Raw genomic sequence first — 72,089 nt, 5'->3', positions numbered from 1 at the left:
TCAGTAGACAGAGAAGCGGGATGATGATGCTAATTATGGCGTCATCGCCACTCACCATCTTGGTGGAATCCTCAAAGTTTTGGAGACAACACAGATGTCAAACATCCATCCCCACTCATCAGCTGTTATGTGTGGAGGCTGACCTGAATTCCAACGAGCATGTTGATGCTGGCACTTAACAACTGCCCTCTGCTGCTCACAAATCCTTCCCAACACCTGTAATGTTGATTTCCAACGTATGGTCACATCATACACCAGTCGGTGAGCTGGAAGCTGCAAACGCTGCTGAAGCACTGGCAGGGTGGCGAAAGCTGTAGCTGACTTTCTAAAATGGGCACACGCGTGGAGTTTTCATGAGCAGCTCTGGCAGAGCTGCCGGGTAATTTTTGAGAAACCGCTGAATCACTAAGTTGAGCACATTTAGTGCTCGCTCAACACTAATGGGTACCTATGTCTGGAGAACAATATCATCACCAAACAATTAAAAGATGAAATGTAGCCTGCTTTATATACCACAGTGCAAAGAAAACCAATTTCGATTATATCATGTGTACTCCTGTGACAATATCTGTACCAAAGGATTCATTTCACTAGATATAGAACTAGTATAATGGGGACCGACACCTACTACAGCGAATCCAGCAAATGAAGACCCAACCAGGAGTGTTCACATTTCAAAAAATTAGGGCCTGACACCACCATATCCGTGGCCAACAGATTGGAGATGGTGGAGTTCAGTCTCTTAGCTTTGTCATGTGTAGGAGGAAACAATCTTTTGCTGGCTGCAGTGCTTAGAAAGGGCGGAGTAAAGTGGACCGGACAAACAGCTGGACCATGAGTGAGATGGAGATGTTACAATGGATAAGGTTGTGGTGTGCTCGGTCTGAGATCGGTCAAAAACAGCAGGCATGTCCTCTTTCATTACAGGTGATGGGCTCTCACTCAGCCTGACTGAAGTGGGTAAAGAACCGGAGGTTCTGCAGTCGGAGACCTGCTTGACAGTACTTGGCATGGTAACAAAAGAGGAGGAAGAAGCAGCAGATGCGTTTGATGGGTTGGCTAATGGTTGTTTATTGAAAATCAATTTTAAGTTTAACATGTTTGTGTACCCCTGTGTGGAGATCAATATCTGCACCAAAAAATAAATTTCACTAAAGTATAACTATTATAATAGAGACCAAAACCTCTTCCACTACAGCCAACCCAGCAGATGGAGACTCAATCAGGAGTGCACCATCCTCTCCAGTCGTTCATGTGTCAGACTTGTACTCTGTTGTGCTGGTGCATGAGCTGGTCTAATAAATGTGTGAAAGGACTCACAGAAATTGCTTCGGCCACTTACACTACTGCTGCTACTAATATTTTTGCGTTGATAAATTGACGTGCTAGGTTGGAAGTGTAGAGCTGCAGTGCATTCTGTGTGCCTCATTGCTGTCTTGGGAAAAAACTCTCTTAAGGTTTGGTAAAAACGTGTTTCAATACTCCAGTATTAGAGGGTCCTTTTTCAGGGCGGGAAGCATGTGGCAAAATGTACTCTTATAATATGGATCGAACAGAATTACAAGCCAGTAGTCAGCATTATTTAGAATCATAACTATACGGGGATCATGTTGCAGATAGTGCAGCAAGAAGGCACTCGTATGTTGGGCTCTTTGAAGAGGTTCAAGCCCATGCTGTGTTGGTGGCTGGGTAATTCTGAAGCTTGTTTCCTCTGTCCCCTCCCACCAAACACGAACAGAGAGGGGATGATTATCCTCTTCATGTTCTGACTGTTGCTCGCCCCCATCACCTCTTCCATTTGTTCCTCGCCTCTTGCACCTTCACTAACAATTTGTCTGGTACCACCAACCCTTCAATCGCAGTGAACCACCCTCCCTTGGCACCCTGAGATGTCCCCCAGTGTATGACATAACAGAAGAAAGTATTTTAGTGTGGATGAGGTCTCTATAACATAGCAGATATGCTCTAAACTACACTGCTCAAAAAAATAAAGGGAACACTTAAACAACAGAACTCCAATAAATCAAACTGTCCACTTGAAGCAACACTGATTGACAATCAATTTTACATGCTGTTGTGCAAATGGAATAGACAATAGATGGAAATTATTGGCAATTATCAAGACCCCCTCAATAATGGAGTGGTTCTGTAGGTGGGGACCACAGACCACATCTCCGTACCAATGCTTTCTGGCTGATGTTTTGGTCACTTTTGAATGTTGGTTGTGCTTTCACACTCGTGGTAGCATGAGGCGGACTCTACAACCCACAAAAGTTGCTCAAGTAGTGCAGCTCATCCAGGATGGCACATCAATGCGAGCTGTGGCAAGAAGGTTTGCCATGTCTGTCAGCGTAGTGTCCAGAGGCTGGAGGCGCTACTAGGAGACAGGCCAGTACACCAGGAGACGTGGACGGGGCCGTAGGAGGGCAACAACCCAGCAGCAGAACCGCTACCTCCGCCTTTGTTTTAGGAGGAACAGGAGGTGCACTGCCAGAGCCCTGCAAAATGACCTCCAGCATGCCACAAATGTGCATGTGTCTGCACAAACAGTAAGAAACAGACTCCATGAGGGTGGTATGAGGGCCCGACCTCCACAGATGGGGGTTGTGCTCACATCCCAACACCGTGCAGGACGTTTGGCATTTGCCACAGAACACCAGGATTGGCAAACTCGCCACTGGCGCCCTGTGCTCTTCACAGATGAATGCAGGTTCACGCTGAGCAGATGTGACAGAGTCTGGAGACGCCGTGGAGAGTGATCCGCCGCCTGCAACATCCTTCAGCATGACCAGTTTAGCAGTGGGTCAGTAATGGTGTGGGGTGGCATTTCTTTGGAGGGCCGCACAGCCCTCCATGTGCTCGCGAGAGGTGGCCTGACTGCCATTAGGTACAGAGATGAGATCCTCAGACCCCTTGTGAGACCATATGCTGGTGCGGTTGGCCCTGGGTTCCTCCTAATGCAGGACAATTCCAGATCTCATGTGGCTGGAGTGTGTCAGCAGTTCCTGCAAGATGAAGGCATTGAAGCTATGGGCTCGCCTGCCCGTTCCCCAGACCTGAATCCGATTGAGCACCACAGACTGTCCAGGAGCTGGCGGATGCTTTGTAAAATCCCGTTACCGGTAAGTAACTAGGATCTTTTCCCCTTCTCCCATGACAGCACCACCTGAGAGATTTATAGAGATCAAATACCAGAGGGATGGATCACCGTTTGCAACACCTTCCTACCAAAGGACAGATCAGTAGAAGAGGAAAGGTCAAGACGTTAATGTTTGTAAAATGTAGCGGGGGATGACCAAGTTGCCGCCTTACATATGATGTCGATGGGCACATCCGCCTTCTCAGCCCAGGAAGCAGCTACCGCTCTGGTGGAATGGGCCTTCAGGTTCTCTGGAACCGGCAGATTGCTAGAAGAGTAGGCTAAGGTAATAGTATCCCTGACCCATCTAGCTATGGTCCCTCTTGTAACCTTAAGTCCTTTCCTAGACCCCTGAAAGGATATAAATAAGGCGTCACTCTTTCTCCAGGCTTTTGTCACTTCCAAATACTGGACTAACACCCTCCTAACATCTAAGGTGTGAAGCTTATGTTCCTCAGAATCCCTAGGATTAGGATAGAAGGAAGGGAGAGTGATTACTTGCGTCCTATGGAATTTGGAGGCTACCTTTGGAAGATAGAGTAATCTTAAGACCAGACCTGGCCTATCCGTACATACTTGAGTGAATGGATGGTTAACGGATAGTGCGTGTAAGTCACTGACTCTACGAGCTGATGTCAGGGCTACCAGTAGAGCAGTCTTTAAAGTTCAGATTTTTTTTGAAACCTTCTCTAAGGGCTCGAAGGGAGGTTTGGTTAATGCTTCCAGAACTAAATTAAAAGGTCCCAAGGAGGCATTCTTGGAATAGGAATAGGTCTGGATCTATGACAAGCTTTAATAAATCTAATGATCCATCTATTTGCTGCCAAGTCATAATTATACAGTGCCCCCAGAGCTGATACCTGCACCTTAAGAGTACTGGTGGCTAGTCCCATATTTAACCCCTTCTGTAGGAATTCTAGTATGGCCTCAATAGGAATCCTCCCTTTGGCGGACTGACCCGAGGTAGACAAGAACTTAGCCCAGGTTCTACCATAGATTCTAGTTGTTATCGGCTTTCTACTTGTCAGAAGGGTAGTAACAAGATCCGGAGAAAACCCCCTTTGAGTCAATAGCGACCTCTCAAAATCCAGGCCGTCAAATGCAGGCCTGCTCTTTGGGGATGACAGACTGGGCCCTGCCTGAGGAGATCCGGGATGTCCGGAAGAACCCATGGATCTGCTTGGGACATTCTCTTCATCCAAGTGAACCATGGTCTCTTGGGCCAGAACGGGGCGATCAATATAACCCTCGCCCGTTCCTCTCGGATCTTCCTCAGGATAGTAGGGATCAGTACTAAAGGGGGAAAGGCATAAGCTAGAGTAAAATCCCACGGAATCTGCAGCGGGGCCACCGCAAACGGCCTCTCCTTTGGATTCAGGGAGCAAAAGATTTCAGTCTTTCGATTGTGTCTGTTTGCAAACAGATCTATTTGGGGCTGTCCCCATCGGCCCACAATCTGCTGAAATACGGCTGGATTCAACTCCCACTCTCCCTGTTTTAAGATGTGACAACTTAGGAAATCGGCCTTTATGTTCTCTTCTACTCTTATGTGCAGTGCCGAGAGCGTGAACAGCTGACTCTCAGCAAAACGAAAGATCTGATCCGCTACTAACATCAGAGGGAGAGACCTGGTACCCCCCTGATGATTGATGTAGGCGACTGTTGATCTGTTGTCTGACATTATCCTGACGTGAGGACCCTGAAGAACAGAACTGAATTCTTTTAGAGCGTTTCTCGCTGCCAACAGCTCTTTCATGTTGGAAGAGAGATTTGTCTCGCTGTCCAACCAGAGGCCTTGTACAGAACGATCCCTTAGGTGAGCTCCCCAACCTTCTGCACTTGCGTCTGTTGTAATTGTATCCGACACCTGGAAGGTCCAAGAAATCCCCAAAGATAGGATGACCGGAGATGTCCACCAGTCCAGGGAGTTTATCATGATATCTTCCCATTCAGACAACCTCTGAGCCGCCTGTCCGCTGCCAGAATCTCCTGTTGAAGACATCTGGAATGGTACTGGGCCCACTGAACCGCCGGGATGCAAGATGTCATTGTACCCAACAGAGACATTGCACTCCTCAGGGTCATGGTCGGATTGCTGATAACCTGAGATATTAGGGATCTGATCTTCAGCTTCTTTTCCTCTGGCAGAAGACAGGTTTGGTTTTCTGAGTCCAGAATGAGACCCAGGAAAGACTGAACCCTCTTTGGTTCCAGCCTTGACTTCTCCAGATTTAATAGCCAACCTAGGCATCTTAGACTGGCCATAACGTCCGCCAGGGCTAGAGCACAGAGTTGACTTGATCTGCCCACTACTAAGAAGTCGTCCAGATAAGGGATGACCAGAATATCTCTTTCCCTCAAGTGCGCTGTGACCTCCAGAATAATTTTTGTGAAGACTCTCGGCGCCATGGAAATGCCAAAGGGAAGAGCTGCGAATTGAAAATGCCTTACGTGCCTGCCGAATTGTACAGCTACTCTTAGAAACTGTTGATGATCTGGCAAAATCGGGACGTGGTAGTGGGCGCACATAAAACAGTCCGGAAATAACATCTTTATGGCCGATTTTATGGTTTCCATCTTGAACGGCCTGTAGATTAAATGGTCGTTCAGCCTCTTTAAGTTCGCAATGGTCCTGAAGGAGCCGTCCGGCTTCTTTATTAGGAAGAGAGTCGAATAGAATCCTCTTCCTTGCTCGGGTGCAGGTGTTTCCACCAGAACTCCTTTCATGAGCAGAGAGAGAACTTCCTGCTGTAAGGCTATCTGTTCCGCTAAACCCCTGGGGGCTGATATTTTGACAGTGTTCTTGGGCCTGCTTTTGAACTCTAATGTGAGCCCCCTCCTGACTATCCCTAAGATCCAAGAATTGGATGAAATTTTCTTCCAGGCAGGCAGGAAGTGGGACAATCTTCCTCCCACCTGGGGGGAACTGTCACTTAGGGGCTTTCTTATTCTCGGAGGAGGGACCCCCGAACATGAAGCCTCTGTTATACGGCTTTCTGTCTTTCCAGCTACCTTGGTCTCTGGGAGCTTTACTGCGGCTGTATTTTCTCTTCCGAAAGGAGCTGTTAAACCGGGAAGCAGACACCGTGGGAAATCCATGTTTTTTGTCTGTGGCTTTATCTAGGATGTCATCTAGACCTTTGCCGAACAAGAAGTCCCCCTCACAAGGGATTGAGCAGTTTAGACTTTGACTGCACATCCCCTGGCCAGCTCTTGAGCCATAGCGCCCTACGGGCTGCATTAGAGAGGTTTGCAGACCGGGCAGCCAGCCTAACTGAATCTGCCGATGCATCTGCCAGGAATGCAGCCGCTCCCTGCACAAGAGGAAGGTCCGATAGAATTTTCTCCCTGGACACATTCCCCCTAATCTGGTCTTCCAATTGTTGAAGCCAGATCATCATAGATCTAGAAGTGCAGGTGGCGGTTTAAGGGCCCCTGCTGACGACTCCCAGGCTTGTTTAAGGAAGGACTCCGCTTTTTTTATCCAGCGGGTCCTTTAAGGCTCCTAAATCCTCAAAGGGCAGAGTGGATTTTTTTGAAGATTTTGAAATGGCCACGTCAATCGTAGGGGTTTTGTCCCATTTAGCCGCATCCTCATCCTCAAAGGGGTACCTCCGCTTGGAGGATGACGGCAGCTGACCCTTCCTCTCCGGTTTCTTCCATTCCCTTTCTATCAGAGATTTAATCCTGTCATTGACCGGGAATGAGTGTCTCTTCCTTTGGTCTAAGCCCCCAAACATAACATCCTGGACTGTTCTGGGCACCTTGGTATCGGTAATACCCATAGTCCCTTAAGAGGTTAAGCCTCTTAAAGACTCTCTGACCTCTGTTTGGATTAGATCCTTTAATTCTAAAGAAAACCTGGGGGACTCCTCTGCAATGGTTTTCTGAATACAGTCCGAGCAAAGGTTTTTGGCATAGGAGGTGGGAAGACCGATTTTGCATAAAGCACACTCCCTGTTTTTACTTTTAGCACTACACTTCTTCGCCTCCTGCCCCAAGAAATAAAAGGAGAAGAAGGAGGAAAAGAGAGAGAAGAGCACATTATTCAGGGTGAGACTTTCACGAAGATCACTCACCACACTGCCGTTCAGACTAGGGTACCGGAGGCGGTGGTTGCCGTTCACGAGGGCTCCCATCTGGTGGAGGTGGACTGACGAAGTCTTTTCTGACCAGTCTTGCCGGAACTCGCACGCTCTCCACTGCTGTGACTTTGTCGATGGGAAGATTCTCGATGCTCCATTTGCTTAAGCTGCTTGCTCTGCTTTGATGGCTGTGGCTGCTGCTGTACCTCCTGCGGTGGTGACAGCTGCTGCCCAGGTGACTGTGGCTCCTCATTCATCATGGCGGGGATGCAGACACCGCCATCTTAATTGCTCCCCATCCTTAAAAGCAGTAGGGCTCCACCTCCTTTAGGCTCCTCCCCTTCCGGCAGCGTGCTCATTTCAAAAAAATGTTTTTTATTTATTTATTTTTTCAATTTAGCCAGCTGGCGCGCTACACCGCAGATCCGCTCCCTTCTGCACGTGCGCAGCCTAGCGGCACCCGGCGCGCTTGCAGCGGGATGACGGCTTTCCACCCGCGCATGCGCAGACCCGGACTTGCGGCGCGCTCCGTCACAGGGTGTGACGCGACCCCCACGTGCGCAGACCCGGAAGACCTGCCGGCCGGCGCGCTCAGCTCGTCTTGCGAGGCGCAGACCCAGCCGCAGGCCCCGTCGCACGCAGGGAGGAATCCAAAAAACAGCACCTCCTCCCCACACGCAGACCCGGGCAGCAGCCAGATGGGCTGGGAACAGGGACCATCTGCTGCTTCCACGGCCTCCAGGCCGCACCGCCCATAATCCAGGTACGTGAGGTACCACCTGGTGAGGCTCCCATCAGGGACAGGAACCAAAACTGATGCGGAGAAGAGGTACCGCCTTTTTATTCAGTAGGTTCCTGTCCTTGGTGGGCGGATACCCTCTCTCAGGTGGTGCTATCATGGGAGAAGGGGAAAATCACAAACGTTTAATTGTAGAAATAAAATTTTAACATTATGTATAGAAATAATTCTAATTTTATAAAAGTGCATTTATGGGAGGATTGTGGGCAAGGTCCTTGCCCCGACCCCTCGGCCTGCCTTCGGCGTCTGATGTTTCAGCATCCTGGAACTGAGATCATGATGCCTGCTTTGGATAGCAAATCAATAGCCTTGAAAGACCCGGGAATAAGTGAAGGGGGTCTTTGGTGAAATTGGTCTCGAATATAAGGCAGCATGGAAAACTCTATTTTGTGGCTGTAGTCGACAACATCTCAGACCCAAGCATTGTTGACTACTGAGAGCCACTCATCCCAGAACCAAAGGAGACGCCCATCCACCCTCAGAAACATCTCAGGTGGGAACACCGCATCATACCAAAGAGAATCTGCTAGATCCCTGCCGGCGCTGGCGAGTTCGTTGATGCCAGGAAGGGGCTAGCCTAAAGGAAGGTCTCTTCTTTTCCCGGTGGGCCGGAGAGTTGTCCTTTTGGCTGCTGCTCTACACTGAAAATTTCCGAAAGGACGCAAAAAAACTTGCCTGTGCGTCTCTTGGGAGGAGGGCATTTGGCCCTCTGTTGCGGAAACAAAATACTGGTACCCCCATGGCATTAGAGATCATCTTATCTAGCTCTTCGAAAAGGCGGGAGCACTGGAAGGTGAGGCTGGTGGACTTTTTGGAAGCTGAATCCACTTTCCATGATTTCAGCTATGAGGCCATGTGGATGGTGATGTTGCCGCCTGCCAGGGCTGAATAGGCGGCTGGAAGGGGGGGCACACTCTCATTATAGGCAGTGAGGAGCTCCTGGGGAGGCGACATTGTGGGCAGACTGCAGTCCTGGCAGAGGGACCAGGTCTGACCAGAAGGAAACCTTTTGTTACAGGAGAAACATGCAAAATGAGACTCCCTGGGGTTAGGTATAGAGAGAAGAGAAAGAAACAGATCCTAGAGGGGAGCTAGGCTGTGGATAAAGAGCTGCCCCCGGTGGCAGAGATTACTCAGACACTGCATCCTGAAGACCTTGAGAGGCTGAAGGTGGCGGTGATCCGGCAGAACCAGGCAATGAGGCAGCAGAGTTCAGGTGAGCTGAGGCAGTGTTATAAACTGGCGACAGAAAGATGGCGCTGAGTAGAAGGAGGAGAAAGAGGCAGTAACAGGAAATTGCGCACCAGAATGCAAAGTGTGGAGTGTGGAGGGCGGAAAGCGTTGGAGAGCCGGCGTGTGTGATTGTTTAGGCAGCCAGGGGTTTGGCCCGGCCACCGGAGAAAGTCTAGACTAAAGTCTGGATTTTTAAAAGAGGGGCCGCAAGAGCCTCTGGAAAACGTGGAGGTGGCGAATCGAGCACCCTCACTGCCTGGTACGATATATCTATGGTGAAGAACCCGAATCCTTCTTCGCAGACCGATGATGAAACTGGGCATGAGATAACCTGATCCTTCTGGATCTGGGGGGGGGGCGAGCCGGCAGAAGATTAGTGCCAAGGACAGTCTGCCAGGGAATCTCAAACACTCTTGTTGTGTTAGGGTCCTGCCTCGTAGACCACAGAGGATACAGTAGTGAAACAATTCCACTGTCGCCCTCACAAACAGTATCTGAAAGTAAAAGAATCATTAATTTAAAAAAACAAACAAAAACCTAAGGCTACATACACATTGCGTTCTGTGTCCCAGTCGGGGTATACGTCCGAAATCCCCAGCAAAGCGCGGTCTGACATATGCGCTAACGGGGGCCATAGACTGCAAGGGTGATGGCAGAGTGAACATGCACTTTTTTCGGGAGTGTACGCCTAGAGGAGGCGGACTCTCAGACACAGTTGACGTATGCCCCGACAGCGACACAGAACGCAATGTGAAAACACCCTAGGGTAGAGATAGGCCTGGGTCCAGACTCATGTCTGCCTCTTACTGACACTAAGCTAAAACGGATTAGCTTCATGCCAGTTGATGATGCACCCTTCTGGGGAAGAGCTAAGCATTTTTTGCATAGTGTCAGCAACATACACCAATGGTTTTTTTGTGTCCCCCAATGAAACATTAACCCACCACCCCAAATCCCCCCAGCTTTAATCCCCCCACATCAACCAGAGGGCCCCAAAGCATAAACCCCCACCCCAAATCCCAGCAGACTGCCCTCTACAAACATTATCCCCCCGCTCCAGAGGCCCCAAAAGCGTGCACCATCCCCCACAGGCATGCACCATCATCCCGCACCCCCTTCCCCAGAGCCCCCACAGGTGTGCACCATCATCCCGCACCCCCTTCCCCAGAGCCCCCACAGGTGTGCACCATCATCCCGCACCCCCTTCCCCAGAGCCCCCACAGGTGTGCACCATCATCCCGCACCCCCTTCCCCAGAGCCCCCACAGGTGTGCACCATCATCCCGCACCCCCTTCCCCAGAGCCCCCACAGGTGTGCACCATCATCCCGCACCCCCTTCCCCAGAGCCCCCACAGGTGTGCACCATCATCCCGCACCCCCTTCCCCAGAGCCCCCACAGGTGTGCACCATCATCCCGCACCCCCTTCCCCAGAGCCCCCACAGGTGTGCACCATCATCCCACACCCCCTTCCCCAGATCCCCCACAAACCCCCCAGAGCATGCCCTCAGAGCCCCCACAAACCCCCCAGAGCCCCTAGCATGCCCCCATAAACCCCCCAAAGCTCACAGCATGCCCCCCAGAGCCCCCACAAACCCGCAGCATGCCCTCCCAAAGCCTCACAGCATCCCCCCAGAGCCCCCACAAACCCACAGCGCCCGCAGCATGTCCCCAGAGCTCGCAGCATCCCCCACATAGCCACCACCAGCCCCCCAGCATGCCCACCCAGAGCCCCCACAAACCCACAGCATGCCCCCAGAGCTCGCAGCATCCCCCACATAGCCACCACCAGCCCCCCAGCATGCCCACCCAGAGCCCCCACAAACCCACAGCATGCCCCCAGAGCTCGCAGCATCCCCCACATAGCCACCACCAGCCCCCACAGAGCCCCCAAGCGTGCATCCCACCCAGAGCCACCACAAGCCCGCAGCATCACCCCAGAGGCCCCACAAACCCACAGCATGCCCCCCAGAGCCAGCAGCATCCCCCCCACAGCATCCCTCCCAGAGCCCACAGCATCCCCCCACAAACCCACAGCATGCCCCCAGAGCTCGCAGCATCCCCCACATAGCCACCACCAGCCCCCCAGCATGCCCACCCAGAGCCCCCACAAACCCACAGCATGCCCCCAGAGCTCGCAGCATCCCCCACATAGCCACCACCAGCCCCCACAGAGCCCCCAAGCGTGCATCCCACCCAGAGCCACCACAAGCCCGCAGCATCACCCCAGAGCCCCCACAGGCCCCACAGAGGCCCCACAAACCCACAGCATGCCCCCCAGAGCCAGCAGCATCCCCCCCACAGCATCCCTCCCAGAGCCCACAGCATCCCCCCACAAACCCGCAGCATCCCCCCACAAACCCGCAGCATCCCCCCCAGAGCCCACAGCATGCCCCCCAGAGCCCACAGCATGCCCCCACAAACCTGCAGCATGCCCCCAGAGTCCACAGCATGCCCCCACAAACCCACAGCAAGCCCCCACTAACTAGCAGCATCCACCCCCCTGGTGCCCACATAATGCCCCCACAAACCCACAGCATCCCCCCAGAGCCCACAGCATGCCCCCACAAACCCGCAGCAACCCCCCCAGAGCCCACAGCATGCCCCCACTAACTCACAGCATCCCCCCCAGAGCCCACAGCAAGCCCCCACAAACCGGCAGCGTCCTCCCCAGAGCCCGCAGCATCCCCCACATAGCCACCACCAGCCACCAAGCGTGCATCCCACCCATAGACCCCACAAGCCCGCAGTACTGACCTCCTCCTGCAGCTTCACCAGCAGCTTCTCTCCCAGTCCCTCGGCATAAGGCTATGGCGTCCGCTGCTAAACTAGAACACACCCGTAATGCACAGTCAGGACACGCCCCCGGAAATGACGTCATACCCGGAAGGAGCCCATACATTCTAGCATTTACCGTGGTGGTGGCTCTGCAGGTGGAGGTATGTGGAGCTCCCCCATTACTGGGCACAGGGGGCATTAACCCCTTCAGCACGGAGACTCTTTTGGGGTCTTGTGTTGCCCCTTTATAAGAATCATAATGTTTTTGTTCTGTTTCCTGTAATAGATACATACGACCCAACTATGGAGACAGGAAGGGAGGAAACGTATTGTTCTCATAGTACAGGACCCCTTTACTGGCCCCACAGTGTAATGCCCCCATTATGCCCCTTATATTGTATGTATGATGCCCCCACACAGTGTAATGCCCCCATTATGCACCTTATGCAGGATGTATGATGCCCCCACACACAGTGTAATGCCCCCATTATGCCTCTTATGCAGGATGTATGATGCCCCCATTATGCCTCTTATGCAGGATGTATGATGCCCCCACACAGTGTAATGCCCCCATTATGCCCCTTATGCAGGATGTATGATGCCCCCACACACAGTGTAATGCCCCCATTATGCCTCTTATGCAGGATGTATGATGCCCCCATTATGCCTCTTATGCAGGATGTATGATGCCCCCACACAGTGTAATGCCCCCATTATGCCCCTTATGCAGGATGTATGATGCCCCCACACACAGTGTAATGCCCCCATTATGCCTCTTATGCAGGATGTATGATGCCCCCACACAGTGTAATGCCCCCATTATGCCCCTTATGCAGGATGTATGATGCCCCACACAGTGTAATGCACCCATTATGCCCCTTATGCAGTATGTATGATGCCCCACACAGTGTAATGCCCCCATTATACCCCTTATGCAGGATGTATGATTCCCCCACAGTGTAATGGCCCCATTATGCCCCTTATGCAGGATGTATGATGCCCCCACACAGTGTAATGCCCCCATTATGCCCCTTATGCAGGATGTATGATGCCCCACACAGTGTAATGCACCCATTATGCCCCTTATGCAGTATGTATGATGCCCCACACAGTGTAATGCCCCCATTATACCCCTTATGCAGGATGTATGATGCCCCCACACACAGTGTAATGCCCCCATTATGCCTCTTATGCAGGATGTATGATTCCCCCACAGTGTAATGCCCCCATTATGCCCCTTATGAAGGATGTATGATGCCCCCACACAGTGTAATGCCCCCATTATGCCCCTTATGCAGGATGTATGATGCCCCTACATAGTGTAATGCCCCCATTATGCCCCTTATGCAGTATGTATGATATCCCCACACAGTGTAATGCCCCCATTATGCCCCTTATGCAGTATGTATGATGCCCCCCCAGTGTAATGCCCCCATTATGCCCCTTATGCAGGATGTATGATGACCCCCACACAGTGTAATGCCCCCATTATGCCCCTTATGAAGGATGTATGATGCCCCCACACAGTGTAATGCCCCTTATGCAGTATGTATGATGCCCCCACACAGTGTAATGCCCCTTATGCAGTATGTATGATGACCCCCCGCACAGTGTAATGCCCCCATTATTCCCCTTATGCAGTATGATGCCCCACACAGTGTAATGCCCCCCTTATGCCCCTTATGCAGTATGTATGATGCCCCCACACAGTGTAATGCCCCCATTATGCCCCTTATGCAGTATGTATGATGCCCCCACACAGTGTATGCCCCTTATGCAGTACGTATGATGTCCCCAGACAGTGTAATTCCCCTATTATGCCCCTTATGCAGTATATATGATGACCCACACACAGTGTAATGCCCCTTATGCAGGATGTATGATGCCCCACACAGTGTAATGCCCCTTATGCAGTATGTATGATCCCCCCACACAATGTAATGCCCCCATTATGCCCCTTATGCAGGATGTATGATGCCCACACACAGTGTAATGCCCACATTATGTCCCTTATGCAGGATGTATGATGCCCCCACACAGTGTAATGCCCCCATTATGCCCCTTATGCAGTATGTATGATGCCCCCACACAGTGTAATGCCCCCATTATGCCCCTTATGCAGGGTGTATGATCCCCGCACACAGTGTAATGCCCCCTTTATGCAGTATGTATGATGCCCCCACACAGTGCAATGCCCCCATTATGCCCCTTATGCTGTATGTATGATCCCCCCACACTGTAATGCCCCCATTATGCCCCTTATGTAGTATGTATGATCCCCCATACAGTGTAATGCCCCCATTATGCCCTTTATGCAGTAGGTATGATGCTCCCACACAGTGTAATGCCCCCATTATGCCCCTTATGCAGTATGTATGATCCCCCCACACAGTGTAATGCCCCCATTACGCCCCTTATGCAGTATGTGTAATGCCCCCATTATGCCCCTTATGCAGTATGTATGATCCCCCCCACACTGTAATGCCCCCATTATGCCCCTTGTGTAGTATGTATGATCCCCCATACAGTGTAATGCCCCCATTATGCCCCTTATGCAGTATGTATGATGCCCCCACACAGTGTAATGCCCCCTTTACTCCCCTTATGCAGGATGTATGATGTCCCCACACAGTGTAATGCCCCCATTATGCCCCTTATGCAGTATGTATGATGCCCCTTATGCAGTAGGTATGATGTCCCCACAGTGTAATGCCCCATTATGCCCCTTATGCAGTACGTATGATGTCCCCACACAGTGTAATTCCCCCATTATGCCCCTTATGCAGGATGTATGATGACCCCACACTGTGTAATGCCCCCATTATGCCCCTTATGCAGAATGTATGATGCCCCCCACAGTGTAATGCCCCCATTATGCCCCTTATGCAGGATGTATGATGCCCCTACATAGTGTAATGCCCCCATTATGCCCCTTATGCAGTATGTATGATATCCCCACACAGTGTAATGCCCCCATTATGCCCCTTATGCAGTATGTATGATGCCCCCCCAGTGTAATGCCCCCATTATGCCCCTTATGCAGGATGTATGATGACCCCCACACAGTGTAATGCCCCCATTATGCCCCTTATGCAGGATGTATGATGCCCCACACAATGTAATGCCCCATTATGCCCCTTATGCAGTATGTATGATCCCCCCACACAATGTAATGCCCCCATTATGCCCCTTATGCAGGATGTATGATGCCCACACACAGTGTAATGCCCACATTATGTCCCTTATGCAGGATGTATGATGCCCCCACACAGTGTAATGCCCCCATTATGCCCCTTATGCAGTATGTATGATGCCCCCACACAGTGTAATGCCCCCATTATGCCCCTTATGCTGTATGTATGATCCCCCCCCCCACACTGTAATGCCCCCATTATGCCCCTTATGTAATATGTATGATCCCCCATACAGTGTAATGCCCCCATTATGCCCTTTATGCAGTATGTATGATGCTCCCACACAGTGTAATGCCCCCATTATGCCCCTTATGCAGTATGTATGATGCCCCCACACAGTGTAATGCCCCTTATGCAGGATGTATGATGCCCCACACAGTGTAATGCCCCCATTATTCCCCTTATGCAGGATGTATGATGCCCCCCACAGTGTAATGCCCCCATTATGCCCCTTATGCAGTACGTATGATGTCACCACACAGTGTAATGCCCCCATTATGCCCCTTATGCAGTAGGTATGATGTCCCCACACAGTGTAATGCCCCCATTATGCCCCTTATGCAGTAGGTATGATGTCCCCACACAGTGTAATGCCCCCATTATGCCCCTTATGCTGTACGTATGATGTCCCCACACAGTGTAATGCCCCCATTTTGCACTTTTTGCAATATGTTTGATGCCCCCCACACAGAGTAATGTTCCTACAGTACCACCTTCCCACCACACACAGTACAATGTTCCCATAGTATCGCCTGAGGTCCTGCAGTTGGAATAAGTCCTGAGGTTTTACAGTTGAAATAATCCCTCTGGAGTTGGTTTTCCCTTTGCCTGCTCCCCTACATGTATACCCTCGAGCATGTATACATGCATGTAGGGGAGCAGGCCTTACTAGATATAGAGGCTTTGTACAGTAATATACTGCATGAGGATGATATCAGAGGAGCATGAGATTTACCAATTATCCTTATGGTAGCATGAGACGGACTCTACAACCCACAGAAGTTGATCAGGTAGTGCAGCTCATCCAGGATGGCACATCAATGCGAGCTGTGGCAAGAAGGTTTGCTGTGTCTGTCAGCGTAGTGTCCAGAGGCTGGAGGCACTACAAGGAGACAAGCCAGTACACCAGGAGACATGGAGGGGGCCTTATGAGGACAAAAACCCAGCAGCAGGACCGTTACCTCCTCCTTTGTGCAAGGAGAAACAGGAGGAGCACTGCCAGAGCCCTGCAAAATGACCTTCAACAGGCCACAAATGTGCATGTGTCTGTACAAACGGTTAGAAACCGACTCCATGAGGGTGGTATGAGGGGCCGACGTCCGAAGATGGGGGTTGTGCTCACAGCCCAACACCGTGCAGGACGCTTGACATTTGCCACAGAACACCAGGATTGGCAAAGTCGCCACTGGCGCCCTGTGCTCTTCACAGATGAAAGCAGGTTCACACTGAGCACATGTGACAGACGAGTCTGGAGATGCCTTGGAGATATGTATATATATATATATATATATACACACACACACACACACACACCTCAAAAAAATAAAGGGATTCAGGTCTGGGGAATGGATGGGCCAGTCCATAGCTTCCATGCCTTCATCTTGCAGGAACTGCTGACACACTCCAGCCGCATGAGGTCTGGCATTGTCCTGCATTAGGAGGAACCCAGGGCCAACCTCACCAGCATATGGTCTCACAAGGGGTCTGAGGATCTCATCTCGGTACCTAATGGCAGTCAGGCTACCTCTGGCGAGCACATGAAGGGCTGTGCGGCCCTCCAAAGAAATGCCACCCCACACCATTACTGACCCGCTGCCAAACCGGTCATGCTGAAGGATGTTGCAGGCAGCAGATCGCTCTCCACAGCGTCTCCAGACTCTGTCACGTCTGTCACATGTGCTCAGTTTGAACCTGCTTTCATCTGTGAAGAGCACAGGGCGCCAGTGGTGAGTTTACCAATCCTGGTGTTCTGTGGCAAATGTCAAGCGTCCTGCACGGTGTTGGGCTGTGAGCACAACCCCCATCTTCGGACGTCGGCCCCTCATACCACCCTCATGGAGTCGGTTTCTAACCGTTTGTACAGACACATGCACATTTGTGGCCTGTTGAAGGTCATTTTGCAGGGCTCTGGCAGTGCTCCTCCTGTTTCTCCTTGCACAAAGGAGGAGGTAACGGTCCTGCTGCTGGGTTGTTGCCCTCCTATGGCTCCCTCCACATCTCCTGGTATCTGCTCCATGCTCTGGACACTGTGCTGACAGACACAGCTACACTTCATGCCACAGCTCGCACTGATGTGCTATCCTGGATGAACTGCACTACCTGAGCAACTTCTGTGGGTTGTACTGTAGACACCGCCTCATGCTACTGTACCTCTAGGGGTGAGAGCAATGGCAAAATGAAAAAGTGACCAAAACAACAGCCAAAAAGGATGAGAACAGAGAGATAGTCTGTGGTCACCACCTTCAGAACCACTCCTTTATAGGGGGTATCTGGCTAATTGCCTATCATTTCTACCAGTTGTCTGTTCCATTTGCACAACAGCAGGAGAAATTGATTCACAATCAGTTTTACTTCATAACTGGACAGGTAGATTTCACAGAAGTGTTATTGACTTGGAGTTACATTGTGTTGTTTAAGTGTTCCCTTTATTTTTTGAGCAGTGTGTGTGTGTGTATGTATATATATATATATATATATTTTTTTTATTGATCATATTAAAATTGTACATATACAGTGCAGACCAAAAGTTTGGACACACCTTCTCATTTAAAGATTTTTCTGTCTTTTCATGACTTTGAAAATTGTACATTCACACTGAAGGCATCAAAACTATGAATTAACACATGTGGAATTATATACTTAACAAAAAAGTGTGAAGCAACTGAAAATATGTCTTATATTCTAGGTTCTTCAAAGTAGCCACCTTTTGCTTTGATGACTGCTTTGCACACTCTTGGCATTCTCTTGATGAGCTTCAAGAGGTCTAAAGTCTAAAGTGACTAGTGCATCAAATAGATAACAATTGATAATGTCATATACTGTGTATAAAAATAATAAATAAACGATACAACAAAGATACCACCTATAAAGTACTCTTGTGCCATATTTCGATATGAAATTGATATGACAAGATTGATAGATTATTAATTACTAGAGATGATCGAATGTTTTGATGTTCCGGTTCGGCGAATAAACCTGTAACATCAAAAAAATGTTCGGGCTCCCGATCACGGACACGAACATGGCCCGAATATCTTTGGTTTCCCGCGCTGTCATCTGCGTGACATCGTGGGAATCAGGGCCTGTGATTGGCGGTAATATAGCTACCACCGGACACAGCGCTGCAGGGACTATACTGACAGCTGTCAGCGTGATCCCCGCAGCTTTGACTGACCCGCGGTAATATAGCTACCGCCGGTCACAGCGCTGCAGGGACCATACTGACTGCTGTCTGCGTGTGACAGTCACCCGGGGTAAAAAAGCTTACCGAGGGTGACAGGCGCCGGCTGTTGGGGCTACTACCCCCATCATCCGGCGCCTTCTGTCATTGTAGACGAGCGCCGCTAATAGGAGAAGTAACATCTCATCAGCGCGCTTGCGCGGTGAAAGTAAAATTTAAAGTTAAAATATTTAAATAAAAATTATAAACACATATACTCACCTATGACTTACCTGCACCTTGACCCCGATGTTCTCGTCCCCTGTAAAAAATAAAAAAACACCATATACTCTCCTTACAGCTAATCCTCGAAGCCCATCATCTCCTGCAATAAAGGTAAAATAATAAACCAACCTCAATCTCACCTGTCTGCCGCAGTCCATATAGCGAGGGTCCCACGACGATCTCAGTGATAGACCAGCCACATCCCGAGGTATTTATACTCTCCAATCTGCGTTCTTTTTTAAAGCTACATCAAATGTGCTCACCATCTTTTTATACAGATAATCACCAATAACATTTCATAAAAATATCACATGACCCGGAACAATTTACATACAGAATTATTAAAAAAAAAGTCACATGATCCGAGGCAATTTACATATATGATTATTTATACAAAAAACGTACAACATATGTTAAAAAACTCTTTCAGTACAATGTTTTTAGAACAGACTAAATTATCCTTTAATAATGGAACATTATTTCTCTTCGCATGTTTAGTCCATTTGGATGGCATGTATTTAGGTGGAACATCCAATATGTCTCCCAATCTAGTAGGTGTTTTTCAAATCACCTCCTCTGGGATTGGGAAAGATTTTTTCTCAATACCATACATAAAGCGGACAGATATCTTTGCTATGGATCTGAATAAAGTGTCTGGAAGCATAAGAAACATTTCTATTAGATTCATTGACATTGAATATATCAGCTACAGTTAGGTCCATATATATTTGGACAGAGACAACATTTTTCTAAGTTTGGTTCTAGACATTACCACAATTAATTTTAAACAAAACAATTCAGATGCAGTTGACGATCAGACTTTCAGCTTTCATTTGAGGGTATCCACATTAAAATTGGATGAAGGGTTTAGGAGTTTCAGCTCCTTAACATGTGCCACCCTGTTTTTAAAGGGACCAAAAGTAATTGGACAATTGACTCCAAAGCCATTTCATGGACAGGTGTGGGCAATCCCTTCGTTATGTCATTCTAAATTAAGCAGATAAAAGGCCTGGAGTTGATTTGCGGTGTGGTGCTTGCATTTAGAAGGTTTTGCTGTGAAGTAAACATTCGGTCAAAGGAGCTCTCCATGCAGATGAAACAAGCCATCCTTAAGCTGAAAAACCCATCCGAGAAATTGCTACAATATTAGGAGTGGCAAAATCTACAGTTTGGTACATCCTGAGAAAGAAAGAAAGAAAGCACTGGTGAACTCATCAATGCAAAAAGACCTGGGCGCCCACGGAAAACAACAGTGGTGGATGATCGCAGAATAATCTCCATGGTGAAAAGAAACCCCGTCAAAACAGCCAACCAAGTGAACAACACTCTCCAGGAGGTAGGCGTATCAATATCCAAATCTACCATAAAGAGAAGACTGCATGAAAGTAACTACAGAGGGTTCACTGCATGGTGCAAGCCACTCATAAGCATCAAGAATAAAAAGGCTAGACTAGACTTTGCTAAAAAAAACATCTAAAAAAAGCCAGCACAGTTCTGGAAGAACATTCTTTGGACAGATGAAACCAAGATCAACCTCTACCAGAATGATGGAAAGAGAAAAGTATGGCGAAGGCGTGGTACAGCTCATGATCCAAAGCATACCACATCATCTGTAAAACACGACGGAGGCTTGGGCATTTATGGCTGCCAATGGCACTGTGTCACTAGTGTTTATTGATGATGTGACACAGGACAGAAGCAGCCGAATGAATTCTGATGTATTTAGAGCCATACTGTATGCTCAGATCCAGCCAAATGCAGCCAAACTGATTGGTCGTCGTTTCATACTACAGATGGACAATGACCCAAAGCAACCCAGGAGTTTATTAAAGCAAAGAAGTGGAATATTTTTGAATGGCCAAGTCAGTCACCTGATCTCAACCCAATTGAGCATGCATTTCACTTGTTAAAGACTAAACTTCAGACAGAAAGGCCGACAAACAAACAGCAACTGAAAACCACCGCAGTGAAGGCCTGGCAGAGCATCAAAAAGGAGGAAACACAGCGTCTGGTGATGTCCATGAGTTCAAGACTTCAGGCAGTCATTGCCAACAAAGGGTTTTCAACCAAGTACTAGAAATGAACATTTTATTTACAATTATTTCATCTGTCCAATTACTTTTGGTCCCTTTAAAAACAGGGTGGCACATGTTAAGGAGCTGAAACTCCTAAACCCTTCATCCAATTTTAACCACTTTGCAGCCTGTGACTTCTTAGTACGCACAGACTGCAATCCCCCTTCAGTGAGGGCTCCGGCGGTGAGCCCTAGTGGTCGGCGCTCATAGCACAGGACCATTTCTGCTGCATACAGGGGATCTGCTGATCCCCTGTATGTAGAGGAGGCGATCTGACAGTTGCTGCTTCTAGTCTCCTATGGAGACTATAGAAGCATGCAAAAAGTGAAAAAAAAAAAAAAAAGTTTTTAAAAATATAAAAAAAATTAAAAAATATAAAAGTTTAAATCACCCTCCTTTCGCCCCATTCAAAATAAAATAATAATAAAAAAAAACACATACACATATTTGGTACCGCCGCGTTCAGAATCGCCCGTTCTATCAATATAAAAAAAGAATTAATCCGATCGGTAAACGGCATAACGAGAAAAAAATTCTAAACACCAGAATTACGTTTTGGTCGCCGCAAAATTGCAATAAAATGCAATAACGGGCGATCAAAACATCGGATGTACCCCAAAATGGGATCAATAAAAACGTCAGCTCGGTGCGCAAAAAATAAGCCCTCACCCAGCCCCAGATCCCGAAAAATGGAGACGCTACCGGTCTTAGAAAATGGCGCTTTTTTTTTTTTTTTTAACCAAATTTTGGATTTTTTTTTTCACCACTTAAATAAAAAAGAACCTATACATGTTGTGTGTCTACGAACTCGTAATGACCTGGAGAATAAGAACGGCAGGTCAGTTTTAGCATTCAGTGAACGTGGTAAAAAAAATAAATAAAAAACAACAGTGGTATTGCACTTTTTTTGCAATTTCACCGCACTTGGAATTTTTTTCCCGTACACAATATGGTAAAACTAGTAATGGCGTTGAAAAGTACAACTCGTCCCGCAAAAAATAAGCCCTCACATGGCCATATTGTCCAAAAAATAAAAACGCTATGGCTCTGGGAACAAGGGGAGCAAAAAACGAAAAAGCAAAAGCGGAAAATCCCAAGGTTGCGAAGGGGTTAATGTGGATACCCTCAAATGAAAGCTGAAAGTCTGAACTTCAACTGCATCTGAATTGTTTTGTTTAAAATTCATTGTGGTAATGTCTAGAACCAAAATTAGAAAAATGTCCAAATATATATGGACCTAACTGTATATGTTCTGCTCTGCGTTTTTTCAATTTTCTTACAGTACACCCCACGTACAATTTACTGCACGCTTTGCATTCAGTTCTATATACAACATGATTACTGTTGCAATATTTATGCAGCTGTGAGCGTTAAACTGATTTGTATTCTCCTTATTGGAGAAATTTTTTGAGACCTGAACTAAATTACTCATGCCACAGCCATTTTGACCACATTTAAAAAATCTTTTGCAATTTAGACATGCATGTCTTTGTCTCACAGTATTAGATCTCTTTGGGGATAAAATATCTCCCCAAGATGATTGTCTCTTTGCCACAATTGAACACCCTGACTTCAGAATCTCAGATATGACACTGTCATCATGCAATATGGGCAAATATTTATTTATTATTTTTTTAATCTGATTAAATTGTAGACTAAATGTTAAAGCTAATGCTGGTTTCATTATCTTTTTTCATCAGTTTTACTCTCAGAAACATCAGTTAGTTTTTCTCTGTCTCTTGTAGCTAGGATCCTTGAAGCTCTGTCCAGAGTCCAGGGTGGGTAACCTCTCCTAATTAGTTTATCCCACAAGTAGTGATTTCACTTTCTAGTTGTCAGCTTTACTGCAGTTACGCTTTATCCTGGTATACTCTCCCACTGGGATTGCTTTTATGGTGTGACTGCGGTCGACTGCTTGCAGCATGCAGTATCGTATTTCCTGAGCGGGGTTTAGAAAATGTTGAAGTAGCTATACTTCCATTTCCCCCCTCCAGTCTGAGGTCCAAGAATGGAATTACAGTGGGTGAGTATTGTATGTGAATGACAAATTAAAATCATTAAGATACTGTACAAATTCCGGTATGGCAGATATATTGCCCCTCCATATGAAGAGCAAATCATCGATGTATCTGACATACCAGAGCAGACAATTCACATAAGGATTCGCAGAAGTATACAAACATTTATGCTCCCAGAAGGACATTATTAAGTTTGCGAGCAACGGGGAGTATTTAGCTCCCATGGAGACCCCCTTGCACTGAAGGAAAAAAACCTGCTTGTACATAAAAAAAAATATTAGTTATTAAAAATTGCACCTGCAAGACAATATATTCACATAGATCAGAAGAACAAGCGCTGAATTTAAATATATGATACTTTAGTGTTTGGATAACAATATTATAGGGAATGCTAGTATACAATGACACTACATCGCAGCTAAGCCACGTGTAGTTAGGCTGCCATTCCATTTTAGATACCTGATTTATGACATCCCTGGAGTCCTTTAAAAATCCTGCAGTTCTTTGAACTAATGGCTGCAGCAAATTATCCTTCCAATCCCCTATTAATTCAGTAACTGAGTTTATACCCGATACTATGAGTCTCATCGGGGGAGGAATTATATTTTTATGTATTTTTGGCAGACCATATAAACCTGGCAACATTGGTTGCTCCACAATTAAATAATCCCTTTCTTTTTCAGTTATAACCTCTAGGGCAAAACCCTCTTGAATAATAGAATGGGTATCTATAACTAGCTTTTGTAATGCACACGCCCGGACTGACTGTATATGTAGTGATTCCACTGGACCGTACCGGAGAGTGCCAGGAGGGGCGTAACTAAGTATCTGCCCGATCCGACCAAGGTCGCACGACGGCATACGACGCCAGTGCACCAGGGAGGAATCGAGCAGAGGGACCAGGGTCTACTCCAGGTCAGACTCCGGACACGGCGGTTGGCCCACACCGGGGGAATACAGGAACTGGAATGTTAGGCTGGCACACAGACTGGGGGTATAGGCAGACACGGCTGGTAAGCACGACTGGTATGCAGGCAGGGAGGTACTGGCAGGTACAACCGGTTGGAGCACAGAGTGGATAGGACCCAGTACAGACTGGGACTTCCGGAACAGAACCGCAGATGCGGTAGACAAACACAGCAGGGTGAGACCGCCCGGAGCGGCGGGCAAGAGCAGAGCAAGACGAGACCGCCAGGAGCGGAGAGTAAAGGGTCGGAGCAGAGCGAGACTGCCGGAGCGGCGAGCAAAGGGTCGGAGCAGAGCGAGACTGCCGGAGCGGCGAGCAAAGGGTCGGAGCAGAGCGAGACTGCCGGAGCGGCGAGCAAAGGGTCGGAGCGGAGCGAGACTGCCGGAGCGGCGAGCAAAGGGTCGGAGCGGAGCGAGACTGCCGGAGCGGCGAGCAAAGGGTCGGAGCGGAGCGAGACTGCCGGAGCGGCGAGCAAAGGGTCGGAGCGGAGCGAGACTGCCGGAGCGGCGAGCAAAGGGTCGGAGCGGAGCGAGACTGCCGGAGCGGCGAGCAAAGGGTCGGAGCGGAGCGAGACTGCCGGAGCGGCGAGCAAAGGGTCGGAGCGGAGCGAGACTGCCGGAGCGGCGAGCAAGACGGAGCAGGGCAGAAGAGAAGAGACAGAACACTGTTCACACGGAACAGACAGGAAAGGAAAGGCGAACCAGAGACACACTAGATACTTACAAAGTAGCGAGTGAGCACTAAACTCACAACGGAAGTACAGCGACAACGAGAGGGAGTTAGGTACTGGTTCAGACAATGCAGGAAAAGGGAAGGGACGGACATAGAGGCAAAACAGGTAAAAAGGTAGGGGAGTGTTCAGACAGGAACTGAGTGTTCGGGCAGAGACCGGCACTGCAGCAAGGAGCAGGAACAAGTCTGGGAATGCGGCCCCCAGAGAGGCGGGATGAACAGGCAAGGAGCGTGTTCAGACTGGCCTGGAAATACAGCCTCCAGGAAAGGCGGACAGACGGGCAAGAAAGCACAGAAACAGGTCTAGGTATGCAGCCCCTAGAAGGCAGGACGAACAGGCTAGGAGCGTGTTCAGACTGGTCTGGAAATACAGCCTAAGGAAGGCGACAGACAACAGGCTAGGAGAAAGTTCAGACAGGACCTGGCATATCAGCGGCAAGAAGCCCACTGAAGGAACAAGATGCTCAGGCAGGGTTTCCTGGGAGGAGCTGGGTTAAATACCTGGTGACAGACAGCAATAGGCTGAGGACGCACAAGGGGTGTGCCTGCAGCACCTACAAGAAACAGGAAGTGATCGGGCGCCGCCCTTAGGCAGCTGAAACAGAGGCAAGCAGACAGCATGGAGGGAAGCCAGAGAGACAGTCTGGACTGGAAATCAAATGCGCGCTCTTGCACAGTGGGAGATATACCACTATGCAAGGACGTCGCCAGGTATGTTACAGCTTTGATGTGGGATTATCTAGGACTTTTTTATATGTTGTATTTGACAGCATTTATAAATCATACATCTCTGCTTCCATTAACCGCTTCCGACCTCCCACTTGTAAGGCGGCGGTGTTCACACCGTGCAGTAACTGAGGCAGTGACCCAAGCAAGTCCAACATAAGCAGCTTTTATTCAGCACTCACGGGTAAAAAAGAAAGTCCTCTGGTTCTCAGCCGGGTTAACATAAGTCCATAACAACGGTTGCCGTGGGCAACGGCTGCGCCGGGCTGCTCAGAGCCTGACTGGTGCAGAGCCTACCCAGGCGTAGGTTCAGCTACACACAGGCCCGCTAAGCGTTCCTGCTATGTCCCTAGCGAGTCCCAACACTGAACAACACTAATCCTTAATGCAGGGTTTTTAAAAGACCTGAGGCAAGAGCCACTGCAAAACCCGGGTTGGAGGGAGGAATCCGCCCCACTGCCTTCCTGTAGTCTCCTCCAAGAAATGAAGGCTCTGCTGGGTTTTACTAATCTGCCTTAGCCAGATAGCCTGGCCAGGTCAATGCTCACCTTCATTCCTGCATTGCAGCCGCAGGTGTGTCGGTGGCTGCAATGCACTTCAATGGGTTTAATAGGTCTCTGTACACATTCTGGGGGATATATACCGTTCCTTGTATACGATCCCCGTCACTGCCTCACACACTGTACATAAACGTCGGTGCTGGCTGGGCTCTGTGCAGCGCCCACGTTTATGAACAATCGGCGGCCTCGCAGCGCTCAGGAACCCCAGGGTCCTGCAAGTTCTGCGGTTGGGGTGCAGAGCAACAGCTCTGACAGGTAACATCATCGGGACCTGATTGGATCAGGTCCCAATGATGCTAACCCTTTGCTATCTTCTATGCCGCGATCCATAGCGATTGCGGCATTTAGGAGATGGTGAGAGGAGAGGGGGTCGTCCACTCACCTTTCCGATGGCCCCCGTGATAGGACCTGGCGTTGTCATGGCAGCAGGAGGTCATATGATGACTTCCTGGTCTGCCATGCACGGTGTCCTGCTAGAATCAGCCAGCAGCTGAGTCTAGCAGGAGATCTGACAGTGTAAAACTGTCTGCTCTCATGCAATGCAATACATGTCTATTGCATTGCGTAAGACTAGTGATCAGAAAAATAAAAATTGAAGTTCCATACAGGGACTAAGTAAAAATGTAAAAAAAAAAAAAGTATAAAAAAATGTTTTCAAACTGTTAAAAATATATATATATATATATATATATCACAAAATAAAATTAAATAAATACGGTAAATAAACCAATAAATCAATATATTTATGCAAAAACAAAAAAAGTACATATATTTGGTATCGCCGCATCCGGAACAACCCTATAAAACTGTTACACTAATTAACCCCTTCTGTAAACACCATAAAAAATAAAAAACGGAGCAAAAAGCTATGTTTTTACATGATACTGCCAAACAAAAAGTGGAATAAAATACAATCAAAAAGCTAAATGGAAATAAAAATGTTACCGCTAAAAATGTCATCTTGTCCTGCAAAAAAAAAGCCGCCATGCAGCTCCATCAGCTGAAAGATAAAAAAGTTGTAGCTCTTTTGTAATTCTTTTGTCTATAAAATAGTTTTTATTGTGTAAAAGCGCCAAAACATAAAAAAACTATATGTGTGGTATCGCTGTAAACATGCTGACCCGAAGAATAACGCTGCCTTATCAATTTTTACACTTGCGGAACGGTATTAAAAAAAACCCTCAAAAAACAAATCCTGAATTGCTGTTTTTTGTTCATTCTACCTCCCAAAAAACAGAATAGAAAACGATCAAAAAATGTCACATGCCCAAAAATGGTACCAATAATAACGTCAACTCGACCCGCAAAAAACAAGCCCTCACTTGACTCTGTCGGCCAAAATATGGAAAAATTATAGCTCTCAAAATATGGCGATGCAAAAACTAGATTTTGCAAAACAAAGCGTCTTTTAGTGTATGACAGCTGTCAGTCATAAATACCCTATATAAATCTGGTATCACTGTAATCACAACGACCCGAAGAATATAGTTGTCTAATCACTTATACCGCATGAGGAACGGCGTAAAAAATAAATAAAAACAAATTTTCACCTGCTGCTAATTTGTTCATTGTGCTTCCCAAAACAATGCAGTATGGCGCGTATTCTGCGCTAAGCGCTTACACCGGGGTTTCCATGTAAATCTCTGAAATACATCATTCAGACGGAACACCCGACGGAAGATTCCCTGTAATGAGGCAGATGGAGGCACCATGGACACAGTGTAGCCTATCATCCCACAGTGTCAGTTTTTTTTTAGACATGCGTAAAAGTGTGATTGGCCACAATTTTGTGCACCTCTGAAAAAAAGGACACCGCTAAACAGAGTCAAGACTGAGTCCTGAGTAACTCTGCTGCCTCACTATAGTGAATGGATCCCTCGGGGGTTTCATCTGAATTACATCACTTGGAGATTTAGATGGAAACCCCGATGTAAGTGCTCAGCGTAGAGAGCCGGATAAACGTTATGTAAAATGTTCCCAATAAAAGCTTCAACTCAATCCACAAAAAAAGCAAGTCCCCACTCAGGTCTGTCATCTAACGAAAATATAAGGGACTTTCAAGCTACTGGTAGCACAAAGGCTCTGGAAAAGCGAAATGGCCCTTGCCCCCCAAAAGAAATTCAGCAAATCTTGTGCTCCCAAGTCCAAATGCTCCCCTCCCTTCTGAGCCCCACAATGTGCCTAAACTATATTTAGGGTCCACATGTCTGGCATTCCTGTAGCGATGAGAGCCCGCCTAATTTACAGGTGCATGTCTACAGAAGCATGAGCTGGGCACAACGTACTGGTCACTACAACGTACTAGTCACTACAACGGCAGTTTGAAATTTTCACTCAGCAACATCCACTGCTGCATGTTTCTGGAAAACACGCATGAAGTGAAAATTGTCAATACAACTGTATGTAAATTTCCAAAGGGGTATAATTTCCAAAATGGGGTCACTTGAGGGGGGATTCTGCTCTTCTAGCACTTAGGGGCTCTGTATGGAGTCCTCAAACTATTCTACAATAATTTGTTCTCCAGGAGTCAAATAGCGCTCCCTCCCTCCTGGGTCTTGCCGTATGGCTAGGCGGTACTGTAAGGGTATGTGCACACGATGCAGAAATGAAGCAGAAAATTTCTGCATCATTTCTGCATCTCCCTGGCAGAAAAAACGCATGCAGATTGTGCATGCGTTTTTCCTGCAGAATACATGCGGATCCACATGCAGATTCACATGCGTTTCCGCATGCAGATTGACAAGCGCTTTCCAGGCGATCTTAGCATCACCTGGAAAGTGCTTGACAACTAGGTCACACTGTATAAATCCATGCAAACAGCATGGATTTATATAGTGTGACCCGAGAGAGTGTATATACTTACCTCCGATGGCCCGCGCTGTCCTGCTCACTCCGTTCTCCCGGCAACTTTGAATTGAAAGACCTGCCGACGTCAGCGTCACGTGACCCGTCACATGACTCTGACGTCACCGCAGGTCCTACAACTCACTGCAAGTGCCGGGAACCAAGCGGGAGCGCTGCGCGGGCCGACAGATGGTAAGAATACATTTATTTTTTATTTTATTCTTCTTTTTACAGCTTTTTTAATGGTACCTGGGTGTGGATGAGACTCTCCTCTCCTCCACACCCGGGTACCATCCGCACATTAGAACGCACCAATTACGCAAGTACAAATGCTGTCTTGCGGAATTGGCGCGTTCTAATGCAAGTCAATGGCGGCGAAATCGCCGCGTTTCCGCAAAATTAATTGACATGCTGCGGATTTTTGACCGCAGCGTTAACGCTGCGGAAAAATCCGCATCATGGGCACAGCACATGCGGATTTCCATTGGGGAACATTGCTGCCCTTCTACCATGCGTTTTTCATGCGTTTCCGCGGCGTTTACGCAACTGCAAAAACGCCGCGGAAACGCATGAAATACGCATCGTGTGAACACAGCCTAAAGCCACATATGGGGTATTGCCACGTTTAGAAGAAATTGTGTGACACATTTCGGCACCATTTTTACCCATTCCCCTGTGTGAAAATGTAAAATCTGAGGCTAAAACATTTTTTTTGTGGTAAAAATGTAATTATTTTTTCCTCACTGCCAAATGGTATAAATTTCTGTCACATGTGATATAAATATGATGACTGCACCCCTAGATGAATTCATGAATTCATTGAGAGGTGTCGTTTGTAAAATGGAGTCATTTATGGGGGGTTTCTTCTGTTCTGGGACCTCAGGGGCTCTCCCAGTGGGTCATGTCACCTGCAAACCACAACAGTAAAATCTGCACTGTAACATGGCGCTCCTTCCCTTATGAGCTTTGCATTGTGCCTGCAAAGTAGTTTTTGACCACTTATGGGGTATTGATGTACTTAAGAGAAGCTGTGTAACATTTTCTCTTATTACCCCTTTTGAAAACTGCACACTTTGGGTCAAAGCAACACTTGAATGGAAAAAAATAGTAATATTTCATTTACTCAGCCCAATGTTATACAAGTTTGTGTATCGCCTGAGGGTTAAAAAATACTCACTACTCCCTTAGATGAATTCCTTGAGAGGTGTAGTTTACAAAATGGTGTCACTTGTGGGGGTTTCTGCTGTTTTGGTATGTCAGCGACTCTTCAAATGTGACATGGTGTCTGCAACCTCTTCCAAGCCCTGCCGTGTGCTAAAGCAGTAGTTTTCCTCCCAATATGGGGTATCGGCTTACTCAGGAGGAATTGCACAACAAACTGCATGGTGCAATTTCTCCTGTTACCCTTATGAAAATGTAAAATTGGGGGCTGAAAAACATTTTTGTGGGAAAAATGTGAAAGTTTTATTTTTACGACTTAATGTTATAAACTTCTGTGAAGCACCTGGGGGTTTAAGGTGCTCACCACACATCTAGATAAGTTCCCTGAGTGGTCTGGTTTCCAAAATGGTGTCACTTGTGGGGGGTTTCCACTGTTTAAGCACATCAGAGGCTCCCCAAACACGAGATGGCGTCCACTAGTTATTTAAGCAAATTTTACATTCAAAAAGTCAAATGGTGCTCCTTCCCTTCCGAGCCCTGCCGTGCGCCCCCACAGTAGTTTTCCCTCACATATGGAGTATCAGCGTGCTCAGGAGAAACTGCACAACACATTTTGTAGTTCATTTTTTCCTGTTACCCTTGCGAAAAAATTTTTAAAAAAATTTGGTCTAAAGTAACATTTTTGTGAAAAAAAGTTAAATGTTCATTGTTTACTTCCATATTCCAAAAATTCCTGTGAATCACCTGAAGGGTTAATAAACTTATGGAATGTGGTTTTGAGCCCCTTGAGGGGTGCAGTTTTTAGAATGGTGTCACTTTGGATTATTTTCTATCATAAAGGCCCCTCAAAGTCACTTCAAATAAAATGTGGTCCCTAAAAAATGTTTTTGTAAATTTTGTTGGATAAATGAGAAATCAATGGTCAACTTTTAACCCCTATAACTTCCTAACGAAAAAAATTTGGTTCCAAAATTGTGCTCATGTAAAGTAGACATGTTAGAAATGTTATTAACTATTTTGTGTGACATATCTTTCTGATTTAAGGGCATAAAAATTAAAAGTTTGAAAATTGCAACATTTTCAAAATTTTTGCCATGCCAAATTTCCGATTTTTTTCACAAAGTAACGCAAGTCATATCGAATAAATTTTACCACAATCATGACATACAATATGTGATGAAAAAACTGTCTCAGAATCAGTGGGATCCGCTGAAGCGTTCCAGAGTACCTCATAAAGTGACAGTGGTCAGATTGACCAAAAATTGGCCTGATCACGAAGGCGAAAACAGGCTCTGGCGTTAAAGGGTTAATACTACTACTCCTCCCTTGTCTGACATTCTTATGACAAGATCTTTCATACATTTTAATTCTTGAAGGGCAATCCGTTCTTTCTTGGTCACATTTCACTTGGCAGTCCCCATATTTGAGATGAATGCAACACCTTTAACTCTTGCTGCACAACATCCTGAAAAATATCCATTGAATCAGATCTGCACTGAATAGGATAAAATCCTAAAAATTTGACTTTGGTTTCTTTGGATATGGGTCACACTATGACTAAGAACATCTGAGTTCGAAACATGTTATTGTGACTCCTAAGTCCCATTGTCTTGTTTTAACTTTTTCACAATAAATGGAGTTTTAACTTTTTTCACATTACCTGGATTTCGTGCTGGATTTTTCGCCCTTCTGCGGAGTGGGTACGGAAAGTATTCAGACCCCTTTCAATTTTTCACTCTTTGTTTCATTGCAGTCATTTGGTAAATTCTAAAAAGTTCATTTTTTTCTCATTAAAGTACACTCTGCACCCCATCTTGACTGAAAAAAAAAGAGAAATGTAGACATTTTTGAAAATGTATTAAAAATGAAAAACTGAAATATCACATGGTCATGAGTATTCAGACCCCTTGCTCAGTATTGAGTAGAAGCACCCTTTTGAGCTAGTACAGCCATGAGTCTTCTTGGGAATAATGCAACAAGTTTTTCACACCTGGATTTGGGGATCCTCTGCCATTCTTCCTTGCAGATCCTCTCCAGTTCCGTCAGGTTGGATGGTGAATGTTGGTGGACAGCCATTTTCATGTCTCTCCAGAGATGCTCAATTGGGTTTAGGTCAGGGCTCTGGCTGGGCCAGTCAAGAATGTTCAAAGAGTTGTCCTGAAGCCACTCCTTTTGTTATTTTAGCTGTGTGATTAGGGTCATTGTCTTGTTGGAAGGTGAACTTTCCACCAAGTCTGAGGTCCAGAGCACTGTGGAAGAGGTTTTCATCCAGGATATCTCTGTACTTGGCCGCATTCATGTTTCCTTCAATTGCAACCAGTCGTCCTGTCCCTGCAGCACAAAAACACCCCCATAGCATGATGCTGCCACCACCATGTTTCACTGTTGGTATTGTATTGGGCAGGTGATGAGCAGTGCCTGGTTTTCTCCACACATACTGCTTAGAATTATTACCAAAAAGTTCTATCTTCATCTCATCAGACCAGAGAATCTTATTTCTCATAGTCTGGGAGTCCTTCATGTGTTTTTGAGCAAACTCTATGCAGGCTTTCATATGTCTTGCCCCGAGGAGAGGCTTCCATCGGGCAACTCTGCCATAATGGCCCGACTGGTGGAGGGCTGCAGTGATAGTTAACTTTGTGGACTTTTCTTCCATCTCCCTATTGCATCTCTGGAGCTCAGCCACAGTGATCTTGGGCTTCTTCTTTACCTCTCTCACCAAGGCTCTTCTCCCACAGTTTGGCTGGACGGCCAGGTCTAGGAAGACTTCTGGTGGTCCCAAACTTCTTCCATTTAAGGATTATGGAGGCCACTGTGCTCTTGGGAACCTTAAGTAAAGCAGAAATTCTTTTGTAACCTTGGCCAGATCTGTGCCTTGCCACAATTCTGTCTCTGAGCTGCTTGGGCAGTTCCTTTGAGCTCATGATTCTCATTTGGTCTGACATGCACTGTGAGCTGTGAGGTCTTATATTGACAGGTGTGTGCTTTTCTGAATCAAGTCCTATCCGTTTAATTAATCACAGCTGGACTCCAATGAAGGAGTAGAACCATCTCAAGGAGGATCACAAGGAAATTGACAGCATGTGACTTAAATATGAGTGTCTGAGCAAAGGGTCTGAATACTTATGACCATGTGATATTTCAGTTTTTCTTTTTTAATAAATTTACAAAAATGTCTACATTTCTGTTTTTTTTCAGTCAAGATGGAGTGCAGAGTGTACTTTAATGAGAAAAAAATGAACTTTTTAGAATTTACCAAATGGCTGTATTGAAACAAAGAGTGAAAAAATAAAGGGGTCTGAATACTTACCTTGATTTCTCCAAAGCATTTGATACCATGCCACACAAAAGGTTGGTATATAAAATGAGAATGCTTGGTCTGGGGGATAATGTGTGCAAGTGGGTAAATAGCTGGCTGATAGAAAGCAGAGGGTGGTTATCAATGGAGTAAGCTCAGGGTGTGTCAGGGTTACTAGCGGGGTGCCTCAAGGGTCTGTCTTGGGCCCTATATTATTTAATATATTTATTAATGATCTAGTGGAAGGGTTGCATAGCAAAATAGCAATATTTGCAGATTATACTAAACTTTGTAAAGTAGTTAATACAGACGAGGATAGGGCACAGCTACAGGAGGATTTAGATAAATTGGGGAGTTGGGCCAAAAAATGGCAAATGGGGTTCAATGCCGATAAATGTAAGGTCATGCACATGGGAAAGAAAAACAGCAGTCACCCATACATATTAAATGGGAAACCGTTGGGGAAATCTGACATGGAGAAGGACCTGGGCGTCTTGGTTAACAGCAAATTAAATTGGAGTGCCCAGTGTCAGGCAGGAGCTGCGAAGGCAAATAGAGTCATGGCATCCATCAGAAGAGGAGTAGGGGCATATGATGAGAACATTGTTCTTCCTCTGTATAAAGCGCTGGTAAGGCCGCACTTAGAATATTGTGCACAGTTCTGGGCTCCGGTGCTCAGGAAAGACATATTGGAGCTAGAGAGGGTACAAAGGAGGGCGACTAAGGTAATAAAGGGAATGGAGGGACTAGAATACCCAGAGAGGTTGTCAAAATTAGGCCTATTTACGTTGGAAAAGAGAAGGCTTAGGGGAGACCTCATAAACATGTATAAATACATCAGGGGGCAGTACAGAGATATCTCCCATGACCTGTTTATACCAAGGATGGTGACAAAGACGAGGGGGCACACTATGCGTCTGGAGGAAAGGAGGTTCCTGCACCAGCATAGAAGGGGATTCTTTACGGTCAGAGCCGTGAGACTCTGGAACTCTCTGGGAGAGGAAGTGGTGATGTCCAACTCACTTAATGAGTTCAAGAGAGGCCTGGACGCCTTTCTTGAGAACAATAAAATTACATCTTATGCTTAGTGATAGTTAATTAATCCAGGCATTTAATCTGACTGCCAGATTGGAGTCGGGAAGTGAATTTTTCCTCAATGATGTAAATTGGCCTATACCGCATGTTTTTTTTTGCCTACCCCTGGATCAACGCTGTGGAATAGCTGCAGTGCACAAGAAATAGGCTGAACTGGATCGACACTTGTCTTTTTTCGACCTTATAAACTATGTTACTATGTTCCATACCCACTGTGTGTATATATATATATGTATATATATATATATATATATATATATATATATATATATATATAGGAAAACAGTATTTAGTCAGCCACCAATTGTGCAAGTTCTCCCACTTAAAAATATGAGAGAGGCCTGTATTTGACATCATAGGTAGACCTCAACTATGAGCGACAAAATGAGAAAACAAATCCTGAAAATCACATTGTCTGATTTGGAAATAAATTTTTTTTTAAATTTTGGTGGAAAATAAGTATTTGGTCAATTACAAACCAGGAAGATTTCTGGATCTCACAGACCTGTAACTTCTTCTTTAAGAGGCTCCTCTGTCCTCCACTCATACCTGTAGTACTGGCACCTGTTTGAACTTGTTATCGGTATAAAAGACACCTGTCCACAACCTCAAACAATCACACTCCAAACTCCACTGTGGTGAAGACCAAAGACCTGTCGAAGGACTCCAGAAACAAAATTGTAGCCTCGCACCAGGCTGGGAAGACTGAATCTGCAATAGGCAAGCTGCTTGGTGTGAAGAAATCAACTGTGGGAGCAATAATTAGAAAATAGAAGACCTACAAGACCACTGATAATCTCCCTCGATCTGGGACTCCACACGAGATCTCACCCCGTAGGTCAAAATGATCTCAAGAACGGTGAACAAAAATCCCAGAACCACACGGGGGGACCTAGTGAATGACCTGCAGAGAGCTGGGACCAACGTTACACAGGCTGCCTTCAGTAACACACTACACCGCCAGGGACTCAGATCCTGCAGTGCCAGACATGTCCCCCTGCTTAAGCCATTACATGTCCAGACCCTTCTGAAGTTTGCTAGAGAGCATTTGGATGATCCAGAAGAGTATTGGGAGAATGTCACATGGTCAGATGAAACCAAAGTAGAACTGTTTGGTAGAAGCACAACTCGTCGTGTTTGGAGGAGAAAGAATGCGGAGTTGCATCCAAAGAACACCATACCTACTGTGAAGCATGGGGGTGGCAACATCATGCTTTGGGCTGTTTATCTGCCAAGGGACCAGGACGACTGATCCGTGTAGATGAAAGAATGAATGGGGCCATGTATCGTGAAATTTCGAATGCAAACCTTCCATCAACAAGGTCATTGGAGATGAAACGTGGCTGGGTCTTTCAGCATGACAATGATCCCAAGCACACCGCCAGGGCAACGAAGGAGTGGCTTTGTAAGAAACATTTCATGGTCCTGGACTGGCCTAGCCAGTCTTCAGATCTAAACCCTATAGAAAACCTATGGAGGGAGTTGAAAGTCTGTGTTGCCCAGTGACAGCCCCAAAACATCACTGCTCTAGAGGAGATCTGCATGGAGGAATGGGCCAAAATACCAGCAATAGTGTGTGCCAACCTTGTGAAGACTTACAGAAAACGTTTGACCTCTGTCATTGCCAAGAAAGGATATATAACAAAGTATTGAGATGAACTTTTGTAATTGACCAAATACTTATTTTCCACCAAAATATGAAAAAAAATTCTTTCCAAATCAGACAGTGATTTTCAGGATTTGTTTTCTCATTTTGTCTATCATAGTTGAGGTCTACCTATGATGTCAATTACAAGCCTCACTCATCTTTTTAAGTGGGAGAACTTGCACAATTGGTGGCTGACTAAATACTTTTTCCCCACTGTATAATATAGTGTGTGTGTGTTTGTATGTGCTAATTATACGTTCTATAGGGCTGAGGGACACAATTGTCGTTCCTTAGGGTGCCAACCTCCTCGGCTAGGCAGCATTAGCTTAGTTTAGGTATGGGATTGGGTAAGGTAGTGACTGTATCAATCATTCATTCATTGTTTACATCTGTTTATATACAGTACATCCACAACAAGCCATTGAGCTTGTAATTTTGGTAGTGTTAACCCCTTCAGGGCCGGGCCATTTTCCATTTTTGCGTTTTCTTTTTTTGCTCCCCTTCTTCCCACAGCCATAACTTTTTTATTTTTTGGTCAAAAAACAAAGCCACAATAAGAAGACTTAAAATTCCCCCAAAATTCAAGAAAAAAAGAAAAAAAAAAAAATTATTCTTATTGTGGCTTTGCTTTTTATGTTTAGCGTAGGGACTCATAAGCATGAAGACCCTTGACACTGATTACGAGCTTGCGTATTTTGGCCAAAATATCGGCCAATACGTCATATATTATATATGCATTTTTGCACTTTTTTATTCCAGGGTGCAGCCAAGCCCATCAGTGCTGGCATTGTAAACTAGGGTGTCTGTTCTCATGGGGTGCACTTAGACAGTACCGGATGCCCCGCCTAATCTTATAGTAGGGGTGTAACTAATAGACTGTAAGCCAGATACTGTGCATTACCCAGGTTTGAACAGCGCCCTATGCAAGCCATTTCATGTGCAATTCTAATACTAAGCAGTCACCCCCTCCATGAAATGGTAGGTTGTGAGTGATTGTCTCATCAGTATATTGCACCTGTATAGCCGCTGTTACCATTATGGATTATGTTGTTTGGATTTACAGTTTCTTAGAAGGACTGCTGCTACTGGATACATGTGCTTTCATCGTTGTATCTGCCGTCTAGAGGATCATAGACTATGGCTACAGACTATACTGGCTGGAGATACGAAATCTGTGGGCCAACCAAAAGTTGGGAGACAGTGAGTATGGCCTTATACAAAGCCAGTGGAACTTCTGAATCCAGATTGGAAACTTGAGGACTGAGAGAACTGTATTTTGGCCATTTACCTGGAATTGCTTTATTACCATGGTTGGGATCAATAAAATATTGTTGCATCGTTAACATCTTACTGTGAGAGCCCTCATTCTGATCTACATGGGCACACAGGAGATCAGATTCCTGTTGATGAGTCAGATAGGGATAAGTAAGTGAGAAATACAAACCTTTGTTCTATCTGGTTGCAGACTTGAATTGATATGGTGTTGTGTGCCAGTGGGACATCAGATAGTACGTTCTGAAGGAAAGGAAAGATATAATGGCAGTGGGAATCCGGATTCCAGGCATGGAGCATAGTGGAGAAAAAGAGCAGGATGAGGCCCTTATCTCAGATCAGGAGGCCAACCTTAAAAGGTATGCCATTGGTGGCAGAAGGACTAATTAAAGGGTGATTAAGTTAAGGAAGGATTCCTTATCTTAGACTAACAGAATTTAAACCAACAATTGTCTATACTAGAGAGAAAGCTACAGTCTTGCCTAACTGGGACATGAGTTCTAGGGAGAGCTGAAGATGCAGTGCCACAGTAGTGTGTGGCCCTCATCGAATGTACTTTGAGACTACTAGTGTGGAGTTGTATCGATGCACCTCAGCCAGTGAGATCCTCACAAATCAACTGGGAGCTGTGAGTAGCTCTCAGAGGCACACATCTTGACCCGTATGGTCCCCACCGGGGATGATGAGCCTTCCCATAATGGTTTGCTGCACTGATGTAGCTTGTAAGAAAAGTTATGTACTGCCAAATGTAACAAGAAAGTTCCTGACTCTGCATAATGCAGAAGAAACATTCATAAAGTTTTGTGCCTGCTATCTGATGTATATACTTCTCATCAAGTTCTTGTTAAGTGTGGAAAAGTTTGCCTTTGGACTTTAGTTTCCCTCATTAATCTCCATACCATCTGGTCCGTGCCTGCCAAGTACAGCAGCGGTATGCGGTCTGCAGAGTCGGGAGATATGACTCCACCAGATATACAGTATATATTTATAGATACAGTACAGACCACAAATTTGGACACACCTTCTCATTTAAAGATTTTTCTGTGTTTTCATGACTATGAAAATTGTACATTTACACTGAAGGCATCAAAACTATGAATTAACACATGTGGAATTATATACTTAACAAAAAAGTGTGGAACAACTGAAAATATGTCTTATATTCTAGGTTCTTCAAAGTAGCCACCTTTTGCTTTGATGACTGCTTTGCACACTCTTGACATTCTCTTGATGTACAGTTGAAACCAGAAGTTTACATACACTTTGTAAAGACACATATGCATGTTTTTCTCAATATCTGACATGAAATCAGAATAAACCTTTCCAGTTTTAGGTCAAATAGGATTACCATAATTTTTAATATTTGCCAAATGAGAGAGAATGTTTTAAGGCATTTTTTATTACTTACTGCAACGTTAAAACATTACATACATTTCATTAGCATTTGGTACCATTGCCCTTAAACTTGTCTTGTGCTTTTTGCATGTTTTACTATTTCTGCTGGTGTCTTTCTTGTAACATAGGAAAGCCTAAGCCAAGAAATAAACACCATAAAACTCTGTACATGAAGACTTTGGTATCAAATAATTTCTGTCCATGGTGTTTGTGTAAACAAAAAAGCTTTTATAAAAGCCTCAAACTTCTGTGTGTGAATCAGACATGAGATCATATGATACAAGATTACAGTACGAGGAAGACGGGAAACATTCATATAGACGACTGTTGGTGATGTAGTCGGTGACGGATTCTGGCCCAATATGTTTCTAGAGCCATAGTAGAAAATGAAGATGCCGTCTTGATCATGAAGTAGTTATTTCTCATGTCACTTGTAATGAATATCTCCTGCAGTATTGCTAATACCGATTTCAGTGTCTGTAAGTGAGACGAGAATTAGCATTATGGAAGATGAGTCTATGAGAAACTTGTTCAGCTGCAGACTCCGAGGAAGAAACTGCTTGTTGTCTGTGGCCTAAAATAGACTGCTGAAAAAAATAAAGGGAACACTTAAACAACAGAATATAACTCCAAGTAAATCAAACTTCTGTGAAATCAAACTGTCCACTTAGGAAGCAACACTGATTGACAATCAATTTCACATGCTGCTGTGCAAATGGAATAGACAATAGATGGAAATTATTGGCAATTATCAAGACACCCTCAATAAAGGAGTGTTTCTGCAGGTGGGAACCACAGACTACATCTCAGTACCAATGGTTTCTGGCTGATGTTTTGGTCACTTTTGAATGTTGGTTGTGTTTTCACACTCGTGGTAGCATGAGACGGACTCTACAACCCACAGAAGTTGCTCGGGTAGTGCAGCTCATCCAGGATGGCACATCAATGCGAGCTGTGGCAAGAAGGTTTGCTGTGTCTGTCAGCGTAGTGTCCAGAGGCTGGAGGCGCTACAAGGAGACAGGCCAGTACACCAGGAGATGTGGAGGGGGCCGTAGGAGGGCAACAACCCAGCAGCAGGACCACTACCTCTGCCTTTGTGCAAGGAGGAACAGGAGGAGCACTACCAGAGCCCTGCAAAATGACCTCCAGCCGGCCACAAATGTACATGTGTCTGCACAATCAATTAGAAACCGACTCCATGGACCTTGCCGACTTCAATGAGGGAGGCTAACATAGTTCTTTTGCTTAAACCTGGAAAGGATGCCCTAAACCCTGAATCATATAGGCCAATATCCTTACTCTCGGTAGATGTAAAAATTCTAGCTAAGATCCTGGCTACTAGATTGGGGGCGGTTATTACGCACCTGATTGCAGAAGACCAGACTGGATTTATGCCAGCCAAGTCAACGGCAATTAATTTGCGTCGGCTTTTCCTTAACCTACAAATGCAGCGACACAATGTGGGTGGTAGGGCAGTGCTATCGCTTGATGCCGCTAAGGCTTTTGATAGTGTCGAGTGGGAGTACTTATGGGCTGTTTTGAGAAAGATGGGATTTGGTGCTGAATTTCGAGCCTGGGTGCAACTTTTATATAGCAATCCGGTAGCTCGGATTAGAATTAATGGCAATCTTTCTGGTAATATTGAAATGGGCAGAGGCACGCGTCAAGGCTGCCCGTTGTCCCCCCTACTATTCGCCCTGGCTGTGGAGCCGTTGGCTGTTAAGCTTCGTTCCAGCAGCGAAATACAGGGGTTCTGCTACAAAACACTGGAGGAGCGGGTGGCCTTATATGCCGACGACCTTCTGTTGTTTCTGGGTGACACGGAGCAATCTCTGATGGCGGCTATGAATCTAATAATGGAGTTTGGAGATTATTCTGGCTTGCGGATGAATTGGGACAAATCAGTCCTTATGCCGGTTGATGGTTTGTCTCAGAATACGAAGGTAGGGAGTACCAGCTTGAAGGTTGTGCGGGAATTCAAATATCTCGGAGTTAGAGTGACCACATCTATCGGAGATTATATTCCTTTAAATTTACTTGAGCTGCTTGCCAAGTTTCAACAAAAGGCCAATACTTGGAGCACACTTCCCTTATCAGTGGTAGGTCGAACTAATCTAATTAAAATGGTGTTAATGCCCCAATTACTATATATCCTTCATAATTCACCTGTTTGGATCCCCATGAGAATATTTTATAAGTTTCAGGCATTGTTTCGGGAGCTGATCTGGAAAAAAGGGGTGGCCAGAATTAGTTTGAATACACTTCAAAGGCCCAAAGATCAGGGGGGACTAGCCGCACCTAATCCATGGATATACTTTCAGGCCTCTCAGACTCAAGAGCTCGGGTTGGTTCAGGGGAACCTGGATAAACTGATACGCCTACTTTCACACAATCTGCTGATTATCTCCTTTCTAGAAACAGGAATCTCGGGGTGGGATGCTAGGCGACACCTCCCGACCCTAACACTTATGGGGAAAACGTGGCAGAAAATCAAACTGTTGTTGGGAATGAAAGACTTTACCCCGTTTACCCCGTTGTGGAATAATGCGGGCCTTCCAGAGATACATAAATTGAAAGGATTCAGAATATGGGAAAAATTGGGAATAACTAATGTGGCGCAAATATTAGAGGGGGAAATACTTAAATCGTTCCAACAGATAAAAGACGAATATTGTGTCCCACAAACCAGTTTCTACTTTTATCTCCAATTGAGGCACGCATGGTTTGTACAGCCACGACATATGCAGAGTAAAATCCAACATCATCTACTGTTTAACACATTATTATGCCATAGAGGTGGGAAGGGAATGATATCCAGAATTTACGGGATACTTATGCAGCAATTTCAGTGGGACAGACCCTTAAATGTTAAGGAGAGGTGTGAATGTGACATTGGTACTATATCCTCAGAGGAGTGGGAAGATGTGGTGGAGAGTGTTCCGACATTATCTACATGTGAAGCACATAGACTTTCACAGTTGTATTTATTACATAGAGTATATAGAAACCCCAAATTTCTACAGCGCATTGGGGTAAGGAATGACAGTATGTGTCCAAAATGTGGAGAGGAAGGAGCAGATCTTATGCATATGATGTGGATGTGTAGGAGGGTCGCTGTATTCTGGAACGAGTGTGTGCAATATATTAATATTGTGTTTGAGTGTAATTTACCCCTACATCCTAAAGTATGTGTATTAGGCCATGTGGAAATAATAGGATGTGAAGAGGATGAAATAATAGCCATTAAGAGGACTCTATACCAGGTCAGAAAGCTTATAGCCGCACATTGGCTGGATCCCTCCCCTCTCAGGTTCCAAGAATTCCTGGATAGAATGCGTTTTTTATTAAGATTAGAAGAGGGAGTGTACAAAAAACGGAAGGCTGTACGTAAATTTGACAAAATCTGGGGTAAATGGAGCATGTTTCATGGTCATTATGTCATGTCTAACTTAAATATCACTTGAGATTGAAATGTTGTGGTCTCCCATATTCTGTATAATTAATTGCTGATTGTCGGATGCTATACTATATATCCTTGGATCAACTTATCAATGCCTTAACGGTCAAATAAGCTATATGATAGTACACGGTCTGTAATAACAAAATTTGCTCTTGTCATATGGTTCTTGGGGTTGTAATGGGTGTGGGGAAGGGGAATGGGTGGGTTTTGAGAGGCACTACCAGTTTGGTGATGTCTCACTGTTGTTTATTTGTAATGTTGAAAAATATTTTAATAAAAAATATCTGATTTAAAAAAAGAAACCGACTCCATGAGGGTGGTATGAGGGCAGATGGGGGTTGTGCTCACAGCCCAACACCGGGCCGGACGCTTGGCATTTGCCACAGAACACCAGGATTGGCAAAGTCGCCACTGGCACCCTGTGCGCTTCACAGATGAAAGCAGGTTCACACTGAGCACATGTGACAGACGTGACAGAGTCTGGAGACTCCGTGGAGAGCGATCTGCTGCCTGCACCATCCTTCAGCATGACCGGTTTGGGAGTGGGTCAGTAATGGTGTGGGGTGGCATTTCTTTGGAGCCAGACTGCTATTAGGTACCAAGGTGAGATCCTCAGACCCCTTGCAAGACCATATGCTGGTGCGGTTGGCCCTGGGTTCCTCCTAATGCAGGACAATGCCAGACCTCATGTGGCTGGAGTGTGTCAACAGTTCCTGGAAGATGAAGGCATTGAAGCTATGGACTGGCCCGCCCGTTCCCCAGACCTGAATCCGATTGAGCACATCTGTGACATCCACCAAGGTCACGTTGCACCACAGACTGTCCAGAAGTTGGCTGATGCTTTAGTCCAGGTCTGAGAGGAGATCCCACAGGAGACCATCCGCAACCTCATCAGGAGCATGCCCAGGCATTGTAGGGAGGTCATACAGGCACGTGGAGGCCACACACAATACTGAGCCTCATTTTGACTTGTTTTAAGGACATTACATCAAAGTTGGATCAGCCTGTTGTGTGTTTTTGCACTTTAATTTTGGTGGTGACTCCAAATCCAGGCCTCCATTGGTTAATAACTTTGATTTCCATTGGTGATTTTTGTGTGATTTTGTTGTCAGCACATTCAACTTTGTAGAGAACAAAGTATTCAATGAGAATATTTCATTCATTCAGATCTAGGATGTGTTATTTGAGTGTTCCCTTTATTTTTTTGAGCAGTGTATATAGGTTTTATTAGTAGATGTAAAGAAGAAAACTAAATACTGTAAAATTATAAATCTCCTCATGTTTTCCCTGATTATCTCCAGTAATTGTATTATTACACAGGATTTTTAGGATGTTACATCGGCTCATCATCTTCTCGTTCAGGTCTCTACAATATCGGATCCTCTCAGTAAAATCTTCTATACAAGAGAATTTTCCTGATTTATCCATCAAAGATGGAAATGGACAAAGACAAGATGGTGGAGAGGATATTACACCTCACCCTAGAGATCCTCTTCCGGCTTACTGGAGAGGTGAGAGATTCTGATGACGTCACATTACATCATTCTTATCTATGGGAATAACAGATGGACAGAACTGGAGAGGTGAGGACTCTGGAAATGTCTGTAGTGAGATTTATTATTATGTCTCTCCATAACCAGGATTACACAGTAGTGAAGACGACCTCTAGTGAGCGTTGTCAGGCCCCTGTGTCTGAGGGATGGGTGAGACCCCAGAGCCCAAACATTGGGCCTCCATCTCACCCCCTGATGCATGAGAACATCAATCGCCAGAAGATCCTAGAACTCACCTACAAGATGATTGAGCTGCTGACTGGAGAGGTGACACTGCTGGGAATGCTGGGACATTATACAGTAACGCTATGAAGGGATCGGTGGGGTAACGGTATTATTGTATGCGTCAGGTTCCTATAAGGTGTCAGGATGTCGCTGTCTATTTCTCCATGGAGGAGTGGGAGTATTTAGAAGGACACAAAGATCTGTACAAGGACTTCATGATGGAGGTTCCCCAGCCCCTCACATCACCAGGTAATAGACAGGACTAAATACACACGGCCTATAATTATCTGTATGTAAAGAATGAATTCAGTCCCTGTATGTGTTTCCTCCTAATTCAGTCCCTGTATGTGTTTCCTCCAGATCTATCCAGTAAGAGGACAAGACCAGAGAGATGTCCCCATCCTCTTCTTCCACAGGACTGTGAACAAGAAGATCCCAATGTTCCTCAGGATCATCAGGTAGATGGAGAGAAGGTGTCATGAGATCTCCCTTATGATGTGTAGACAGCTGTGAAGGTCTTGTGTTCAGTCTTGTTTTATCCACCATTATTATATGTTTTATACTTGTGTAATGAGAACGGTGGAGATGGCAGGATTAGAGCTGATCATAGATGGGACTTCTCCATCTGTCTGTGACTTTTACAATATTTGTTTTAGGGTGAAGATCTGACCCATATTGATACTACAGAGACATATGTGAGGGGTGATGAGCGGTGTAAAGAGATGATTCCTACAGATAATCTCCCAGGTGAGTAGGAACCACTAAATGCAGAGAAGTCACAGATTCATCTCAGTCACCGGCTGTGGCTGCTTTATCGGTTGTGTAGTGCGGCCATATCACAATCGTGTGATCACCATTTTGCCTCTAGACCACAACATTCTCCTCCACCAAAACTGTTCAAATGATTTTGGGCATTGAAAGCCCTTTTCTATAGAACTTATAACCTGGAGGATCTACCTACCAACTGAAATTAGAAGACGCTGACCCTTACCTCCTCAGATCTGTAAACTACAAAACCAGGTGACAACGTACATAGAATGTACAGACAAGTTAGAAAATCACTAGAAGAAAATATTATGATGGGCCTGTAAGAGAAAGTGGAGGGTAAAGATGCTGTTGGCTTCCTAGGACCCTGATATCTTATTGGATGAATCTACCTTCTCTCCCTTCTGTGCTGCTGAATGTGCTCATATGGTCCCTACAAGACCAGGTCCAGTCTTTCTGGCCAAACTTTACTTTTATGATCGAAAACATTAAATGTACAATGAGGGTCAAGTGTGAATTTCTGTACAATAACAACAGAGTTTCCCTTTATCCTGACTTTTCAATTTCTTTTAAAACCGACTAACTTCATACAGGATCGCGATTAACTATGCAAAAAGCATTACACCTGTGCCATGATATACAGGTGCTTCTCAATAAATTAGAATATAATCAAAAAGTTAATTTATTTCAGTTCTTCAAAAAAAATGAAACTCATATATTATATAGAGCCATTACAAACAGAGTGATCTATTTCAAGTGTTTATTTCTGTTAATGTTGACGATTATGGCTTATAGCCAATGAAAACACGAAAGTCATTATCTCAGTAAATTAGAATACTTTATACCACCAGCTTGAAAAATGTTTTTAAAATCCGAAATGTTGGCCTACTGAAATGTATGGTCAGTAAATGCACTCAATATTTGGTCGGGGCTCCTTTTGCATCAATTACTGCATCAATGTGGCATGGAGGCGATCAGCCTGTGGCACTGCTGAGGTGTTATAGCAGCCCAGGTTGCTTTGATAACAGCCTTCAGCTCATGTGCATTGTTGGGTCTGGTGTCTCTCATCTTCCTCTTGACAATACCCCATAGATTCTCTATTGGGTTAAGGTTAGGCGAGTTGCTGGCCAATCAAGCACATTGATACTGTTGTTTTTAAACCAGGTATTGGTACTTTTGGCAGTGTGGACAGGGGCCAAGTCCTGCTGCAGAATGAAATTTCCATCTCCAAAAAACTTGTCGGCAGAGGGAAGCATGAAGTGCTCTAAAATTTCATGGTAGATAGCTGCGCTGACTTTGGTCTTGATAAAACATAGTGGACCTACACCACCAGATGACATGGCTCCCCAAACCATCACGGATTGTGGAAACTTCACACTAGACCTCAAGCAGCTTGGATTGTGGCCTCTCCACTCTTCCTGTAGACTCTGGGACCTTGATTTCCAAATGAAATGCAAAATTTACTTTCGTCTGAAAACATCACCTTGGACCACTGAGCAACAGTCCAGGTCTTTTTCTCCTTGGCCCAGGTAAGACGCTTCTGGCGTTGTCTGTTAGTCATGAGTGGCTTGACACAAGGAATGCGACACTTGTAACACAAGTCCTGGATAAGTCTATGTGTGTTGACGCTCTTGAAGCAATGACTCCAGCAGCAGTCCTCTTCTTGTGAATCTCCCCCCAAATTTTTCAGTGGCCTTTTCTTAACAATCCTTTCAAGGCTGCGGTTATCCCGGTTGCTTGTGCACCTTTTCCTACCACACTTTTTCCTTCCACTCAACAGCCAGCTTCTTTAGCAATGACCTTTTGTGGCTTACCCTCCTTGTGGAGTGTGTCAATGACTTCCTTCTAGACATCTGTCAAGTCAGCAGTCTTCCTCATGATTGTAGAGCCTACTGAAACAGACTAAGGGACCTTTTTAAACGCATAGGAGGCCTTTGCAGGTGTTTTTTGTTAATTATTCTAATTTACTGAGATAATGACTTTTGTGTTTTCATTGGCTGTAAGCCATAATCATCAACAATAACAAATAAACACTTGAAATAGATCACTCTGTTTGTAATGACTCTATATAATATGAGTTTCACTTTTTGTATTGAAGAATTGAAATAAATTAACTTTTTGATGATATTCTAATTTATTGAGAAGCACCTGTATCTCTAAGCTGTGCGAGGCTGATAGCTGTAATATACTGTAATATTTACACCTGTATGAATGTGTTGGCATGGCTCGAGCCCTGGTATGTTGGATTCACTTCACGTTATAAATTCCATTATGTTTTCCAATCCTAAGGAATTCAGATTACTGCACAATCTCTCCTGAAACGGGGGCACTAATACTTTCTCTACTCTTCTGGTCAGGTTATTGTAGCTCCAATGGTCCACCATAAATAAGTGTAAGTCCGCTTTAACTTTGGAGTTCTCCCCTCATACATATGTTCTTGTTGAGGATGTAACATATTTTTTATGTCTTTTTTTACAGGTTCATTCTGTATGATAGTTTGATTGTGGTGGGATCGGCCGGCCTCACTTATGTGAATCTCTAATTCTTTAATCTGTAGTCTTTAAAAAAAGGTCTCCATTACCTCTTCACAATGCCCAAGGTCTAAATTTAAGACACCTCAGCTCTGCAGTATTATAAAAAGTTCATTTAAAATGTCTAATATTTCTTCTTGAAACTCATCTGATCTGAAAATATTGGCACTTAGCGATAATTTAGATTGCCAATAGCCACATACTCTAATTACCCCCCAGAGGTTTCACCACTATTTACTCATTTTTTTACTAAAGAAGACTGTTCAGCTTGATTTCTTCAGTTCTTCAGTAGATGTGTCTTTTGGTCTAAAGTCACAGTTTTTCCCATCACCCCTTTAACTTCTTTTAAGGAAATCCCTCATCCCCTGGGAGATTCGAGACCCCTAATATGGGCATACAGGTTATAGAAAAGTAAATCTATACATACCTGTATGGCCCATAGTAGAGGTCTGCTTGCAGTGAAATGGAGTTTTATAAAATCTGTCTTCACATGCTTGGCGTCCCCTGGACACCAAGAAATCCCCGCCTGTCTGCTTATTTAGCATGCCCCCCCCCTGCACGTCACAGGGCCCTGTGATGTGCGCTCTTGTCACTCACTTCCCACACATGCGCAATACGAAGCTCACATCAGGAGAGCTTTGTTTCCTCCCGGCCCGTTTTGTCTCTGCACTGTTCTGCAGTGTTCTGGTGCACCGGGGAGGCTGCTTCGGGGAGCCTGCGCACCAGAACACTGCGGAACAGTGCAGAGACGAACGGGCCGGGAGGAAACAAAGCGCTCCTGATGTAAGCGTCTTATTGCGCATGAGTGGGAAGTGAGTTAGACCAGTGCACGGGAGGTGGGGAACATGGACGTGCAGGGGAGGTGGGGAACATGCTAAATAAGCAGATAGGCGGGGACTTCTTGGCGTCCGGGGGACGCCAAACATGTGAAAACGGATTTCATAAAACTCCATTTCACTGCAAGCAGACCTCTACTATGGGCCATACAGGCATGTATAGATCTACTTTTCTATAACCTGTATGCCCATACTATAGGTCTCCAATCTCCCAGGGGGTGGCAGATTCTCTTTAACCCCTCTACATGAATCTAGACTTACACAGAGACCCGTAGGCTTGGGCCACGTTGTTACCTGCTGTTCTGTGGTGTGAGATGGGAAGAATAGTCTGGTATTCGGGTCAGAACTAGGAGGGCAGAGAAAATACAAAATCAGAAGAAACAAGTAGTCAGTAAACGGGCCGGGGTCACAACAAGAAACAAATAGACAACAGCTTCCGGCAATATGCTTCCAGCTTTAGTAGGGTGCGGTGTTCTCCAAATGGCTGAAGCTGGGAGCAGATTGCTCCAGCTGGACAGCACACACACCCATACTGTCAGACTGGATAGTACTACTGGTCCCAGGCTCCCTAATCTTAGTGGCTGGACAGAGCCTGCGCCACCAGAGCTTCTGGTTCTGACGTCTCCTCCATCACCAGCGCCGCCTGCAGAATGAATAAGGCGGCTCCTGGTGAGAGAAGCAGACGTCGCAGGAGCAGATCCCAGAGGAGATGGGACACACCATTTGCTGAAACCTTGATATGACAAAATGAAAGAAAACCAGAGCAGTAGAAATCCCTATAAAGTGACTCCATCTTGGAAATTATAACCTTCAGGGAATTAATCTATAGGAGTAGGGACTATTTTGACTCCACGGGCACTTTCCGGAAATTAGCACGCAGTGGATGTTGGAGAGTTAAAATTGCAAAAATGCCATTTTATTACCCAACACACAGTGCCCAGATAAATTAAGTGGGTTCTTCTCACTATAGTAATGCCAAATACATGAATGCTAAATGTGGTTTGGGCACAGTCTTTTAGACTGTGAACTGTCATTGACTTGGTGAATAATTCTTTTTTTTTTTTTACACAACTTGCCATTTTTACATACACTTTAAGTAAAAATGTTAAAAAATGTAAGAATATTTTATTCAAAACTAATACTTAATTTTATTCTTGGCAGATGACTGTACCAGGACATCAGAAGAACAACTGACATCTTCAATTTTTAAATCACATGAGGTTGAGATCCCACAAGATACAATTGAAGTGAATGCCATTACTCCAGATATACCATCATCCCTTCACAGCAAAGATCAATCATCTAATCCTTTGAAGCAGGTCCCTTCTTCTGATTCATTATCGACTACTAAGGAAAATCAAAGTTACAAAATAAACATTAAAAAACAAACTGCTCCTAAAGCAAAGAAGTCATTTTCATGTTCAGAGTATAGAAATACTCTTCTTAAACAAGAAAAAATTCACAGATCAGATCTTGTGAGGCACCAGAGAACTCACAAAGGGGAGAAGCCTTTTTCATGTTCGGAATGTGGGAAATGTTTTAACCAAAAATCAGCTTTAGTTATGCACCAGAGAACCCACACAGGGGAGAAGCCTTTTTCCTGTTCAGAATGTGGGAAATGTTTTAACCAAAAATCAGCTTTAGTTATGCACCAGAGAACCCACACAGGGGAGAAGCCTTTTTCCTGTTCAGAATGTGGAAAATGTTTTAGCCAGAAATCAGGTTTGGTTATGCACCAGAGAAATCACACATGGGAGAAGCCTTTTTCCTGTTCCGAATGTGGGAAATGTTTTAAAGATAAATCAGATTTGGTTAGTCACCAGAGAACTCACACAGGGGAGAAGCCTTTTTCCTGTTCAGAATGTGGGAAATGTTTTAGCAAGAAATCAGGTTTGGTTCTACACCAGATAAATCACACAGGGGAGAAGCCTTTTTCCTGTTCAGAATGTGGGAAATGTTTTAACCAAAAATCAGCTTTAGTTATGCACCAAAGAACCCACACAGGAGAGAAGCCTTTTTCCTGTTCAGAATGTGGAAAATGTTTTAACCAGAAATCGGGGCTTTATAGACATCACAGAACCCACACAGGGGAGAAACCTTTTTCCTGTTCAGAATGTGGGAAATGTTTTAACCAAAAATCAGCTTTAGTTATGCACCAGAGAACTCACACAGGAGAGAAGCCTTTTTCCTGTTCAGAATGTGGAAAATGTTTTAACCGGAAATCGGGGTTTTATAGTCATCAGAGAACCCACACAGGGGAGAAACCTTTTTCATGTTCAGAATGTGGAAAATGTTTTGTGAAGAAATTATCTCTTTTGAGTCACCAAAGAAGTCACACAGAGGAGAAACCTTTTTCATGTTCTTAATGTGGGAAATGTTTTACATGGAGAACAATTCTTAATAAACATCAGAGAAGCTACAGAGGGGAAAAGCCTTTTTCATGTTCAGAATTTTGGAAATGTTTTAAGCGAAAATTGTATCTTTTTAAAGGGGTTACTAAGAAAAAAAACAAAATAAGTCAGCTCAACCATTGAGGAATCCAAAGCTCAGGAAACCAGCCGTGCAGCAGGAATACAAATCAAGAGCAGAAAAAAATCCAGCTTCAATGACTAAAGACCTTACTGTCTGAAACTTGTCTGCTAGAAAATATTTCCCCCTCTAGGGGTTGTAACATCCATGCTGTTATCTCAGGTTTTTTATATTTACTTAATAAAGCAATGTTTTTAGAGGATCATTGAAGCTGGATTTTTTTCTGCTCTCAATTCTTAAAGGGGTTGTCCTCTACTTGGACAATGCTTTGTCATTCCTCATGTTTGGCCTCGTTAAATGTGACGCCAGCGCTGATTGGGCTCAGGGCTCACATGGCGTAACAACCCGACCTGGGCCCCGGGAACACAAGTGCTGACACCGATGGAACGGCACCAGTATGGAGTTTTGTATAATTCTTATAATAATTTTTGTAATCAGTATATCGTTTATCCATTATGTATATATTCAGTGTGTTCATTAATAGAGATTTGAATCCTTAGTTATAGAAATATAGGTTTATCAAAAGATCATAACAGGTCTACTTTTCAGTCATGCTCTTTGCGGTCAGAAGCATCTAACATTCTGAGATACAGTGGTGTAAAACAAAGTGTTTGCCCCGTCCTGATTTCTTATTCTTTTGCATATTTGTCACACCTAAATGTTTCAGATCGTCAGATGTAAATCTTAGACAAAGATAACACAAGTAAACACAAAAAGCAGTTTTAAATGAAGGTATTTTATTATTAAGGGAAAAAGAAATCCAAAGCTCCAGGGCCCTGTGTGCAAAAGTGACACCACACACACACACACCCCACTTAAAACCTAAATTAACTGTGGTTTATAACATCTTTGGGAATCTGAGTTAAATTTCCCTAGCCACACTCAGGCCTGATTGCTGCCACACCTTTTGTCAATCAAGAAAATACTTTAATAGGAATTGCTTGACGAAGTGAGGTAGACCAAAAGATCCACAAAAGCTAGACATCATGCCGCGATCCAAATAAATTCAAGAACAAATGAGAAAAAAAGTAATTGAGATCGATCAATCTGAAAAAGGTTATAAAGCTTTTCTAAAGCTTTAGGACTCCAGCGAACCACAGTGAGAGCCATTATCCACAAACGGCAAAAGCATGGAATAGTGGTCAACCTTCCCAGGAGTGGCCGGCCGACCAACATTACCCTAAGAGCGCAGCGGCCACTCATCCAAGAGGTCACAAAAGACCCCACAACACCATCCAAAGAACTGCAGACCTCACTTGCCTCAGTTAAGTTCAGTGTTCAAGACTCCACCATAAGAAAGAGACTGGGCAAAAATGGCCTGCATGGCAGAGTTCCAAGACTAAAACCATTGCTAAGCAATAAGAACATAAATGCTTTTCTCAGTTTTGTCAGAAAACATCTTGATGATCCCCCAAGACTTTTGGGAGAATACACTGTGGACTGACGGGACAAAAGTTTAACTTTTTGAAAGGTGAATGTCCCATTACATCTGGCGTGGAAGTAACACAGCATTTTAGAAAAGGAACATCATACCCTCAGTAAAATATGGTGGTGGTAGTGTGATGATCTGGGGCTGTTTTGCTTTTTCAGGACCTGGAAGACTCGCTGTGGTAAATGGAACCATGAATTCTGCTGCCTACCAAAAAATCCTGATGGAGAATGTCCGGCTATCTGTTCGTGACCTCAAGCTGAAGCGCATTTGGGTTATTCAACAGGACAATGATCCAAAACACTCCAGCAAATCCACCTACCTCTTAATGGCTTAAGAAAAACAAAATTAAGACTTTGGAGTGGCCTAGTCAAAGTCTTGACTTTAAGCTGATTTAGATGCTGTGTTATGACCTTAAATGCTTGGAAACCCTCCAATGTGGCTGAATTATAAACATTTAGAAAAGATGAGTGGCCAAAATTCCCCCAAAGCGTTGTAAAAGACTCATTGCCAAACTGCAAACGCTTGATTCCAGTTGTTGCTGCGAAGGGTGGCCCAACCAGTTATTAGGTTTAGGGGGCAATCACTTTTACACACAGGGCCCTGTAAGTTTGGATTTTTTTTCCCTAAATAGTAAAGACCTTTATTTAAAAACTGCATTTTGTGGTTACTTGTGTTATCTTTGTGTAACATTTCAATTTGTTTGGTGATCTGAAACATTTAAGTGACAAACATGCAAAAGAATAAGAAATCAGGAAGGGGCAAACATTTTCACACCACTGTATGTGTAGAAGCCGTAACCGTATCTTTTGAAACACAGTATGCTTAGAATATTATCTATAGTCGGCAGCGAGTATTGGTTTTAGCTGCCTGTCATATCTGATTGTGTATATTTTGCATTGCCTGTATAAGCTTGATCGGAATGAATTAGCGTCAGACAGCCTGCTGAGCATCTCACTTGTCTGCTTGTTAACAAACAAAATAAACAGATTTTTACTGCGGACTTCAGGATGATCTCCTATCTCACTTGGTAAAAAGTGAAATTCTCCTGTCAATAATTGTTTTTATTTTAACAGGGTCAAACATGTGGAATGTTTGTCCACTACTTGTACAACCCCTTTAAACGTCAAAAATCCCACAGCGGGAGAAGTCATTCTCATACCAAGAGTGTGAAAAATGAAAAATTAATTACTGGAAAATCAAATTTTGTTAACCATCAAAAATGACTCAGATGGGGAGAAACTATATATGTTATTGAGAAATTGTACAAAAACATATGACATAATTAACCCCTTAATGACCACCAATATGTCTTTACTGACCTGAGATATAAGAGACTAGCGTCCTCCAACAGGTGACAATCCAGCTGTACACTATAGCTGACAACTTGCTGCATTGGCCACAATCAGTGTTGGAACCGACCATGACCGTTTAACTCCTTAGATGCTGCTGTCAATAGTAACTACAGCAATTAGATGATTAAAGGGAAGGGGCCATAAAAAAATGTAAACAATTTAAAAAAATTAAAGTATTAATTTTTTGATTTTTTTAAAAATATTATTTCTTTTTAATGAAGTAAAATATTAATAATTTAACAAGGTTTGGTATTTCCACTTTTAAACACTAGCGGGAGCAGCTGCTGAAATTTGCCATGAAAACCTAGTGTGCAACTAGCTCACATTACGACTGCAGTAAATGTGGGCTGGATCTGCTCTCATGTGTGTCATGTCGCTCCTCTCCTCCCTTTCTGGGTGTTTGTAACAGGATAAGAGAGGATGACGTTTAGGATCACAGTGTGGAGCCATTTTGTTGGTGACTGCCAGTGATGCTGACAAGTACAGTGTCACCGAGGACGGCCGGCAGCGCCACTTCTGTTAGTGCTGCTCTCTGTGTCATAAGCTGGGGTTAGATACTGGCGTGGTAGCCCTTCCAAGAAGAGCTAATTTGGATTGAGATAATTATCTTCTGCCATTTTTGGTTCAAATTAAATAAATACGATGTATTGGAGAAAGAAAATAACAGACAGCCAGTGTCTTGAGTGTAGAATTCTAGTCTGCCCTCAGACCCCAAGCAACAAGTACTTTATTACACCCCCAGAAGAAAGGGGTGACGAACATTACCTAAGAAAGAAAGTATTTTAATTGGAAATAACAATCGTCCTTGAAAGCAGCTCTGTCTAATTTACTATACTTTTAAAAACAAGGAAAGCTTAACACGAAGACAGCGCTATATTTCATACAATGCCGTGTTATCGCTTTTATGAGTAAGGCTGAGTTCACACGATGCGTTTTTCATGCGTTTCCGCGGCGTTTTTGCAGTTGCGTAAACGCCGCGGAAACGCATGAAAAACGCATGGTAGAAGGGAAGCAATGTTCCCCAATGGAAATCCGCATGTGCTGTGCCCATGATGCGGATTTTTCCGCAGCGTTAACGCTGCGGTCAAAAATCCGCAGCATGTCAATTAATTTTGCGGAAACGCGGCGATTTCGCCGCCATTGACTAACATTGAGCCGCTTCAAATCCGCAATTATGTCAAACTACTAGCGGAAATGAAGCGCATTTTGATGCGATTTTGAATCACAAGACTGCAGCAAAAGGGAAGTGACCTCATGTGGGGGCGTTCCTGCCATCCCATGAGCATCCCATGAGCATCCCATAATCCAGGAAGACGAGAATCCCAGACCATTCCCATCTTCCTGGATCATGGCTGAGCCCCTGGGATGCTACAAGAGGATGGACCTGAATGTCCCGCTCATGATTAGTGTGGTAGGTGTCTGCCTTGTGTGTGCCGGTGTGTGCGGGATGTCTGCGGGTGTCTGTGCGTGCAGGCAGACATAGGCCGATGTGACACTACTACTCCCATCGGCCTATGTCTGTCCCCCGTCCACTCGTGGCAGCAGGATCAGCTCGATGGGAGCAGTAGTTCCCATCAGCCTGATCCTGCTATTTAAATTGCCCTACTGTGTTGGCCCCCATATAATAATATTTATAAATATACATACATATATACATATACTTTTTTGTATGTCTCCATATATAATTTTTTTTGACAACCTTTTTTTTTTAAATTAATTTCAGTCCCCATTATTTCCCCAATAAATTTTAAAAATATTGGTGGCCAGTGGTTAGCTAAAAATAAATTAGTTCATACATTACCTGTCCCCGCCGATCGCCACCTAAAATAAAGTAAAAAATAAAAAACTACACCTATACTCACCTAGACACCTAATTCCCCGAAGCCATCGATCTCCTGTAATAAAATATAAAATAATAAACCACAACCTTATCCTTACCCCTCCGTAGTAGTCCACGAGTGTCCCACAATGATCTCCAGTTCAGAGCAGCCACATAGAATGTGACCGCTCTGAACCGCTGCCGCCGCTAGAATGACGGGGCCGTAAGGGTTCACCGGAGTTCAGGCAGCGCTGCTCCGGTTAGCTGCTTTACGGCCCTGTTGTACCGTGAGAAATTCCCACGGTACAGCACTGCCGTAAAGGAGGTCTGCCTGAATGCACTCCGGTGACCTCAGTCAGGGCTCACGCTGCCGGGAATGGACGTGTTCCCGGCAGTGTGAGCTTACAGCAGCCATGCACAGCTGTCGCCATCTCCAGATGTGACAGCTGTGCATGGGAGATCAGCGCAGGAACGTGGACAGGTAACTATTTTTTTTTAGTAAACTAAGAATTAAATAAAATGGTGTGTTTTATTTCAAATAAATTATTTTTTTCTGGGTGTAGTGTGTTTTTTCTTTTTAACACTTTGTAGGTTAGTAATGGGGGTGTCTTATAGACGCCCATCATTACTAACCTGGGCTTCATGGCAGCTGGCGCTGACATCAACCCCACCACTATTACCCCCTGCCACCGCACCAGGGCAGCGTGGAAGAGCGAGGCTAAGTGCCAGAGTTGCCATACTGTCCCCCGGAAATGGGATGTATGTAGTGCATGCAGCCTACTGAGCTCAGTCCCACACTCCATCCTTACCCGGGAGTGGAATACCACACCTCTGGGTCGAGGTGCAATATCCCTGTAGCAGCCGAGTCCTCAGGGTGCTACATTCCCCCCTGGTAAATCACAGCACGCCCTCGGGCTGTAAAAGAGCAAAACATAAAAAACATACAAAATTTTTAAAGTGCACTACATATAAAATATATAAACAGTAACCTTCAATCATCCCTTTATGGGAGGTACTTCTCTTTTAAAATGTTACGGACACATCATAAAATAATATTAACTCTTTCAGCATAATAAAACTTTTCATATAAAACATTTTTGACCTCTGGCCACTTGTGCAAATTGTGACCAGGTAAGTGCCACAGTCTCTTGTAGAAAAAACAGTTTCCTATAAAACCAGTAGGGGGCGCTTTAAGAAGCGCAACTATTTACAAGGGATATGGCCGCTCTCAGTCCTCGGCCAGTGGGGAAAAGGGATGGCTGCTCACAGTCCTCAGCCTGTGGGGAGATGGGACACACTGGAACAGTTCACACTTGTCCCAACGGGACCTTATTTTAATTAAGCAGCATGGCATATACCCTTACGGGTAACTATATACAGTTTCAGTTCACCTCTTAATGGTGACGATGCCCTCCTGCTCCTTCCTGAGGGTAGGCTTCAGACCCGTCCGGGTCCTCTTGTTCCTCCTCACACCGCAGCTCCTCTTCCGTCAGGCGATGTACATGAAGGGCATAGGGTCCTTTGGCACACTGGTGCCGGGTGAAGGTGACCTCGTCACCCAGGTACAGGTCACGACCACGGTGTCCCTCCGGTAGGTGAGACTCGACATCTCTGCGGGTTACAAAAACGTCACCGGGGGTTTTGTGATCCCTGATGAAGCCCCAACCGTGCTGCAGTTGGAATTTAATTACAGTCCCGGTGGCACGGGGACCGTGGGCTGCACGGGGGTTCCGTCGGGTCCGGCTTTTCTGATCTGCACTCCGGATTTGCAGCCGCTCCTCGCGGACCCGCCTCTCTCTCCTTTCTCTGTCGAAGACCTCTAACTGCTGCCGGCAGCACTCTGCACGCTGGGCTGCGGCCGCCCGGGTCTCTTGGGTGAACCCGATGAGGTCTTCTCCAGTGGGGTCCCACGCGAACTGCGCCTCCTCCAACGAGAGTGGGGTGATCTTGGCGGGCGCCGGAGCCGGGATCAGGGGCTCATCCAGAGGCCGTTCCCTCCGGAGTCGGGGATTGACGAACTCCGGTGGCCACACAAAGGGCTGCCTATCCGGGCAAGTATGCTGGGTAAACAAGTCTTCTCCCAGGGGTAGCATGATGGAGGTTGAGGGCGCGATGATTGCCGCGGCGCCCGGGGGCACTCTGAATGTGAAGGGCACTGTGGAGACGGCTGCGCCCGGGGGTACTCTGCCCTGCGACCAGGCTGATGGCGCTTCCTGTTTGGTCGCACTCTGATTTGAGGCGCGTGACGTCACGGGGAGCGCGGCCGCGGCTCCTGCCGCTTGAGGCCTAGTTTGGAGCGGTGGCGGTGCAGCGACGGGCGCAGTGAACGGGATTTCGGGCTCTGCGACGGGGAGCTGGGGCAGGTTCTCGGCCTCCGGGTACGGGGTGTAGACGTCCCCATTACCTGCCTCCGTTACTTCACCCCCCTCCACGGCGCCGTCTCCGGCCTTCGTCCCTCCTGCTCCTCCTTCAGGGGCAGGCGTGCTCCTCGCTGCTGGCGGTGTCTTTTGCTGGCGGGTTCCAGCCTGCTGGGCCATTTCTCTGCTCCACGCGGCCAGTACGTCTCGCTGCACTCGGGCCATCCTCTGAGCCAAGCCCTCCAGTGCGGTCCGTGCATGCTCCCGAGCTCTGGGGAGCTGCGCCAGGATCTCCACCAGGCCTTCTGGGGTAGTCGCTTGCAACAGGCTCCTGACCACTGGGTCGGTGCTGCCTGCCTCTCCCTCCATCTCCGGGTGCAACTTCTCCAGACTCCTCCAGGCTGCTCCCATCTTCACTCTTTCGTTCTCTCTCCGCCCCCATTCAGGGTGGTGCCGGGGCAACTTGGTGATTGTCAGTTCCAGGGGCAGACCCCCCACGCTGATGGACATCTCAGTTACTGCAGTCTCTGCTGGTGGGGGCGGTCTCCGCTTTTGGCGCCATTCTTCGACCTGGCCCACGATGGTAGTTGGTCTCTTGCCACCCTCTGGCACGCCCATAATGGCGTCCGCTCTGCCAGGGCGGGAAATCTTCTTAGATGGCGGGAATCGCTTCCCAGTGGCGGGAAACACTGCAGATGGCGGGAAAAGACTGCAGATGACGGGCAAATGGCGGGAACCGATCCGAGATGCCGTCCGATGGCGGGGACCCTCCGGAACCGGCGGGAGACTTCTTTTTGAGGTAAATGCGAACTTTTCTTCAGGCACGCAGTACCCGGTGGTTGCGGGCACGTAATCCTGCCGACTACGCCAAAGTTGACGCGCCCCCTGGGCCATGTTCAGGGGATACCCGGAGCCGGATCTGGATAGGGGTAGTAGTCCTTGTGGCGGTGACCCGGTCCGTGCCCAGGGTGTCAAACTAGGTGTGTGGCAGTCTTTGTAGATGTTGTTAGGTGTCGACTACGCCACCCGTTGATTTGCGGTCACAAGGCCGCCGCTGCAGAACAGTCCACTGAGGCCGGTGGTATGTGTGCAGCAAAGGTGATATAACCCCCAACGGGAGGGGTATGGCCTCAGGGCAGCTGGTGCAGATGATGGAGGTAGTGATGATGCAGAAAGGAGAGTCAGAGACGTGGGATGCAGTTTCAGGGTGTTTACTCACAGATGTTCCTTCTGTCACTCCGGCCTTGAGTGACCACCCGAGCCGTGCTGCGTTCACCAGGTGCGGGACTCGGCTAACCCCCAGGCAGTTCCGGAGCGTGGTCCTGAGCTTCCCTCTCACTCTCTCTACTGGCCGTTCCCACCAGGGATCCACTTTTGTCCGGTTCCCTTGGGCCTCCTGGTGGCAAAACCTTCTCTGGCTTTCCTGGCCCTACTCGTGGTGTACCTTCCTGGTGGATGTGGTGAGGGTCGTGGCAAAGCTTGACCACGACCTCCGGTTCCTGGCTAAGGGTTACTTTTGCCTCCGCCAGCTTGGGATCCGGTGCCCTCTTCTGCCAACCCTTCACCCTTTTGGCTTAATTCTGGGATCTCAGGGTTCCCTCTGGCTCTGCGTCTCTGGGCCTTTCTTCTTCCTCCTCCACTACAAGCCTGGCCCTGGAGCTGGGCCCAGCCGGAGCCACAGCTCCCTGTCAGCCCGCCTGGCTGAGCTCTTCTGCTCTGCTTCTCCTCAGGCTGAACTGACCCTGTTCTAAGATGGTGCCCACCATATATACTCCCTCTATGTGTGAACCCAGGTGACTAGCACCCAATGGGCTCCTAGCTTTACCCAGAGTACTCCCCCTATCTGCCCCTACACTACTGGGATGTTCCACCCCCCTCCCACTCCAGCCAGGGACAAACGCTGTCGTACCTGCACATTTATCTGGTGGGAGTACCGTAGTTCTGTCCCCCGGAAATGGGATGTATGTAGTGCATGCAGCCTACTGAGCTCAGTCCCACACTCCATCCTTACCCGGGAGTGGAATACCACACCTCTGGGTCGAGGTGCAATACCCCTGTAGCAGCCGAGTCCTCAGGGTGCTACAGATGGGACTAACCTGAGCAGTGCGGTATACAAAGGGGAGGAGTCTGTATCTGATGGAAATCAGCAGTGACACAGAGATGTGCGCACAGTCTCAGGACAATGGTATGGATGGGGCTAACCTGAGCAGTGCAGTATACAAAGGGGAGGAGTCTGTATCTGATGGAAATCAGCAGTGACACAGAGATGTGCACACAGTCTCAGGACAATGGTATGGATGGGACTAACCTGAGCAGTGCGGTATACAAAGGGGAGGAGTCTGTATCTGATGGAAATCAGCAGTGACACAGAGATGTGCGCACAGTCTCAGGACAATGGTATGGATGGGACTAACCTGAGCAGTGCAGTATACAAAGGGGAGGAGTCTGTATCTGATGGAAATCAGCAGTGACACAGAGATGTGCGCACAGTCTCAGGACAATGGTATGGATGGGACTAACCTGAGCAGTGCGTTATACAAAGGGGAGGAGTCTGTATCTGATGGAAATCAGCAGTGACAAAGAGATGTGCACACAGTCTCAGGACAATGGTATGGATGGGACCAACCTGAGCAGTGCAGTATACAAAGGGGAGGAGTCTGTATCTGATGGAAATCAGCAGTGACACAGAGATGTGCACACAGTCTCAGGACAATGGTATGGATGGGACTAACCTGAGCAGTGCGTTATACAAAGGGGAGGATTCTGTATCTGATGGAAATCAGCAGTGACACAGAGATGTGCGCACAGTCTCAGGACAATGGTATGGATGGGGCTAACCTGAGCAGTGCAGTATACAAAGGGGAGGAGTCTGTATCTGATGGAAATCAGCAGTGACACAGAGATGTGCACACAGTCTCAGGACAATGGTATGGATGGGACTAACCTGAGCAGTGCGGTATACAAAGGGGAGGAGTCTGTATCTGATGGAAATCAGCAGTGACACAGAGATGTGCGCACAGTCTCAGGACAATGGTATGGATGGGACTAACCTGAGCAGTGCAGTATACAAAGGGGAGGAGTCTGTATCTGATGGAAATCAGCAGTGACACAGAGATGTGCGCACAGTCTCAGGACAATGGTATGGATGGGACTAACCTGAGCAGTGCAGTATACAAAGGGGAAGAGTCTGTATCTGATGGAAATCAGCAGTGACAAAGAGATGTGCGCACAGTCTCAGGACAATGGTATGGATGGGACTAACCTGAGCAGTGCGGTATACAAAGGGGAGGAGTCTGTATCTGATGGAAATCAGCAGTGACACAGAGATGTGCACACAGTCTCAGGACAATGGTATGGATGGGACTAACCTGAGCAGTGCGGTATACAAAGTAGAGGAGTCTGTATCTGATGGAAATCAGCAGTGACACAGAGATGTGCACACAGTCTCAGGACAATGGTATGGATGGGACTAACCTGAGCAGTGTGTTATACAAAGGGGAGGAGTCTGTATCTGATGGAAATCAGCAGTGACACAGAGATGTGCACACAGTCTCAGGACAATGGTATGGATGGGACTAACCTGAACAGTGCAGTATACAAAGGGGAGGAGTCTGTATCTGATGGAAATCAGCAGTGACACAGAGATGTGCGCACAGTCTCAGGACAATGGTATGGATGGGACTAACCTGAACAGTGCGGTATACAAAGGGGAGGAGTCTGTATCTGATGGAAATCAGCAGTGACACAGAGATGTGCACACAGTCTCAGGACAATGGTATGGATGGGACTAACCTGAGCAGTGCAGTATACAAAGGGGAGGAGTCTGTATATGATGGAAATCAGCAGTGACACAGAGATGTGCGCACAGTCTCAGGACAATGGTATGGATGGGACTAACCTGAACAGTGCAGTATACAAAGGGGAGGAGTCTGTATCTGATGGAAATCAGCAGTGACACAGAGATGTGCGCACAGTCTCAGGACAATGGTATGGATGGGGCTAACCTGAGCAGTGCGGTATACAAAGGGGAGGAGTCTGTATCTGATGGAAATCAGCAGTGACACAGAGATGTGCACACAGTCTCAGGACAATGGTATGCATGGGACTAACCTGAACAGTGCGGTATACAAAGGGGAGGAGTCTGTATCTGATGGAAATCAGCAGTGACACAGAGATGTGCGCACAGTCTCAGGACAATGGTATGGATGGGACTAACCTGAGCAGTGCAGTATACAAAGGGGAGGAGTCTGTATCTGATGGAAATCAGCAGTGACACAGAGATGTGCGCACAGTCTCAGGACAATGGTATGGATGGGGCTAACCTGAGCAGTGCGGTATACAAAGGGGAGGAGTCTGTATCTGATGGAAATCAGCAGTGACACAGAGATGTGCACACAGTCTCAGGACAATGGTATGGATGGGACTAACCTGAGCAGTGCAGTATACAAAGGGGAGGAGTCTGTATCTGATGGAAATCAGCAGTGACACAGAGATGTGTGCACAGTCTCAGGACAATGGTATGGATGGGGCTAACCTGAGCAGTGCGGTATACAAAGGGGAGGAGTCTGTATCTGATGGAAATCAGCAGTGACACAGAGATGTGCACACAGTCTCAGGACAATGGTATGGATGGGACCAACCTGAACAGTGCAGTATACAAAGGGGAGGAGTCTGTATCTGATGGAAATCAGCAGTGACAAAGAGATGTGCACACAGTCTCAGGACAATGGTATGGATGGGGCTAACCTGAGCAGTGCTGTATACAAAGGGGAGGAGTCTGTATCTGATGGAAATCAGCAGTGACACAGAGATGTGCGCACAGTCTCAGGACAATGGTATGGATGGGGCTAACCTGAGCAGTGCGGTATACAAAGGGGAGGAGTCTGTATCTGATGGAAATCAGCAGTGACACAGAGATGTGCGCACAGTCTCAGGACAATGGTATGGATGGGACTAACCTGAGCAGTGCGGTATACAAAGGGGAGGAGTCTGTATCTGATGGAAATCAGCAGTGACACAGAGATGTGCGCACAGTCTCAGGACAATGGTATGGATGGGACTAACCTGAGCAGTGCGGTATACAAAGGGGAGGAGTCTGTATCTGATGGAAATCAGCAGTGACACAGAGATGTGCGCACAGTCTCAGGACAATGGTATGGATGGGACTAACCTGAGCAGTGCAGTATACAAAGGGGAGGAGTCTGTATCTGATGGAAATCAGCAGTGACAAAGAGATGTGCACACAGTCTCAGGACAATGGTATGGATGGGACCAACCTGAGCAGTGCAGTATACAAAGGGGAGGAGTCTGTATCTGATGGAAATCAGCAGTGACACAGAGATGTGCACACAGTCTCAGGACAATGGTATGGATGGGACTAACCTGAGCAGTGCGTTATACAAAGGGGAGGATTCTGTATCTGATGGAAATCAGCAGTGACACAGAGATGTGCGCACAGTCTCAGGACAATGGTATGGATGGGGCTAACCTGAGCAGTGCAGTATACAAAGGGGAGGAGTCTGTATCTGATGGAAATCAGCAGTGACACAGAGATGTGCACACAGTCTCAGGACAATGGTATGGATGGGACTAACCTGAGCAGTGCGGTATACAAAGGGGAGGAGTCTGTATCTGATGGAAATCAGCAGTGACACAGAGATGTGCGCACAGTCTCAGGACAATGGTATGGATGGGACTAACCTGAGCAGTGCAGTATACAAAGGGGAGGAGTCTGTATCTGATGGAAATCAGCAGTGACACAGAGATGTGCGCACAGTCTCAGGACAATGGTATGGATGGGACTAACCTGAGCAGTGCAGTATACAAAGGGGAAGAGTCTGTATCTGATGGAAATCAGCAGTGACAAAGAGATGTGCGCACAGTCTCAGGACAATGGTATGGATGGGACTAACCTGAGCAGTGCGGTATACAAAGGGGAGGAGTCTGTATCTGATGGAAATCAGCAGTGACACAGAGATGTGCACACAGTCTCAGGACAATGGTATGGATGGGACTAACCTGAGCAGTGCGGTATACAAAGGGGAGGAGTCTGTATCTGATGGAAATCAGCAGTGACACAGAGATGTGCACACAGTCTCAGGACAATGGTATGGATGGGACTAACCTGAGCAGTGTGTTATACAAAGGGGAGGAGTCTGTATCTGATGGAAATCAGCAGTGACACAGAGATGTGCACACAGTCTCAGGACAATGGTATGGATGGGACTAACCTGAACAGTGCAGTATACAAAGGGGAGGAGTCTGTATCTGATGGAAATCAGCAGTGACACAGAGATGTGCGCACAGTCTCAGGACAATGGTATGGATGGGACTAACCTGAACAGTGCGGTATACAAAGGGGAGGAGTCTGTATCTGATGGAAATCAGCAGTGACACAGAGATGTGCACACAGTCTCAGGACAATGGTATGGATGGGACTAACCTGAGCAGTGCAGTATACAAAGGGGAGGAGTCTGTATCTGATGGAAATCAGCAGTGACACAGAGATGTGCGCACAGTCTCAGGACAATGGTATGGATGGGACTAACCTGAACAGTGCAGTATACAAAGGGGAGGAGTCTGTATCTGATGGAAATCAGCAGTGACACAGAGATGTGCGCACAGTCTCAGGACAATGGTATGGATGGGGCTAACCTGAGCAGTGCGGTATACAAAGGGGAGGAGTCTGTATCTGATGGAAATCAGCAGTGACACAGAGATGTGCACACAGTCTCAGGACAATGGTATGCATGGGACTAACCTGAACAGTGCGGTATACAAAGGGGAGGAGTCTGTATCTGATGGAAATCAGCAGTGACACAGAGATGTGCGCACAGTCTCAGGACAATGGTATGGATGGGACTAACCTGAGCAGTGCAGTATACAAAGGGGAGGAGTCTGTATCTGATGGAAATCAGCAGTGACACAGAGATGTGCGCACAGTCTCAGGACAATGGTATGGATGGGGCTAACCTGAGCAGTGCGGTATACAAAGGGGAGGAGTCTGTATCTGATGGAAATCAGCAGTGACACAGAGATGTGCACACAGTCTCAGGACAATGGTATGGATGGGACTAACCTGAGCAGTGCAGTATACAAAGGGGAGGAGTCTGTATCTGATGGAAATCAGCAGTGACACAGAGATGTGTGCACAGTCTCAGGACAATGGTATGGATGGGGCTAACCTGAGCAGTGCGGTATACAAAGGGGAGGAGTCTGTATCTGATGGAAATCAGCAGTGACACAGAGATGTGCACACAGTCTCAGGACAATGGTATGGATGGGACCAACCTGAACAGTGCAGTATACAAAGGGGAGGAGTCTGTATCTGATGGAAATCAGCAGTGACAAAGAGATGTGCACACAGTCTCAGGACAATGGTATGGATGGGGCTAACCTGAGCAGTGCTGTATACAAAGGGGAGGAGTCTGTATCTGATGGAAATCAGCAGTGACACAGAGATGTGCGCACAGTCTCAGGACAATGGTATGGATGGGGCTAACCTGAGCAGTGCGGTATACAAAGGGGAGGAGTCTGTATCTGATGGAAATCAGCAGTGACACAGAGATGTGCGCACAGTCTCAGGACAATGGTATGGATGGGACTAACCTGAGCAGTGCGGTATACAAAGGGGAGGAGTCTGTATCTGATGGAAATCAGCAGTGACACAGAGATGTGCGCACAGTCTCAGGACAATGGTATGGATGGGACTAACCTGAGCAGTGCGGTATACAAAGGGGAGGAGTCTGTATCTGATGGAAATCAGCAGTGACACAGAGATGTGCGCACAGTCTCAGGACAATGGTATGGATGGGACTAACCTGAGCAGTGCAGTATACAAAGGGGAGGAGTCTGTATCTGATGGAAATCAGCAGTGACACAGAGATGTGCACACAGTCTCAGGACAATGGTATGGATGGGGCTAACCTGAGCAGTGCTGTATACAAAGGGGAGGAGTCTGTATCTGATGGAAATCAGCAGTGACACAGAGATGTGCACACAGTCTCAGGACAATGGTATGGATGGGACTAACCTGAACAGTGCAGTATACAAAGGGGAGGAGTCTGTATCTGATGGAAATCAGCAGTGACACATAGATGTGCGCACAGTCTCAGGACAATGGTATGGATGGGACTAACCTGAACAGTGCAGTATACAAAGGGGAGGAGTCTGTATCTGATGGAAATCAGCAGTGACACAGAGATGTGCGCACAGTCTCAGGACAATGGTATAGATGGGACTTACCTGAGCAGTGCAGTATACAAAGGGGAGGAGTCTGTATCTGATGGAAATCAGCAGTGACACAGAGATGTGCACACAGTCTCAGGACAATGGTATGGATGGGACTAACCTGAACAGTGCAGTATACAAAGGGGAGGAGTCTGTATCTGATGGAAATCAGCAGTGACAAAGAGATGTGCACACAGTCTCAGGACAATGGTATGGATGGGACTAACCTGAGCAGTGCAGTATACAAAGGGGAGGAGTCTGTATCTGATGGAAATCAGCAGTGACACAGAGATGTGCACACAGTCTCAGGACAATGGTATGGATGGGACTAACCTGAACAGTGCAGTATACAAAGGGGAGGAGTCTGTATCTGATGGAAATCAGCAGTGACACAGAGATGTGTGCACAGTCTCAGGACAATGGTATGGATGGGACTAACCTGAGCAGTGCAGTATACAAAGGGGAGGAGTCTGTATCTGATGGAAATCAGCAGTGACACAGAGATGTGCGCACAGTCTCAGGACAATGGTATGGATGGGACTAACCTGAGCAGTGCAGTATACAAAGGGGAGGAGTCTGTATCTGATGGAAATCAGCAGTGACACAGAGATGTGCGCACAGTCTCAGGACAATGGTATGGATGGGACTAACCTGAGCAGTGCAGTATACAAAGGGGAGGAGTCTGTATCTGATGGAAATCAGCAGTGACACAGAGATGTGCGCACAGTCTCAGGACAATGGTATGGATGGGACTAACCTGAGCAGTGCGGTATACAAAGGGGAGGAGTCTGTATCTGATGGAAATCAGCAGTGACACAGAGATGTGCGCACAGTCTCAGGACAATGGTATGGATGGGACTAACCTGAGCAGTGCGGTATACAAAGGGGAGGAGTCTGTATTTGATGGAACTCAGCAGTGACACAGAGATGTGCACACAGTCTCAGGACAATGGTATGGATGGGACTAACCTGAACAGTGCAGTATACAAAGGGGAGGAGTCTGTATCTGATGGAAATCAGCAGTGACACAGAGATGTGCACACAGTCTCAGGACAATGGTATGGATGGGACTAACCTGAGCAGTGCGGTATACAAAGGGGAGGAGTCTGTATCTGATGGAAATCAGCAGTGACACAGAGATGTGCGCACAGTCTCAGGACAATGGTATGGATGGGGCTAACCTGAGCAGTGCAGTATACAAAGGGGAGGAGTCTGTATCTGATGGAAATCAGCAGTGACACAGATATGTGCACACAGTCTCAGGACAATGGTATGGATGGGACTAACCTGAACAGTGCAGTATACAAAGGGGAGGAGTCTGTATCTGATGGAAATCAGCAGTGACAAAGAGATGTGCGCACAGTCTCAGGACAATGGTATGGATGGGGCTAACCTGAACAGTGCAGTATACAAAGGGGAGGAGTCTGTATCTGATGGAAATCAGCAGTGACACAGATATGTGCACACAGTCTCAGGACAATGGTATGGATGGGACTAACCTGAGCAGTGCGGTATACAAAGGGGAGGAGTCTGTATCTGATGGAAATCAGCAGTGACAAAGAGATGTACACACAGTCTCAGGACAATGGTATGGATGGGACTAACCTGAGCAGTGTGTTATACAAAGGGGAGGAGTCTGTATCTGATGGAAATCAGCAGTGACACAGAGATGTGCACACAGTCTCAGGACAATGGTATGGATGGGACTAACCTGAGCAGTGCAGTATACAAAGGGGAGGAGTCTGTATCTGATGGAAATCAGCAGTGACACAGAGATGTGTGCACAGTCTCAGGACAATGGTATGGATGGGGCTAACCTGAGCAGTGCGGTATACAAAGGGGAGGAGTCTGTATCTGATGGAAATCAGCAGTGACACAGAGATGTGCACACAGTCTCAGGACAATGGTATGGATGGGACCAACCTGAACAGTGCAGTATACAAAGGGGAGGAGTCTGTATCTGATGGAAATCAGCAGTGACACAGAGATGTGCACACAGTCTCAGGACAATGGTATGGATGGGACCAACCTGAACAGTGCAGTATACAAAGGGGAGGAGTCTGTATCTGATGGAAATCAGCAGTGACACAGAGATGTGCACACAGTCTCAGGACAATGGTATGGATGGGGCTAACCTGAGCAGTGCAGTATACAAAGGGGAGGAGTCTGTATCTGATGGAAATCAGCAGTGACACAGAGATGTGCGCACAGTCTCAGGACAATGGTATGGATGGGACTAACCTGAGCAGTGCGGTATACAAAGGGGAGGAGTCTGTATCTGATGGAAATCAGCAGTGACACAGAGATGTGCGCACAGTCTCAGGACAATGGTATGGATGGGACTAACCTGAGCAGTGCGGTATACAAAGGGGAGGAGTCTGTATCTGATGGAAATCAGCAGTGACACAGAGATGTGCACACAGTCTCAGGACAATGGTATGGATGGGGCTAACCTGAGCAGTGCTGTATACAAAGGGGAGGAGTCTGTATCTGATGGAAATCAGCAGTGACACAGAGATGTGCACACAGTCTCAGGACAATGGTATGGATGGGACTAACCTGAACAGTGCAGTATACAAAGGGGAGGAGTCTGTATCTGATGGAAATCAGCAGTGACACATAGATGTGCGCACAGTCTCAGGACAATGGTATGGATGGGACTAACCTGAACAGTGCAGTATACAAAGGGGAGGAGTCTGTATCTGATGGAAATCAGCAGTGACACAGAGATGTGCGCACAGTCTCAGGACAATGGTATAGATGGGACTTACCTGAGCAGTGCAGTATACAAAGGGGAGGAGTCTGTATCTGATGGAAATCAGCAGTGACACAGAGATGTGCACACAGTCTCAGGACAATGGTATGGATGGGACTAACCTGAACAGTGCAGTATACAAAGGGGAGGAGTCTGTATCTGATGGAAATCAGCAGTGACAAAGAGATGTGCGCACAGTCTCAGGACAATGGTATGGATGGGACTAACCTGAGCAGTGCAGTATACAAAGGGGAGGAGTCTGTATCTGATGGAAATCAGCAGTGACACAGAGATGTGCGCACAGTCTCAGGACAATGGTATGGATGGGACTAACCTGAGCAGTGCGGTATACAAAGGGGAGGAGTCTGTATCTGATGGAAATCAGCAGTGACACAGAGATGTGCACACAGTCTCAGGACAATGGTATGGATGGGACTAACCTGAGCAGTGCAGTATACAAAGGGGAGGAGTCTGTATCTGATGGAAATCAGCAGTGACACAGAGATGTGCGCACAGTCTCAGGACAATGGTATGGATGGGACTAACCTGAGCAGTGCGGTATACAAAGGGGAGGAGTCTGTATCTGATGGAAATCAGCAGTGACACAGAGATGTGCGCACAGTCTCAGGACAATGGTATGGATGGGACTAACCTGAGCAGTGCGGTATACAAAGGGGAGGAGTCTGTATTTGATGGAACTCAGCAGTGACACAGAGATGTGCACACAGTCTCAGGACAATGGTATGGATGGGACTAACCTGAACAGTGCAGTATACAAAGGGGAGGAGTCTGTATCTGATGGAAATCAGCAGTGACACAGAGATGTGCACACAGTCTCAGGACAATGGTATGGATGGGACTAACCTGAGCAGTGCGGTATACAAAGGGGAGGAGTCTGTATCTGATGGAAATCAGCAGTGACAAAGAGATGTGCGCACAATCTCAGGACAATGGTATGGATGGGGCTAACCTGAGCAGTGCAGTATACAAAGGGGAGGAGTCTGTATCTGATGGAAATCAGCAGTGACACAGATATGTGCACACAGTCTCAGGACAATGGTATGGATGGGACAAACCTGAGCAGTGCGGTATACAAAGGGGAGGAGTCTGTATCTGATGGAAATCAGCAGTGACAAAGAGATGTGCGCACAGTCTCAGGACAATGGTATGGATGGGGCTAACCTGAGCAGTGCAGTATACAAAGGGGAGGAGTCTGTATCTGATGGAAATCAGCAGTGATACAGAGATGTGCACACAGTCTCAGGACAATGGTATGGATGGGACTAACCTGAGCAGTGCGGTATACAAAGGGGAGGAGTCTGTATCTGATGGAAATCAGCAGTGACACTGAGATGTGCGCACAGTCTCAGGACAATGGTATGGATGGGACTAACCTGAACAGTGCAGTATACAAAGGGGAGGAGTCTGTATCTGATGGAAATCAGCAGTGACAAAGAGATGTACACACAGTCTCAGGACAATGGTATGGATGGGACTAACCTGAGCAGTGTGTTATACAAAGGGGAGGAGTCTGTATCTGATGGAAATCAGCAGTGACACAGAGATGTGCACACAGTCTCAGGACAATGGTATGGATGGGACTAACCTGAACAGTGCAGTATACAAAGGGGAGGAGTCTGTATCTGATGGAAATCAGCAGTGACACAGAGATGTGCGCACAGTCTCAGGACAATGGTATGGATGGGGCTAACCTGAGCAGTGCGGTATACAAAGGGGAGGAGTCTGTATCTGATGGAAATCAGCAGTGACACAGAGATGTGCACACAGTCTCAGGACAATGGTATGGATGGGACTAACCTGAACAGTGCGGTATACAAAGGGGAGGAGTCTGTATCTGATGGAAATCAGCAGTGACACAGAGATGTGCGCACAGTCTCAGGACAATGGTATGGATGGGACTAACCTGAGCAGTGCAGTATACAAAGGGGAGGAGTCTGTATCTGATGGAAATCAGCAGTGACACAGAGATGTGCACACAGTCTCAGGACAATGGTATGGATGGGACTAACCTGAGCAGTGCAGTATACAAAGGGGAGGAGTCTGTATCTGATGGAAATCAGCAGTGACACAGAGATGTGCACACAGTCTCAGGACAATGGTATGGATGGGGCTAACCTGAGCAGTGCAGTATACAAAGGGGAGGAGTCTGTATCTGATGGAAATCAGCAGTGACACAGAGATGTGCGCACAGTCTCAGGACAATGGTATGGATGGGACTAACCTGAGCAGTGCGGTATACAAAGGGGAGGAGTCTGTATCTGATGGAAATCAGCAGTGACACAGAGATGTGCGCACAGTCTCAGGACAATGGTATGGATGGGACTAACCTGAGCAGTGCAGTATACAAAGGGGAGGAGTCTGTATCTGATGGAAATCAGCAGTGACACAGAGATGTGCGCACAGTCTCAGGACAATGGTATGGATGGGACTAACCTGAGCAGTGCAGTATACAAAGGGGAAGAGTCTGTATCTGATGGAAATCAGCAGTGACAAAGAGATGTGCGCACAGTCTCAGGACAATGGTATGGATGGGACTAACCTGAGCAGTGCGGTATACAAAGGGGAGGAGTCTGTATCTGACGGAAATCAGCAGTGACACAGAGATGTGCACACAGTCTCAGGACAATGGTATGGATGGGACTAACCTGAGCAGTGCGGTATACAAAGTAGAGGAGTCTGTATCTGATGGAAATCAGCAGTGACACAGAGATGTGCACACAGTCTCAGGACAATGGTATGGATGGGACTAACCTGAGCAGTGTGTTATACAAAGGGGAGGAGTCTGTATCTGATGGAAATCAGCAGTGACACAGAGATGTGCACACAGTCTCAGGACAATGGTATGGATGGGACTAACCTGAACAGTGCAGTATACAAAGGGGAGGAGTCTGTATCTGATGGAAATCAGCAGTGACACAGAGATGTGCGCACAGTCTCAGGACAATGGTATGGATGGGACTAACCTGAACAGTGCGGTATACAAAGGGGAGGAGTCTGTATCTGATGGAAATCAGCAGTGACACAGAGATGTGCACACAGTCTCAGGACAATGGTATGGATGGGACTAACCTGAGCAGTGCAGTATACAAAGGGGAGGAGTCTGTATATGATGGAAATCAGCAGTGACACAGAGATGTGCGCACAGTCTCAGGACAATGGTATGGATGGGACTAACCTGAACAGTGCAGTATACAAAGGGGAGGAGTCTGTATCTGATGGAAATCAGCAGTGACACAGAGATGTGCGCACAGTCTCAGGACAATGGTATGGATGGGGCTAACCTGAGCAGTGCGGTATACAAAGGGGAGGAGTCTGTATCTGATGGAAATCAGCAGTGACACAGAGATGTGCACACAGTCTCAGGACAATGGTATGCATGGGACTAACCTGAACAGTGCGGTATACAAAGGGGAGGAGTCTGTATCTGATGGAAATCAGCAGTGACACAGAGATGTGCGCACAGTCTCAGGACAATGGTATGGATGGGACTAACCTGAGCAGTGCAGTATACAAAGGGGAGGAGTCTGTATCTGATGGAAATCAG

The 72,089-nt window shown here is 46.4% G+C and overlaps 1 protein-coding gene across 3 annotated transcripts; it reads left to right on the top strand.

The window, feature by feature from the left end:
- Positions 1-12,097: 12,097 nt before the first annotated feature.
- Positions 12,098-53,469, top strand: LOC141271742 (uncharacterized). 3 transcript variants are annotated; one of them, XM_073681838.1, is made up of 8 exons: positions 12,131-12,193; positions 18,967-19,098; positions 43,504-43,652; positions 43,782-43,961; positions 44,045-44,168; positions 44,280-44,377; positions 44,576-44,666; positions 49,213-53,469. In XM_073681838.1, exons 3-8 carry the CDS (start codon positions 43,575-43,577, stop codon positions 50,415-50,417), a joined length of 1,776 nt encoding a protein of 591 aa, XP_073537939.1. In that variant the 5' UTR covers positions 12,131-12,193; positions 18,967-19,098; positions 43,504-43,574; the 3' UTR covers positions 50,418-53,469. The 3 variants fall into 3 exon arrangements, with proteins under 3 accessions (XP_073537938.1, XP_073537939.1, XP_073537941.1); XM_073681837.1 differs by lacking the exon at positions 18,967-19,098 and having other exon boundaries at positions 12,098-12,193; XM_073681840.1 differs by lacking the exon at positions 18,967-19,098 and having other exon boundaries at positions 12,134-12,193; positions 43,462-43,652.
- Positions 53,470-72,089: the final 18,620 nt, after the last annotated feature.

Source organism: Phyllobates terribilis, unplaced genomic scaffold (genome assembly GCF_046119375.1).
Source record: "Phyllobates terribilis strain yellow unplaced genomic scaffold, ASM4611937v1 Scaffold_5__5_contigs__length_657084704, whole genome shotgun sequence".
Classification (NCBI taxonomy): domain Eukaryota; kingdom Metazoa; phylum Chordata; class Amphibia; order Anura; family Dendrobatidae; genus Phyllobates; species Phyllobates terribilis.
Note: the sequence above shows the minus strand (reverse complement) of the source record. Positions and strands in the feature narration are given on the sequence as shown.

Excerpts from the sequence above, each read along its gene's own strand:
- LOC141271742 (XM_073681837.1), top strand. The coding sequence starts at position 43,575 with ATGGAAATGGACAAAGACAAGATGGTGGAGAGGATATTACACCTCACC. Across the intron at positions 44,378-44,575 it reads ATGTTCCTCAGGATCATCAG|GGTGAAGATCTGACCCATAT; the intron begins GTAGATGGAGAG and ends TATTTGTTTTAG. Across the intron at positions 44,667-49,212 it reads TCCTACAGATAATCTCCCAG|ATGACTGTACCAGGACATCA; the intron begins GTGAGTAGGAAC and ends TATTCTTGGCAG.